We start from the raw sequence: 72,089 nt of genomic DNA, 5'->3' as shown, positions 1-72,089 counted from the left end.
CAATTTACCTGGAGTGCATTGGGAAATCATGTTTGAAAAGTAGAGAGTATTATTAACCAATTCAACAAAATTACTTGTAGTTGATTTGCACCTTGAAATTGCCCTCTCTGCTTTCATTAACTGGGACTGCCATTCTGTAAAAAATATATCTTTATGCGACTCTAAAATTCTTGGTAAATTCGCCACTTGTCCCTGATCAGTATCTTGCTAGTCAAGAAATTGAGCTGTCGTTTCTTCAGCTTGATCTAATTTTGTTCTAGCCTTTTCTGTTTTTCACTTATTGATGTCGTCAATTCGCATAGTGGTTCCGCCTGGGTGATTTGTTGACATAAAAGCTTAATATGTGCTATTAACGCCTTATTTATCTATAATGCCTCTACTCTGAATTCAATTATCTGTGGAACGCCCTTTGTCTTCTCAAGTTGTGCTGATAGTTGAGCAATCTGCTCATGTTTTGTTTTCAGCACTTGTTCATTTGCTGCCCTCAGTTGTGCGAAGGATTTAGACAACTCTTTCTGCTTCTGGATTGCACTGTGATCAATCCTTTGTTTCTCTGCCTGCAATTGTTGAGTTAATTGATTATTTATTTGCTGTTGTGTTAACAATTGCTGTTCTGCCTGCTCTGCTTTCTGTTGTGCTTCTGTTAGCTGTGCCTACAATAAAAAGATTTCTTGGTCTTTTGTTTTTAATAAAAGACTCACCTCTGATGCTTTGTCTATTTTTGCTGCCGAATAGGCTCCAGCATATTGTGATAGTTTTGTTAGGTCATCAGAGGGGTCAAATTCCTCCTTCCAAACCACATTGCCCATGACTGTCTGTTCTGGGAAAAGGGAAGGTTGATCAGTCCTTCTTCTCTTCCTCTGTCGTTTTACTACAGATTTATGCCTTGGGCTATAGAAGACATCCAAGGGAGGAATCTCTTCTACCTGCAAAATGATTTGATCGGAGGGGTCCTTTGGTATTATTTCTACTTCCTTTGAACTGGGTAGGCCGCTGGTTCCACTTGGAACCTGTTGTGAAGTGGTTTCCTGTGTGTCTGCTGCTTTTGAATTTTCGGTGTCCTTTGAACATTCCAGACTACTGATAATAGAATCAAATTGCTGTCATTCCTGGAGCAGTTTTGGATCAGTATGAGTATCCACATTTACTTCTATGTTGCTCTGTTTCTGCTCTTTAGTCTGGGTCTCTGTTATGAAACCAGCTCACAAAAAGATAGAAAAGAGAGATCCACGCCTTAGAATTCAGCCTCTTCGAGGGGGCAACCTCCTTTACATTACATAAATGAACAATTCTTGGATGATACAAATGACAAAACCTCCTTTCTATATATAGGAGTCTATGGAGTCACAATATAATCCAGCCGACCTAATAATAATAATATAAAGCCACAAAAATAACAATAGAGGGATTCTATGGGCACATTAATAACAATATGGGGGTAATGGGGGCACAACAATATAAATAAGGGGTATAACTACAATAGTAATGGGGTAATCACTAGTATTATAGGGACCCAACATGCCCCTCTCCTTCAAAAAAGTGTTGTCCTCAACGCTTGAGTAGTTCTGGATACTTCTGCATAAAATTCTCATCCTCCCATGTGGAATCTTCAGCGGATAAGTTCTTCCACTTGATAAGATACTCTGAAATTGATCGATTTCGTAGCTGTCGAGTTCTTGTTTCTATGACTGCTTCCGGTTCCAATATAATTTTTCCTTCCTCGTCAAGTTCTGGCAATATTGTTTGAACTGGGAGCTTGTCGCCTATAACCTTCTTTAAACATGAAACATGGAAAACTGGGTGCAATCGAGAAGCTGCAGGAAGCTCCAATTTGTATGCCATAGTACCAATCTTTTGCAACACCTTGTACGGACCATAATACTTTGGTGATAATTTATTATCCTTCTTAGCTTGCTTGAGGGACATTTGCTTATATGGTTGTAGCCGTAGGAATACCCAATCACCTACATCAAAACTTCTTTCACTGCGATGTTGATCTGCCTGTTGTTTCATTCTATTCTGTGCCAACACGAGGTTATCCTTTAAGAGTTGGAGGACTTGTTGTTGATGTTCGATGTGATGTTCCACTGCCTGAACCTTAGAATTTTCTCTTAAATATGATGTGATGGATGGTGGTTGATACCCATAAAGTGCCATAAATGGGGTCATTTTTGTTGTTGTATGGAAGGAAGTGTTATACCACCATTCAGCCAGAGGCAACCATTTGACCCATTGTGTCTGTTTATCAGATACAAAGCAACGAAGATATCCTTCCAAACATTTGTTTACTATCTCAGTTTGCCCATCAGATTGAGGATGATAAGATGAGCTATGAGCTAACTGAGTACCAAGACAAGAAAATAATTCTGTCCAAAAATTTCCAGTGAAAATGGGATCTCTGTCACTTACAATAATCTTTGGGTTTCCATGTAGCTTTTGAATTGTTTCCATAAATGCAGTAGAAACTGTACTGGCTTTAAATGGATGTGATAATGCACAAAAGTGTGCATACTTGGTAAGTCTGTCAACTACCACCATGATGACACTCTTTCCCTCAGACTTGGGTAAACCTGTGATAAAATCCATTGAAACCTCCTCCCAACGTTGGCTTGGAATGGATAAAGGTTGTAATAGACCTGGTGTCTTAATTGTTTCAACTTTATTTTGTTGGCAAACCAAACATTCTGCCACAAACTTTTGAATATCTGATTTAAGGCCATCCCAAAAAAATTCCTTCTTAACCCTGTGGTAAGTTTTTAAAAATCCTGAGTGCCCTCCTAAGGGAGAAGTGTGCAATTCCATAAGAATCTTTTGTTTTAGCTGGGAATTCTTACAGAGGTATAAGCGATCTTTGTACCATAACGAATCATTTTTCCAGCTAAATGTATCAGACGTACTGGAATCTTGTTGTAGCTTTCGAATAAGTGCCCACACTTCTTCGTCATTCTTCCATTCCTCCCTTGCTTCATTTATCCAATCTGGTTGGATAATAGAAATGGCGCACAACAATGCTTCCACATCCTCATCCTTTCTTGAGAGTGCATCTGCCACCACATTTTGCTTCCCTTTTTTGTAGATGATTTCAAAGTCATAACCCAACATCTTTGTGACCCACTTTTGTTGCTCTTCAGAGGATAATCTTTGTTCTAAAAAGTATTTAAGGCTATCATGATCCGTTTTTACCTTGAAGTGTCTTCCCATTAGGTAGGGTCGCCATTTCTTAAGTGCATGGAGTATTGCCAACATTTCCTTCTCATAAATAGCTTTGCTTAAAAACTTTCCCTTGATTGGACGACTTTCAAAAGCAATGGGTCTTTCATCTTGCATTAGAACAGCACCAATTCCATTTCCTGAAGCATCACATTCCACAATAAAGGTTTTTGTGAAGTCCGGTGTAGCTAAGACCGGTGCTTGGCACATTGCCTCTTTAAGATGTTCAAAGGCCTTTGTTGCTTCCGGAGTCCATGAAAATGCATCTTTCTTCAATAATGTTGTTAGAGGTGCTGCTATTCTCCCATAATTCTTAACAAACTTGCGATAATACCCTGTCAACCCAAGAAATCCTCGCAGATGCTTTATGGATGTGGGGATTTTCCATTCCTTAATGGCTTTAATTTTGCTAGGGTCTACCTTAACTCCTTCATGAGATACAATATGACCCAAATATTCCACCTCCTGGACTCCAAAGAAACATTTGGATCTTTTTGCATATAATTGTTTCTCCTCCAATAGTTGTAGCACCCTGTCAACATGTTCAACATGATCCTTCCAAGACTTGCTGTAGATTAGTATATCATCAAAAAATACTAACACAAATTTTCTAAGGAATGGTTTGAAAATTGAATTCATCAAACCTTGAAATGTTGAAGGTGCATTGGTAAGGCCAAAAGGCATGACCAAAAATTCATAATGACCCTCATGAGTTCTAAATGTTGTTTTCGGAATGTCTTCAATCTTCATTCTGATTTGATGATATCCTGAACGAAGATCCAACTTGGTGAAGTAAATTGATCCATGCAATTCATCCAGTAATTCATCAATGACAGGAATGGGGAACTTATCTTTAATAGTGAGCTTGTTGAGCTCCCTATAATCCGGACACATGCGCCATGATCCATCCTTCTTGTGCACCAATACTACTGGAGCAGAGAAAGAACTTTGACTTGGTTGAATTATACCAGCCTCTAGCATTTCTGCAACCATACGTTCAATTTCACTTTTTTGGACATAGGGATATCTGTACGGCCTGATGTTTGGAGGAACACTTCCTGGAATCAGATGAATAGCATGATCATGATCACGCATAGGTGGGAGACCTTTGGGAGTCTCAAATACCTTGGAATGATTGTCCAGGACTTTTTGGAGATCTGGAGAAATAGATGATTCTAATGTGGAAACATCTAGCGAACATAATTGTGCAATTACACCCTTTGCTCCTTTTTTAGAAGCTTTGTCATACCATTAGAGCTGATTATCTTTCCTGGTTTCCCTGCAATACCCCTTAATTCAACTTCCTTTCCTTCCACAGAAAATTTGATGAAAAGTTCTTGAAAATTAAAAGCTATTGTACCCAAGGATTGTAGCCATTGGACTCCTAGTACAACATCAGCACCTCCCATTGGAATGGAAAGCATTGGGCTAGTCAATACATATTCTCCCATGGATAGCTTGATATTATGGCACTTTCCAGAGCAATTTATTGTTCCTCCATTTGCAATCATCACTTGACACTCTGGTGCTGGATATAGGAAGCAATTCAATTCTTTTGCTACCCTACAATGAATAAAATTGTGGGTGCTTCCTGAATCAATCAACACTATTACCTTTTTCTTCTTGATTTGTCCTTCTATCTTGATGGTTTGAGGAGTGGTAATTCCTGCCAATGCATTACAAGATATGGTCGGATTTATTTGTTCTTCATCTAGGCTTTGTTCCTGGAACATATCCTCTTCTTTTGACCTTTCTTGCTCCTTTTCTTCTTCCTCTTCACAATCTATGTAGAATAATTTCTTCTCAGCACACTTATGACCTTTAGTGTATTTGCTATCACAACTGTAACAAAGCCCTTTTGCTCTTTTTTCTTCCAATTGTTGTGGTGTCAACCTTATAGGTTGTGGAAGACTAGGGGCAACAACACTTCCGTCTTTATAGTTGTGAGTGGTATGCTTCCTAGTTGCCATAATTTTGCTTTCCATTTTTCTTGCTAACCTGAATGCCTTCTCTAATGAATCAGGTTCCCAAAGGCGAACATCATGTTGGATATTATCCTTTAAAGACCCTATGAACACATCAATCCTATGCTCCTCTGGAATATCTTTTACCCTTATGTTCAATTTTTGGAACTCCTCAATGTGCTCCATTATTGAACCCTTTTGTTTGAGACTTATCAATTGGCTAAAAAAAGTGTTGCTTTTTGTATCCTCATAATGTGCTATCAATTCTTCCGTAAAAATTGCCCAAGTGATAAATTGTTTACGAGAGCAAAGCCATTGATACCATACAAATTGATTTGGTTCCAAATATAAAGTTTCCATACGTACCTTTTGTGTGTTTTGCACATTATTGAGATCGAAGAATTGCTCCATCTGTAATATCCATGTGGCGGGATCCTTGCCATCAAACTTCCTCATATCGATTTTTGGAATATGGTGATTCTTCAATCCAACATTAGCGTCTATGGAATCATGATTAACATTTGTTTTGTTCTCATCATGAGTTTCCTTTAGTACCCTTTCACCCTTAGGGACGATTTCTTGTAGCAACTTATTCATATTTATCTTCAATTCGTCCATGTCTGTCTTCTAATCTATCTTCAAATCATCCATCTTAGCTTCCACGTCAATCATCTTAGCTTCTATGCCTTTCTTTAAACCATCCATCTTAGCTTCTACATCTTTCTTTAAACCATCCATCTTAGATTCTGTTCCCTTTTGTGCAAGGGACAGTTGTTGCACTTGGTCTTGTAATTTTGATATATCATGTTGCATTTCTTCCTCTTCTTCATGAGTCATGCTAGAGCTTTCAGGTTCCTTACTAGGTGTTTGCATTTTCTTTCCTCGGGGCATCAGTTACCGATAATAATGCTTTACTATGCCCTTTGAATTCCTTCAAACCAAGCTTATGCAAAAATAAAAAATAAAAACTACACACCTTTTTTTCCTTATATAAGCCTGATATTGAATCTGATGTATCTCTGTAATTTCGAATCATCCAGTTTTGAAATTGTGACCTGTAGTATCCTTCTATGTCCTCTTTCCAATTCCACTATTCTGAACCAAATTGGATTCTCCAAGAAAGAGTTATGCCCAATCTCCCGCAGTGACCTAATTATAGACTAGTTGAGTAGAGCGAACTTGTATGAAGTGCCACGTGTCACTGTTTCAACCTTTGACTCTGAAAAATATATAAAATAAAACTAAAGTCCATCCTCTTTCTTTAACTTCTTACGAAATTTCAATCCGATGCTCAGAAAGAAATTTATGACGATTTTCCCCAAGTCACATGTCTTGAGTGTAATTCAGGAGTCTGCAAAAATACCAACTTCCTGAGATCATATCTCCGAAAATATCGTGCGAAAAGCTCTGAAATTCGGACCCAAGGTTCAGCGCAATTTCTTCTCAAATGGGTTTTTTTTCAGACTTCTGAAACGTCACAAAAAAAAAAAGTTATAGCGAAAATTCCACGATGACCTATTTGGAGCAGCGAAACCCTAGAATCCAAAGCTTTGATACCAAATGTTATGAAACCAGCTCACAAAAAGATAGAAAAGAGAGATCCACGCCTTAGAATTCAGCCTCTTCGAGGGGGCAACCTCGTTTACATCACATAAATGAACAATTCTTGGATGATACAAATGACAAAACCTCCTTTCTATATATAGGAGTCTATGGAGTCACAATATAATCCAGTCGACCTAACAATAATAATATAAAGCCACAAAAATAACTATAGAGGGATTGTATGGGCACATTAATAACAATATGGGGGTAATGGGGGCACAACAATATAAATAAGGGGTATAACTACAATAGTAATGGGGTAATCACTAGTATTATAGGGACCCAACAGTCTCCTCCCGCACTTTCTCCTGCTCTTTAATCTAGGTTTCCTCCTGCGCTTTCTCTTGTTCTTTTGTTGTAACCGGAGGTTCCTTTGAATGTTGTTGTTCAGGCTCGCTTGGTTTTGTTGCTGGGGTTGTTGCTAACAGATCTAGAGGCAGAGTTTGCAACCTCTGTTCTCTAAGTCTGTTGAATTCAACTAACCCTTCATCCTGATATTTCATTCTGGCTAGTGATTTAACCTGAAATATTGACTCGGCTGAGGAGAACAGGTCATCGAACATATCTTCTTTATGATCAAACTTTGTCAATTTGGCCTGTTCAAGTGCATTATAGGCGACTTTGTTGGGATCAAATCGCCTATTAGGGAGAGTTGCTAGAGTTAATGATTTTATCTTTGTAGCTTCTTTCTCTACATGTTTGAAATCATGCAACGTGTAGACACCACATCTCAAAGGAAAAGAGGGCCAAACCTGCTTCTTATTTTTCTTGAGAGTCTGTGTAACTCCCTCGGCAATGATCTGATAGGCTATCTCCCTTGCCAGCAGTTTGTCAGGTATACAAAGGAAGGACATGAGGTTCGGCTTGGTTGCCGAAAATTCTTATATAAGTAAACTTCTCCTCTCTGAACCATCTTCCTATTGATGTTAAATCAATCCCTGCTTGGTAGGAAATCTTGGGAGAAGGTTTATCAAAAATAGAGTAATGAATGGGTAACATAAAGCCATTGCAAACTTGGTATAAATGGTGCTTATAAGAAGTTTTCGACAATTTCTGATGGTATATGTGAATAGGCATGGGGTCTTGTGAAGTCCACCTCCAGCCGAGCACAGGAAATTCAGAATTAAAACACAGGGTGTCTAGTATATAAGCACTGTAGTAGAATGGGGGAATTAACCTTTCAGTAACGCGGGTCTTGTTTCTAAAATCAAGAACAGCTGTTGCTAGCTTATCTGACAGTATAGTTGCCCAATCCATTATTTCACTGTTACACGCCGCTTCCATCAAAGGAACCATTTCTATAGTGAAATTAGCGGAATCGTGCAACCCCCACAATCTACACATCATTATCCCAGCATAACAATAAGGAGAACATAGGGAATCAACAGAGTACTTACCGGAAGATTCATGCTTGTGTTTTGCCGGATTTTGTCTCCAATCCCGGATGGGTTCGGATTCAATTTCGTTCTCTTTTCGGAATTTCTCCAAAAATGCCTTGTTGTACTTCTTCTCTAGCTCAGGCAAATGATACATTTGCCTCAAATCATTGGCCTGAAATGAACCGAAGATTCTCCCATCTCTGGTGCAGAAATTTTTGTCTGTGGTTGGGATTTCCTCAATTGCCCACCTCACTACATTCGTATATGGGATAATTTGTTCCCTAGCTGCTATCCGATGAAGGAAGGAGTCGGCTAAGTCCTTTAAAGTACCATTAGATTTCCGAGTTTCATCTGCCGTGGCTTGTACTGTTGTCACCTCAGGTTCTTCGGCCTCAATCAAATTATAGGTACTTTGCCAAGTAGTTTTGCCGAGACCTGAACATGTAGTATCAGATATCAATCCTTTCTTTTTATTTGCTGGATCAGCGACGGCTTGTCCTGTGGCTGGCGCAGCGGAAGCGATTGCAGTTTTCTTGGATTTCTTCCCCATTTTGCTTGAATTTTCTGCTTCGGAAGAATTCTGCACAGGAGTGAAAATAAGCGTAACACACAGAATTGGTAGTGAAAACCAAATACGAGCGAGATATATTTATCAATGCCTGATGAGGGATTAACTTTAAAGTGGTCGCGGATACAATCTATGAGAAGATTTTAGGACTTACTATTATATTAAATGGCCGTTAAAACCTGCCAATCCTTTAAATTCCCATCATATCATTAATCAGCCGAATGATTTGTTTAAGCGTGCCTTGGATGTTTTGGCGGTTGAGCGCAGGTAAATCACTGTTCAAAAGATAAGGCCTTTAATATGAATTAATCGTAATATCCCTCTGCTTTAACGGGTATTTTGAAGTTTGCGCTTTTGGCTTTATCGTAATCGGGCGTCGGGGAAAACTTAAATCATTATATTGACACCTTTTGAAATCCCCGATCACCGATAGCGATATCGCATCGGATCGCATTGGGAGTATGGGCACTTTATGAAAGCATGGATGGTATATCGCCGATCGCCGATAGCGATATCGCATCGCTTTCTGGTGTATTAACTGGGGTGCTTTAAAAAACATGCATGGTATATCGCCGATCGCCGATAGCGATATCGCATCGCATCGGAACAAAAGGAACTTTATCGAATCAGAGAAAACCAATGGGCCTTTAAAGTATGCCTCCTATGTCATTGTGATATGCGATCTTGCGATCGCTTTATCGCAATGATAAAAGATTGATTATTTATATTATAAGACCAAAATTGGTTTGTCAAAAAGGTTTTTTATAATGTTTTCATTTTGTTTTCGGACCTTTTTTTGAATAATAAAATGTTGATACCAATCAAAACTAAAAGGGACCCATTTCATATGATAGTTTTTGTGAATAAAAATGATATGAAATGGGGGGTTGTTGTAGATCACAACAGCACCCTACCAAAGAACTTTACCTTTCTCCAAAAAGAAAAATCAAAGAGTTTGGGCATGGCCACAGAAAACAAAGAGTGGTCAGCATGAAAGAACGGTATAAAAGCCCAAGTTCTAAAACAATGGTTCGGCATTACATGAAAGACATAACTGCCACCCCTGATCAACCAAATTAATTACAATCCGTAGACCTTACTTTATTAACCCTGGGCTGCTGACCAAACCGTACTGACGTGTTGCTATCTAGAACCACCCTGGACCACCAACTTGTGCATTTGATCTGAGCCGTTGAGTCACCAAGAGCCATCCGATGGTGGATATTAATATTGGACCGGCCAACCTGTATGAAGGATAACTCGCGGGGGGGGGGCAGTTTTCCTCCCAACCCCACTACCACATGGCACACCGCGGATGTGATCGCTCCCAAACAGGAAAAACCATATTCCGCCTTTTGGAGCCATGATCGCTTGAAAGCTACTCGGGTTGCTGTAAAGGGAACAGAAGGGAAGGAACACTAGTTTTGCGTGCGCCGGAAATCCTCTGCTCCCGACCATGCACAGTATCGACCCTTTTTTCCCCAATGCACCAAGCCATTGCCACCCTCCTCTCTGCGGCCCTTGAACCTCTTTCAATATTCATAGTGCCACTGACATTCACATTGAACCAACAAAATTGGGGATCCCCGGTGGATCTATCCAACCTTTTACCCGAAGACTCCCTTGTGTAAATACCTCTGATCCACTATTTGCTAAGAAACTGAACCCGCCTTTGTGGTTCAATTAAGAAACCAGGAAGGAAGAGGAATACTCCCTTAAAGAAGGAAAAGTGATGACTAATAATCATTTCTTGCCTCTCAAGCCCAGTGATCGTAAATTTCCTTGTCCTCTGCGGCTTGAGCATCACAGATAACTTTTAGCCTACTTGGAGGCATCTCCTGCCATTTCATTTCGATTCTGCAATCAGAATTAATCACTCCTTGGTTGGCTAGTAGACCTGCCAGTTTATTGGCCTTTCACCGAAAATGATTGAAGCTAACCGTTCGAAGACCCTGTAGATGATTTTGGATTCTTTGGCACACTTGAATGAGCCTCCAATGTTTTGAGACCCTTTCCGGCGTTGTACCATAGCTGATTTTCTTCACTGCATTTATGGAGATCTCTGAATCTACTTCGATGAGCACATTCGAGCTATGATTGAGTTTAAGAAACTCTAGACCTTGTTCCAAAGCCATTAATTCAACCATGTTATTGGTGGCCTTGCCTAGGTGGCAGTGGAAAGTGAAAATTATTTTTCCTTCTTCATCTCTTAACACACCTCCATAACCTGCAGTCCTCGGGTTGCCCTTTGAAGCCCCATCGATGTTGCATTTTAGATACCCTTTTGGTGGAGGATGCTAGAAATCCTTTTCCTTCTCCAACACTCTTGCTTTTTTACTAAGACCCTGGAGGATGATTTCCTGCAAACCCAGCTGCTTGAGAGTTCTCAATTCCAGCGCAGTGGGAGGATTTGGGGGATGGTTGTGCACAGTGGTGGAAACAGTTTCCTTAATCTGCTTTAAGATTAATTCCATTAGGCCAAGGGGAGTAGTTTTTTTATCCTTAAATATTCTTTTATTTCTTTCCGTCTAGACATTCCAGCTTATGAAGCTAGGAGTTAAGGTCCAGCCCAAATTAAGGATCTCATTCTCTCAAAAGTTTCCTCTCCACTTGTTAAGGGTTTTAATGATGCTACCTTTGTCTTTGTCTGTTTTTTGAAAAATTATGTTGAAAGCATCCCATAACTAGTTGCTGTAGGTACAATTGTTGAGAATATGCTCCATTGTCTCCTCTTGAGCCTCACATAATAGGCATATAGATGGCCCCATGATCCCCCTCTTCTGAATGTTTTCCCAAGTTAATATTTTCTTGTGATGAACTAACCACATAAACAGCTTGGTCTTCATCCACCCTTGGTGGCTCCAAAGTTTTTGCCAGGACTTTGCCAAACCACAGGGTTCTAGATTAAGGATGATTTTCTTTGCTTCATGGATGTTAAAGATGCCTTCTTTGTTTTGTCCCCATCTTAACTGATCCTGCCCTTCTACCACCAAGATCTTCCATTGTTCTAAAATGTTCATGAGTTCTTCTGTTTTTGCTTTTATGGGGCCATCCCCTCTGCTTTCTATTTTCCTCTAGCTTCTCCATTTCGCAGTGACCTGAGGAAGATTCCAGAAATCCCTGACTCTAATTAGACCCTGGGAATTTGTATCCTGCTTGATGCTCATGAAGTTCTCCCTCAACAACATCGGTTCTTGCTGCCATTTATCTTCCTAGAAAAGAGCTTGTTCTCCTCCTCTCATTTCCCAGAAGCTATTGTTCTGAACCAGACTTTTGTTGTCCCATGATTTATTCCAGATGTGCGAGCCTTTTATGTTCCTTGACATTTTGATGAGATTTATCGTTTGCCAGGAGCTTGCATACTTTTCCTTCCAAGTTTTAGCCCATTGCACCCCTCACTCTTTAACCCATCTCCACCAGAGTTTGTCTCCTAAAACATTACTCATAATCTCCTGATCATCTAAGCCTAGGGCTCCTTGACTTTTTGGTTTACAGAATTTATCCCAAGACACAAGGGCCCATTTCTTTCTCATATCCTCCTTGCCCCAGAGAAAGTATCTTTGAATGTTCCTGAGTTGATGCAAGACCCCTTTGGGAGCTGGCAGAGCAGATAAAAAGAAAATAGGGATGGATTGAAGAACAGTCTTCAGCAAAATCAATCTGCCAGCCAGGTTCAGTGCTCTAAAATTCCATCTTTTGATCTTGTCCTGCATCTTGTTGAGCACCGGCTCCCAGATACCCTTGCTCATTGGCTTATCCGTAAAGGGGATACCCAAATACTTTGAAGGGAGGGCCTCCCTTTGGAAGCCCAAAATTCTAGAGATGTTTCTTTGAATGGCAACATTAGTATTAAAGAAAATAAATTTTGGTTTGGAGAGATTGACTTCCATAACTGAAGCCGAGGCAAAGTTATTTAATATTTTTTTGTACATTGTAGCTTCCTTAACTGTGGGGATCCCCTGCAACATGGTGTCACCCACAAATTGTTGATGAGTTAAGGCTTGGCCATTCTCCGTTAATTGAAGGCCCTTGATCTCTATGAAAACCTTAGCCTTTTTTATGGTACGGCCCAATCATTCCATCATAAGGATGAAAAGAAAGGGAGAGAGTGGGTCTCCCTGCCTGAGGCCTCTGGAAGGAGTGAAGATCTCCGAGGGCGAGCCATTCACTGAATTGAAAATTTGGGTGAAGTAACCAAAGCCATAGCCCATCTGATCCAATCATGGTCAAACCCAAAAGTGGCAAGGACCTTTTTTATGTAAATCCAGCTCACCTTATCATACGCTTTTTCTATGTCTAATTGCATGATCATACCTGCCTCCTTTACTATATTCAAATACTTTCATTTAACCTTTAAATATGTATAGTTTATTGTATTCAAAGGCATTTATTTTAGATAGTTTCTTTGAATTACACCACTCTCTATGCTTATATTATTGATACAGAAACCAAGCTAATAAGGTTGACTAAAGCATTAATATTTTTCTTTTATTAAAAACCCTTACCTACATCGACTCGTTTTGAGAGTCTATACCCATCCATAATGCTATAGAATACATAGTTACATTTTCATAATAATTTCACACATACCAATTCAATGTCTTTTCTATCTTCTCAGCCATAATTTACTAAAAAAATACTCTAAAGTAAACAAAATACCTATCTACTCTCTTCTTGGAAATGTGATAAGGACTCTCACAATCCTCTGAGCTTTAAGTTGACTTCCATAGCTAGTTACCCCTAAGCCCTACTTCTCTATGTCACGCAAACAATTTAAGGAATATTTCCTCCTAAACTCTTTATTTCTTTTGGGTTTGAGTAGTGTTTCTCGTCCACTTGTTACACTTAAGAATCATTGTCTTTCTCTCCCAATGACTACACTTAAAAATCATTGTCTTTCTCTCCAACAATATTCTTAATCAAAACCAACTTCATGGCATTTATTTGTAGTCATCTCTTTTTATTTTATTTTATTTCTTTCTGTCTGCCCTTACCTTTTGGCTAAATAATTAAAAAAAATAAAAATTCTTTTTGTTTCCCTCTTCTTAGACATAACTAATTCCAATTGTTAATTAGGAGTTAAGTTTTCCACTAAAATCCTTAACATCGACCCCAAAAAAATACTAGCAACAACAAATTTTCTCATAAATAAAAGTAAATATTTACATCAGCGTTTAACTTTTCCCATCATTCTCATAAATAAAAGTAAATATTTACATCAGCGTTTAACTTTTCCCATCATAATTAAATAATAAAATTCTTGAATAATTATCAAGAGATATTGCAGACCTAATTACAATTAGGATTCTGGGATAGTGTTTCGATCCATATTATATATTTCTTGGATTCATGGCGCTGAAAATTGGTTTTTTTTTTTTATTAAACACTTATTAAGATTCCTGGAAGAGATCGAATATGATACCTATGACCAACCACTTGCTCACCTCTACGTTCTGCAAGGGGGATCGAACAAAGAATTGGAGTGCGTAAATTTGGAATGCCTACACTAATTAAATTCTAATCTCAAATATAAATTCAAAATAAAACTTAATTTTATTAAAAAAATGGAAGGAATAAACGAAAACTACAAAGTTTTCTTTTCTGTTTCCAATCATGGCCACAATACTTGTAATACTTGTAATGCTTTTTTCTGTGGTAAAAAGAGTATGATTACTATGAACATGACAGGAAAAATTGACTGATAATCTAAATTATTTTTAGATGGTCTCAAATTAAATTATTAAAGTTTTAGAAAAAAGAATTAGAGAATTTTTAAAGGGGCAATGAAAATTAAATTTATAATTATTTTATCGAGTTTTATAAAAAAAAGTTATATAGTATATATTTTATTAATTTTATTAAAACAAAAGGCATGTTTTTTTTAATTTGTAAGTGAAATTTATATTAATTTAATTGGTAGTAAAAATTATTCTAAAATTTTCCATATTTCCATTTATTAAATTGATTTTTTTAAATTATAAATAAAATTTAAAATTATTTCTGGAAAATCCTTTGGAGTATAAATAAAATTAAAAATATTTCATGAAATTAAAAAGATTGTTTCCAAAACAATTCTTGTTATTAATTCTTATATGATATTTTGATTGGAACAATTTTGTATATTTTTATTTTAAATTTTTTACAAAACCTATTATGTATTGATGTGATGAATTTATTAACATTTATTTATTGAATTATTATAATTAATTTAAAATTTATTTGTATTTTTAATTTATATATTTTACAGGGAGGAGTTATTTTGTAATATATTGGCTAAGTTTGGCATAATTATATACAAAGCCTTTTATGATGTTGAACATTTTTAAATGACTAAATATGGTTTAAAATAATTCATATATAAATAAATAAGAGAACCAACACCATAACAATGACATCTTATGCTAAAAATATTTACAAAGAGTTGCGTTTTACATATAAAATTTTCATTAGAAATTTCCCCATAACATTTCTCACTCCCCAAACTTTCTTCTTGCTTATATTAAAAATAAAAAAAAGTTTACTAAATTATCACAAAACATATAATAAATTTGCAGCAGATAATAATTTAGTGACAATTCATGTGACAATTACATAACAAGAAACAATTATTTTAATAATGTCCCATAGTACATACATGTGAATCCATTATTTTATACAATTCAAGTTGATCTATCTTGACATAACTCTTTCTTATACATGTTAATAAATGTGCTTGGAAAATAGATATACAACTATGGTCACTTGATCAACTTACCTAAAACACATAAAATCCAAGATTATTCAACTTGACAAATTTTAGGATATACACATCTTTACCAATATGACTAAGTCATCTTGTTTCATCAATAATGACACCATCATAGTTTGTTAAATTTATAGACATACTTTACAACATCATTAATTCTAATATTTTATTTAAACAGGAAATTACATAATTACATAAAAATTTAAGTATCATATCTTTTATATTTATATTATTTATATTAAAAATAAGTTTTATATAAATATTTTTTTTCTATTAATATAGGTTTATTTTAATTATGGATATACTAAGAGCTTAAAGGGATCAAATGTTTGAAAACTTCTTTTAGAATGCAAAATTTGAATAAAATGTTTGCAGAATGACAAATTTGATCCCCTCTCTCTCTCTCTATATATAGATAGATATATATATATATATATACCACTTGTAATCTATCATTGTTTATGTTGCATTTTTGAATATATGAAAAAGTGAAATGACTTAAAATATATATATATATATATATATATATATATATATATATATATATATATATATATAACTTTTAACTACTTTATTTCTTTATAAGGCTGATATAAAATTATGTTGTTTGAGGTGAGTGAAATATTTTTACCACCTAGCCTTAATGAGATTATTGATATTATTATAATTTAAATAATATTTTTAAAGGACATATATCAAGTCCAAATAGAACAGCGACATACTTATACGTCCAAATAGAACACCGACATACTTATACATATCTTATACTAAACTGTAAAATAAACGTCTATATTCAATTAAATTTAATAACTAGAATTATATAAATTTTTATATCTAACCAATTATAAATTCTTAAATGAATAACATCTCACACAATAATAAAAAATAGTTTTAAAAATAATTAATATTCTTAAAAATGTATACTCGTATTTCTTGAAGTTTCATGTAATGATATATGAAATTGCTTTTGTTTTTTAATTTGAAGTTCCCTATATGAAATTGCTTTTGTTTTTTAATTTGAAGTTTCTTATAATGATATATGAAATTGCTTTCGTTTAAAAAAAATCTTTTAGCTTCCAAATTGATTTAATATCCCTTTTAAAAAATTAAAAAACTTGTTATATAAGTATTCAAATTATAAGGTTATCAATTTATAAGCTGCATTCATGAAACATAATTACATTTTTCAATAATTTTATAGTCTATGGAAGCCAACTCAATTGGCCTAAAACAACTAAATAAAAAACTTTACAATAAATAAAATAAAACGTATTATATAATATATTTGTAGCTATAGAAATTAGGACTTTTGTTTCATGTTAGCTGCCTCTAATACATATCTATAAAGACCCTGGCATACATATCTATTTATCGGCATACAGGTTTTGATTACCTTTGATCATTTATATCTATGTATGTATGTAGATATATATGGGAGCATGGGAAAAATGTAATTGTACATGGTTGCATTTTGACTCTTAGGTTGGTGCAGACTATTAGTTTGGACATTGTCCAGTGGTCACAAAGTCCATGAACTCACCAGAATAATATAACATTACAACAATTATAATATTTAGAAATAGAGCAATCACATCTATCAGAACTATAAACCAGAGGAAGCAGAGACGAAAATTGCAAGGAGTGGGGCTTCATCAAAATACTCATCGTCATAGATACAAAAGCTGGTCTTTAGGAATTGGTACAGCCATGAAATTTCAACATTTAGAGGAATGGTTGGTGCAGACTATTAGTTTGGACATTGTCCAGTGGTCACAAAGTTCATGAAACATAATTACATTTTTCAATAATTTTATAGCCTATGGAAGCCAACTCAATTGGCCTAAAACAACTAAATAAAAAACTTTACAATAAAATAAAATAAAACTTATTATATAATATATTTGTAGCTATAAAAATTAAGATTTTTGTTTCATCTTAGCGGCCTCTAATACATATCTATCTAGACCCTTGCATACATATCTATTTATCTATAGGCATACAGATTCTGATGCCTTTATCATTTATATCTATGTATGTATGCACATGTATATGGGAGCATGGGCCAAATGTAATTGTACATGGTTGCATTTTGACTCTTAGGTTGGTGCAGACTATTAGTTTGGAGATTGTCCAGTGGTCACAAAGTCCGTGAACTCACCAGAATAATAAAACATTACAACAATTATTATATTTAAAAATAGAGCAATCACATCCATTAGAACTATAAACCAGAGGAAGCAGAGACGAAAATTGCGAGGAGCGGGGCTTCATCAAAATACTCATCGTCATAGATACAAAAGCTGGTCTTTAGGAATTGGTACAGCCATGAAATTTCAACATTTAGAGGAATGGTTGGAGTTTTGGAAGACATCATTGCAACCGGAGATGGGAAGAAACGATGAACCATTAGAATGGGTTAAGGATGGATCGGTAGATCTGAGAGGAAGGCCCGCTTTGCGCACAAAATCTGGTGGATGGAAGGCTTCTCTTTTCATCATCGGTAACTTTTTACAATATGTTTACTTGTCATAACATAGGCTTGAGAATTGCATACCTAATTACATTGTGCGGTTCTGCAGTAGTTGCAATCTGCGAGAGTCTCACGTACGTTGGGATTGCATCAAACTTAATTATCTATCTGACAACGGTCCTGCACCAAGGCGTGGCAACTTCCGTTAAAAATGTGAACTACTGGGTAGGTGTCTCGTGCGTTACACCCCTTGTAGGGGGCTTCATAGCAGACGCCTACTGTGGACGTTACTGGATGGTCCTCGTCTCATCAATAGTTTATCTCTTGGTGAGGGTAAAAGCTTCAAAATTTTATACGCCTGAATATTCTTATAAGCTTGTTGTATGTATTTTTCATCATTATGTAATTTCTTCGATGATGATTTACTTTGTTGTATAAATTATTGTTTCAGGGATTAGTTTTGCTGACGCTATCAGTGTCTCTCTCAACCCTAAAGCCACCTAGTCAATGTGAATCTGGAATATGCAGCAAAGCAACGACTACCCAGATTGGTGTTTTTTTCTTGGCTCTGTATTTGATATGCTTGGGTACAGGTGGCAATAAGCCCTCTGTGGAAGCATTTGGTGCAGATCAGTTCGATGAGGAAGATAAATCCGAAATGCTTAACAAGAATTCCTTCTTTAATTTCTGGTATTTCGGTGTCGGCTGTGGCCTTATCTTAGCAGTCACAATTGTTTCCTACGTGGAGGAGAATATAAGCTGGGGATTCGGATTTGGGATCCTCACCGTGGCCATGGGTATAGCCACTGTTTGCTTTTTCTGTGGGACGCCATTTTACAGACACAAAGTTCCTGCGGGCAGCCCCATCACTCGGATTGCTCAAGTTTTAGTTGCCGCTAAAAGAAAAAGAAACATCAGCATGCCTTCTGATATGAGCTTGCTTTATGAGAACCAGGATACGGAATCCATTAAATCAAGTCACAAGCTGCTGTCACACACAAACAATTTTCAGTAAGTCATAGATTTTTATGTTAGACAGGATCCTTCTATGGGTGAAGATTTGTTAATATAAAAAATATCAAAGGCAAAGAGGTATTAATAGATTGTCAGTTTAATATAACTATCAAGCCATGCCAATTTGCGTATAAACAATTAACGATCTTATTTGGATATCTGCTTTTGCTTGACAATATATTTTAGGTTTTTGGACAAAGCAGCCATAATGGTGCCGGCCTCTTCACAGGGGCATACTAATACACAGGGAAATGCGGAGCTAAACCCATGGAAGATCTGCACAGTAACTCAAGTAGAGGAAGCGAAGCTTATATTAAGGATGGTACCCATCTGGTTCTCTTGCTTGATCTTTGGAATGGTTGCAGTAACACAGAGCACATCTTTGTTCATAAAGCAAGGTAGCACCATGGATAGAAACCTAGGTTCACATTTCCAGATCCCCCAGGCTTCTCTTGTGGTCTTCTCCCCACTTTGTGGGCTTGTATTTGTAACTATTTATGATCGTTTCCTTGTACCACTGACCAGAAGAATAACCGGAAAGGAACGAGAAATAACTGTTCTCCAAAGAATTGGGATTGTCATGTTCTTTTCTGTTCTGAGCATGGTAACTGCAGCTGTAACAGAAAGGAAGAGGATACATGTAGCAAAAACACACGGCTTGCTTGACAGCCCCAGAGACACAATCCCTATCAGTGTTTTCTGGTTAACTCCACAATTTGTTATTTCGGGAATAGCAGATGTATTTACTTTAATAGGATTGCAGGAATATTTCTATGATCAAGTCCCTGATAGCATGAGAAGTTTGGGTATCGCGTTCTATCTGAGTATTCTGGGAGTGGCGAGTTTTCTGGGCAGTCCTGTCATCACCATAGTTGAGAAGGTAAGTAAAGGAGGAAGGCATCAAGGATGGTTAGGGAACAATTTAAATAGGAGTAGATTGGACTATTTTTATGGACTTTTAGCCATACTCAGTGCCATTAATCTATGCTGTTTTGTTTGTATTGCACGCATATATACATACAAGAAAGTGAAGCAACTTACGCTTCATACGTGAGTTTATCGTTAGTGATCTGCATGCTTCATATCAGAAACCGTTAAAATCGACGTAGATATTCATGTTTACATACATAAGTTGATCTTTAGTGCACAAAGTTCTGCATGCTTCATCCCAGAAGCCTTCCGAATCCAAAGAGGTATACATGTTTAATCTCGGAGATCGACAGAAAGAATTCCTACATTTCATTTTAATATTATTTTTACAATAAAATTATGGGTCTGTTTTTCTGCTGTTCATATCACTTTTAGATTCGCACATTTATGAGTTGTTCTGGAGTATAGTTGTGGTAATATGTAAGCAGTATATGATATACTTTAACATCTGAAATATGATGAATATATTTTAATATTTAGAATTACAGGTTCTTTTCCGGGGCGGTTTCAAATCGATGTAAGATTACTACATAAATGACCATTGAATTGTGCACAATAGAATAAATCACATAATTAGGTCAAATTGTCCTTAAGAGATTAAATCCCGTATTTGAATAATTATGTCAAGCAATATCCAAACTGCTACCCAGCAGCAGCACTGGTGTGTTGTGTGTTATCTAGATAGTCAGTGTGTTGTGAGGTATCTAGGTAGTAAGATTTTGAAGAAATTGGAATTTGACGATAGCAGTATTAATGCTGGGCAGCAGTGCTATTTGCCACCAATAATTATTGATATTGTGGATTTAAATACTATTTTGTATCTTGTTATAATAATTGAAATGATATATTTATGACTTCATATTTCAGCTTATTACATTCTACTTTGTTTCTTAGGGTTGAAATGATATATTTCTCAATGAGTTTAATAGGTTACTAAAAAGAATGAATTTTAGTGAAAAACTAAAATATTGTTTATTAAAATAAAAGGTTTAAAATTTCTAATTTTCTATATTTAATAAATATATAAATAAAATTAAAACTAATGAAAATATTTTCATGATTTTAAATAAAATTGAAATTAATAAAAAATATTTTGGTGATTTTAAAAATTATGGTTATTTTATTCATTTAAATCTAATTGAATTGATATATTAAATTTGAAAAATGATTAATATTTAAATTTTGCATTCAACTAAATAAAAAATATATCAATTTATATAAATATTATAAAATTGCTATATTTATATTTATATTTAATTTAATTAATATACTAATATAGATCTATCTAATTTTGGATCTATCAAGGGTCCAGAGATCAAATATCTTAATATGCATAGCTATTTTTGAGTGCAGAATTTGAAGAAAAGTTCGACCTCAAGAGATTTGCTTCCTCTTAGCTTTTGGTACATCCAGAGTTAGATTAATCTATGATAGTTTTGAGTGATACTCTATCTCTCTTTATATATGTACACACATATTGAATATTTCTACTATTAATATTTTGTCCTCTATGCATATATTTAATTATTTTTATTATTAATACTTTTTAAATTGTTATATATCAATTCAAGATTAAATATTGACATGACAATAAATCTCTCTCATAACTTGAACTAGAAAGCATCTATTGATGCAATAAGAAATTATCTGACTCATTCTCTCTATATATTTGATGTTAAAATATTTTACTCAACTTGCATATTGAAATATTTGATGTATGACTCATATTAAACTTTTTTTCACTATTAATTTTTAAAAATATTGTATATCAACTCTATCTTAAAAATGAAATAAACTACACCATTTTAATAATAAAAACCTTAAATATTATTTTTTTTAAACTTAAATTACTTTATTTTTCTTTAATAAATTTATTTTTTCACTTTCAATCACATTTTTAACGGAAATTTATTCATAAACCCATTCACTACTGTATGAAACAAATTTTTTCCTCCTCATTATTATTTCAAACACAATCACACAGTGCTTTATTATTTGAAACACAATCACACAGTACTTAATTAAGGAAATCAAGTGGCTCGAGTTAGAAACAAAGTGGCTCGAGTTAGAAACAAAAAATATAAAACAAATGATAAGTTTTTTTTCTTCCCCTTCGACTTGTTATACTATGGCTACTCCATTCACTGTGGACTTTTCAACTTGTTATACTATCGCTGCTAATTCATTCACTGTGGACCTTTCCGGAATTATATATATGTAATACGCACTTAATTCTTTTTTACCATTTTAAATACATTTTATTTTCCTATAGTTTAATTCTCACATCTTTAATGGAAATCTATTCGTAAAACGATTGACTACGGTAAAAAAAAGTCAAAATAAAATAAAATAAAACAAAAATTATTCTTATTATTATTTGAAACACAATCAAACACAATCACTCACACATTTAATTAAGGAAATCGAGTGATTCAAATTTTAAAAAAATGATAAGACAAATGATAAGTCTTTTGCTTCTATTTTTTTTTAGTAAACTTAAACACTATATAATATGTATATCAAACTTGAAACTAGGGACGTCCCATTGTCATCATATATTAGGACTACAATCTTTACACCCACGCCCATTCATACCTCGGTAATGGTAGAGGGTCGGCCTATACACCAGATTATTCTTTAGATAACAAGAGGTGTTGCTCAACAACAAGTCGCTGCCGCGATGCTGAGAGATTGTAGAGATGGGCGCTTAGAACATTGCTTTTTGGAAAAGGAGCCTGTAATGCATGTACTACCCATCCTTCTACCTGCCTTGCCCATTGAATGCATCTGTTATAGCCGATGATTCTGTTGTTTACTCAGTAGATCGAGGCGTTGACCTTGAACCAGTTTACCCAGATCCAATAACAGATTCTTCGGTTTCAGATCCTCCAACAAAGAAGCGCAAGGAAGGGTAGGGAAGAGCCAGTTCATGTTGTTGATTCTGTTGATGCAGTCGATTAAGCTGTTAATGAGGCAATCGATCCAGTAGATTCTGCCTGCAGTTGTACCCCTAGGTCCTACCAACCGATGAACCGATCGACTGGCAGCATAGGCATATGAAGTTCCGGTTCTGGAGCCTCTAGATCCAAAGCTAGTATCGAAGGCATAGCCTATTGCAGTTCGAAAGCCAGTTATTTATCCAATTGAAGCACCTGTTGACTTTGAACCCACTTAGGTCAATTCCGGTGATTCTGTTGAGTAAGTAACAGTGAATGATCCAGTTGATCCATAACAAACAAGCCAGACAGCTCATCGAGGACCATAACGGATTACGTAGAGGCAAAAGTGGGGGAGACAACAGCAGTGTTTCAGCCATTTATCCTATCGATGAAGCAAAAGTAGATTGTTCTTCCCCAGGCGAGGATCTCTTGCCTCATGAACTATTTCTCTACACCACTTGGATTCATCAATATGATCCCATCCATGATCCAAGGGTTGATTGACTGGATTGGTATTGGCTGGACTCAATACTCAGACCAGCCATTACACCCACTGATGATCGGCCCCACTAAGGTGAGGCTTTACCATTGAAGGATTCACGTGATCAGCTATTGAACGAACAGATCGATGGGCCGATCCCAACCAGTTAATGAAAACCCAAATTCATCCAAATCTGTCAAAATTGAGATTGCCAGACCTCGAAAAATAGAAAGTGATTTAATGCAGTTTCTTCTTCACCCTCTAACTTCCTGCCCTAACTTTATATCCTTCGTGCCTCTACGCTCTCTGCTCTGCCCCTGCTTTGCTATTGTGTTTTGCTTCGTCTACTGCATCATTAATGCAAGCAAAGGAAGGCTGCTTGATGCATGCGATCAAAGCCACAAACGAAAAGTTGTTTGACTAGGGGATGTGCCATCCGTAGCGGTGTCGAGACGTACAGTATGGGATTGAGGCCTACCTTGCTTGATTGGTTGGGTTTTGAAAGATGGTAGGAAGACTCCATCTGCAGTACCTACAACATCTTGGAAGGCGATCCCATCTTAACCAGTCTAGCAATTTACAGACAACTCTTTGGGTCCCCCATCCCCACTTCTCACTCGAGCCAGGGCAGCAGCTAAAGTGGCTCGAACATCGGGGAATATAATGAAGATGTTGACAGACTTTTCAAAGAGGGCTAGCTACCCGAATATAATGAAGATGTTGACAGACTTTTCAAAGAGGGCTAGCTACTACTTCAAGGTCTGTGGATAATCTCTGAACAGACAGCAGCAGATTTCTACCAATACCACCACAGGCCATATATAAACCAGGATTACCATAGGGTGGAAAGGCCCTAACTATATATATTTTTTGTTGTTTTATCATAGTTATATCCAAAACATGTATATATTTATTTCCGCTGCTATATAGACAAACAGTGTGAATATGTACAGGAAATGGCTTGGCCATTTATATTTTGACATAGCTTGATTCTAAATGGTTATGGACACATAATGAAAGATTATGATTTTTCCATTGGAAAAAAACTTAATATTTAATTTAAGTACAATTAATTTTATAAAGCTAATTGCAATATTATTAAAAAATATTTAAAATATAAATATATTTAAATTAAAAAAAAAAATGAAATAAAATTTCTTATTTGATTTAATAGAGGTTCACCATGAGAAACCATATTTATTATGTCAATTTAAAGTTCCTAATTTATTTATTTATTGGAGTTCTATGGTTTAATTAATTTTTGCCTTAAAAAAAATTTGAGCATTTTTTTGATCAAATTTGTTTGAAATTTAAAATGCATTTTTAATTAAAAAAAAAAAAAAATCATTTAAAAAAAATTATTTCACAAAAATCCTAAAGAAACTTTAAAACTTAAAACCATTAAAAATAAAATCAAACATAGAAAATAATAATAATAAACATGTTAATATTGCAAATAATGCATACAATGAAAAAAAAACCTAAATTATTGTTTTATTTGCTGCTTTTCAAAGGCTTTTTAATAGTTTTCTAAGTTGTTTTTGGTCTTCAAGGGTTTTCTTCGTGATTTTTTAGGTTGTTTTTTGTGGCTTTCAATGGTTTTCTCAGTCTTTTTTGTGGTTCTCATGATTATTTTTGTAGTTTTTATATGTTAGTTTTCTTTTTTCAAAATTATTTATTTTATTTTGTAGAAAAAAATTAAATAAAAAAGACAAAAATGTCAAGAAACCTACCTCGACGCCTATGGGTCATTGTTGGGGTTGATGAGTAGCTGGATTAAGTTCCTCCATCTTGGTCAAGCTTAGAAATCTTCCATCAAATTCATGTTCCTCTTGTTTAAATGCTCGAGCAAATTATTTTTAAGCACCCCAACAACTTGATCAAGTGCAAAAATTGCTTGATCACCATCCGCTTTTCAACAAAAACATGCCTTAGTTTTGCCAAAAAGTGTAAGTCAACTCCATGTTTTGACCCTATTTCATTTTGTAATTCTTTCATCATTTTAAAAAGTTCCTCATGCGAACTTGGGCTTGCTGACCTAAATGTACATAAATTTCATCTTCACCAATGTGGATACCTTCAATAGATTCTTCCATGAGGTTCTTCTATGTCAATTCCTCCTTTTGGTATTAATCGTGTATCAAGAAAGAAAAAAATGGTTAGCTTAAATGGAATTTATGATTGCCTCAAAGCCTTAATTTTAAAACTTTCTTCAGATACCACTTATCACATTCATCATGGAATTTTATTCATAAACCTTATTAAATACTATTTATTTATTAGAAACATAACCACTCTTAATCAAGAAAATCAAGTTCATTTGAGTTAGCTACATTCATAGAACTTCATGCTTCAAATTCAAAAGAAATGATAAGCTTTTTCCTTTCCCTTCAACTTGTTAGACTATTTCTACTCCTTCATTAAGTGTGGACTTTTGGAGGATTACATATTTATGTACTTAATACATAAGTCTCTTTTTCCCTTTTGAATACATCTTATATATAAAATATGGGAATGATTAACCCCTTTAGGACTTTGCTTATTTGGCCAAACTTCAACTTTATATAATCTATATAGCAAACTTGAAACAAGGAGTGTCCTATTATTATCATATATTATGACTACAATACTTACACTCATACCCATTCATACCTTGGTAATGATAGAGGTTCAGGCTATACACCGGATTATTCTTCCCCTAATATGAGGGTTTACATTCCTTGGTTTCCAAACGTGTTTGTGTCGGCAAAGGTTACGTGCAATTCTTTTTTATGTTTAGAAAAGGCTTTGTCACATGTTGACACATTGCAAGACAAAATTTATATGAATCATCAAACCCAATGTTATGGTATTCGATTATGGTTTATTGAGTATTAATTATAGATCAAGCTGGATCTTTAATGAGCTGTATTGTATTGGATATGCTGTGTGGAAATGTTACGGATATCTTGACGTGTCCATTCATTAATGGCACATGCCTTAGGGCTCGATATCAATGGATGGAATGCTTTGAGGTCATTTTGCAGTGTAACTACACACCGTCATTCTGCTCATCAAGTTACATTCGTTCCTCCACTCATTCTAGAGCGAGCTCTACAACTATGAGTTTTTGCAAACCCCAATTTGATGGTTCATCTCCGCAGCTGCTCATCCCTGAAATTTATCTACTAGTATAATTACATTTATCAATGTCATCTATAAATGCGGATAAGCGTATATGAAACATATATATAACCACATTTTCCAGTGTGACTAATATATTAAATTTAGGATTATTAATAACTATATAAAGGTTAACAATTATATTATTTCTATATATTATTATATTAATATTATAATAATAATATTAACTCCTAACATATATTAATTAATAATAAGAATAGCTTATAATAATATTAGATTATCATTATATTATTTAAATAATATAATAATATAAAATTATAAAAAAAATAATAACAATTATATTGTATTATTGTTATAATAATAAAATATAATAATAATATTAAACCCATGGGACTAATATTATAAACCCAATATTGATAAGCCCAAATATAAATACTATGAACACTAAAATAAACATGGTTTATTTTGATGGTGAAACAATCTTTGTCACGACTCACAATGCAACATTCAAACATGGTTGACCATGGTTGGATATGATTGACAATGGTTGACCATGATTGATATTATAAACATAAGGGAATTGTAAACCCAACTTATTTACATTATAAACCTAAATGAATAATAAACCCAAGGGATTAATACTAAAACCCCAAGGGATTATGAACCCAAAGGAATAATATTAAGCCCAAGGGATTAATACTAAAACCCCAAGAGATTATGAACCCAAGGGAATAATATTAAGCCCAAGGGACTAATATTATTGTTTCATGTGCATCAGGTCCTGACATGGTCAATTTATGAACGACTCGTCACTTTCCAATCTCTGGATCAATCTGCTCAAGGATTCCTTCTCCTCGTTGCGACTTTGACCTGGTTAACATTCAATGTCAAATTATACAAACGCAACCTACTATAATACCAAATTATATGATCTGAAATGATCATAGAATTAAACTGATGTAGAATTTATTAACCATTATTGAATTGAATGTGAGATGAAATTACGGAAATCAAGGAAACTGCTTGGAAGAAGACTTTACGAAAACTGATTAATCATAAAAATGATGCATATTAGGAGTGAAAACAGTAAAAACACAGTGATACCAGACAATGAGATTGATGACGGAGTTCGTCCCTGATGGAATACGTCTCCGAGTTCGCTTTCACGATGGGCGACTATTTTTATTAGGAATGAAAATAAGGAGTTGATCACATAGAGATTTAATTAGTTTGAATGTGCATGTAGGCACTTCTGATCACTATCATCAGGTATACTTCTGAAATATCTTTCCAACACCTCTTAGGGATTCCAATTCAAACTCCGGATTCTCCTGTAACACTGAAAACAAACTGCCTATGACCTCTAGAATATTAAAAAAAGAATCAAAACCACTCTCCTGATCAATGAAGGAAAATCTACCTTTTGAATGCCTGCAGGTACATGAAAACTAGCTTGGGCTAGTTTCTAGATGTATTTGGTTGATTCTGGTCAGGTTTGATGCTCGGTTATGTTACAAAGTGACACCTAGGGTAGGTGGACATGACCTTCGAATTAGTTTTAACAAAAAAAATCATATAAACCCAAAATAAACTTTGGATAAACTCCAAAACCATGAGTTGTTCGCTAACCGCGAGCGATGGCTTAGCTGTTGGTTGTGATAACTGCGGTCTAACCGCAGGCTGCCAACTCTGTAGTTACCCTTCGGCAGTTCTAGCTAGCGTAGCGATGGCGGTTTGAATGTGACAGCTATCCAATGGTGGTGCTACTAACGGTTCTGACTACGCGCCACTAACCCTGACAGTGAGTCCCCGCAGTTGTTCACATGGCATAGTTCCCGCCGTGGTTATGGTTACCGGTCAGGGAACTGACATCTGCGATGCAGTTAACTCCAAAGCTAACACACTGATCACATGGTGATTGTGGTTCTGACGCGGTCAAACTCCGTGGTTAGGGTTGCGGTTAAGATTGAATTGTCCACTTGTTCACATTACAATGGTCCCACTACGGTCTAGGGATGGTGGTTAAGATTGTTATTATAATTTACAATGTATTTATAATATGTAATGAAAAGGTCAAGGGTGTTGTGGTAAGGTTTTATGCTATAGAATTCAGGTTCTTAGCATAGGAAAATAGGTTTTTAAGTAATGGTTTGTATTTGTTTTAGAACTAGGTTTGATACATAGTTTTGTAATACTTTTCAATGCATGTTACATAGATTTAGGAATAGGGTTTTAGGCTTTAGGTTTGTATTATGGTTTTGGTTAGGTTTAGATGTAGATTAGGGTTTTGAGTAAATAAATTTTATCAACCCTTGACAATCTTTCGTCATTAAGCGGCATTAGCGACATTTGTCGCATGATGGCATACCAATGCATATCATCGACACAAACCACAGTTGCAATGAGAACCTGACGACAAACCATATCCAACCTCTACAACGAATGACACCTAGGTCGACACCAAAAACCGCGAAGACGAACGACAAGGCACATGTCGTCAACCAATCCTGATGGAACTGTCGATGAACACAAGTCGACAGTCAGGTACAAACCCATATCAACTAAACACCATGAAAACCATAAACATTACCTGAACAACCTGATCCATAACCAACATTGTCGAGCTGTCGAAGCTTAATTGAATTGACAACGACACTGAACACTGATGACGACACTTGAACACCTGTGCAACTCAATAAACGGAATCCTCCTACATCATACGCAGTAGCATGGTGTGATATATGTTTATGTGGATACGATTGTACATAATGTTTAATAGATGTGAAACCATAGTTATATGCCAAACATTGTACACAACATTAATAGATGTGAATCCGTAGTTGTATGCCGGAATTTTTTATTTTATTTTATGGTTTATCTAAAGTTTTTATTAGAAGTGAAGTTTTAGATGTTACATCTAAAGAATATCAAATAACCAAGTTGAAATATTGACTTTCGCCTAAAATTTGAAATTATTTAATGCAAAATATATTAAAAAAATAAAATCTATTAATTATTAAGATCCAACTATAATTATTTGTATTAAGCAAAAGGAGGCCTTTTATTATAAAGGAAATAAATAAATAACCTTTGAATGAGTCCTCTAGAGAATATCAAACAAGAAATTGAAATATGGACATTTTTTCCAAAATTTGAAAATTTGTAATGCAAAATGTATAAGAAATATATTAATTATTGAAATTAGATACAATGATCAAATTGTTATAAAAATTTTCTTTTCTAAACTAGTAGAAATTCCTTGTTTATTTTTCTTTCCAAGTGATAGAGTGCTTTCTTGTATTTAAGCAGATTGTACCGTCTTTTGGAAAACCAACATAGTTTTCCTAGAAAAGGAGGACATAGATTCATGAAGCACAGAAAATAATTATGTTCTTGGGGATAGCAAGTTGCCTTCGTACCATTTCACTAAAAAATATTTTTTTTCGTAAACAGCTGAAAAGTAATGTTGTAACTCATTATGTTCAACTCCCCAATTAGAGTGAATAGTAGCTAAATTTAATAATAACACATTTTAAAGATTATTAAAGTGATATATATATATATATATATATATATATATATATATATATATATATATATATATATATATATATATATATATATATATATATTTTAAATCTTTATGTGGAATACTATTTGGCCATAACTTTGGCCCAACTTTTTTACAAACATTCTTGCAACTTGATGTACATGATTTTCTTTAACTATATTATGTAAACATTTTGTTTAATACCTTTATGTTAATATTTATATGTATTTTTTCTTTTATAGAGTATTCCCTATATAAATTTCTTTATATGCTTGCTATTTATAATATAGGGAAGGAGCACACTTTATTATTTCAGTTACAATTTATTTTAATATATGATGAAATATTTCATTTTCCATTTAAATGTACAAAATTTCTCTTAAAGGTTTTTGAGAGAAAGGGTAATAAGAATATATAGCAATTCCAAGAGTAATTATTTTGTTATAGAATTTTACATAGTTAAACAATCATGTCTCCTTCAAATTAGGATGCCTCATACAGTAACGTAAAACAAAAAAAAAGAAACTCAGTAATTCTTCTCATAATACACTGACCCAAAATAACACAGAAGTATATGGTTGTTCAAACATAGTAGCCAAGGAAAAGGTTGAAGCTATCAAGGTATCCGAATTAACGACATTTCCTGATATCCTCACAAGCTTAATGGAAACAGTCCTATCAGTTAGCATTTAACATAAACAAGAGTAGGCTCGAAGGCCTTTAGAACCCTTACAAATTACATTTCAATGATTGGAGAAAAGCATAGACAACTGTAGCTGGTCGAATAACCTAAAATAAATTACAGGTCAAGATTAACCAATGCATAATCAACTAACCTACTGTGCCATTGAGGAAAACCCTCATCTCAAACCATTAAATAACTTAACTAGAACGAAAACCAAAAACTTAGCTCAAACCTGAAAAAAAGTGTAAACGATATAAGCCTCTACGAAGTCAAAGGACGCAGTCCTAAGCAACAAACCCTATGGCAGGGGGAATACATACATTCAAAAATATGAACCAGTCATTACAGACTAAAGTGAGAAATCTGCCATTCAATACATATACTCAACAGAAAACGAAATTGGTCCTTACCTAAGTTAAGAACGTGGCCTCGGCGAGTCACCAACCTGCAAAGTCGGGATGAATGCTCAGTATCATAACTAATTTAAATATAAGATCATGCTTGAATGAAAAACCCTCTTGAAACATGACTGGGTTCAGGATTTCAACAAGAAGCATTGCTATATGATTTTAAAATACCTGTTGCGAATGTTTCTGTATTCATTTCGCCTTTCTCCATGACCCAAGCTATATAAGTCTCCCCTAAACAGTGGTGAGAAAGCTTTAGGACAGGTATAAAGGAGTTACCCAAATTCACCATAGACTTCCAACCCGAGCAATTAAACATTTGGGTTGCAGAACTAGAAGATGTACCTACTCTGTTGAGTTTATTAGCTTCCTCTATCATTATCTCTTGCAGAGAAAAAAAACCAGAGCCCTCGTAGAGCAGCATGCCGCAGAGGAGCGACAACAACAATGAGACCTTAAGGTTTTGGCACTAAGAGTTAGTTAGGTTAAATCCTAACTTTTCCCTCCCATCCGATGGCAGATGGAAAACCAACGATAGACAACAATGAGAGATGTCAAGATCATATGGAGTTAACATTCCACAGGATGGATGGCTGCCACATGGAGCTACGGATGAGGGCCCATACAAGAGAGCAAGCCATGGGAACGTGTGCCTGGTTAACCAAGTGAATCCCTGGCTGGATATCCCTACCTGTTAAATAAATTACATTTAATCACATTTAAGTTTGTACATTGAATTGAAATGATCATAGACTTAAACTGATGTAGAATTGATTAACCATTACTGAATTGAATTTTAGCTGAAATCACGGAAATTGAGGAGACTACTTGAAAGAAGACTTTATGAAAACTGATTAATCATAAAAATGATGCATAAGAGAAGTGAAAACAGTAAAAGCACAATGATACTAGACAACGAGATTGATGACAGAGTTCGTCCCTGATGAACTACGTCTTCGGGTCCGCTTTCAAGATGGGCGACTACTTTTATTAGGAATGAAAAGAAGGAGTTGATTACATAGAGATTTGATCAGTTTGAATGTGAATGTAGGCACTTTTGATCACTTTCATCATGTAGCCCTCTAAACCATCTTTCCAGACCAATTCCAACTCCGAATGTTCCCATAACAATGAAAACAAAACTGCCTATGACCTTCAGAATCTGCAAACAAGAATCAAATCCTCTCTCATGATCAATGAAGGAAAATCCGCCTTTTTAAGGCCTGCAGGTACATGAAAACCACCTTGGGCTAGTTTGTAGATGCATTTGGTTTCTTCTGGTTGGGTTTGAAGCTCAGTCCTATTACAAAGTGACATCTAGGGTAGGTGGACATGACCTTTGAATTAGTTCTAGTAGGCAAAACCATATAAAACTAGAATAAACTTTGGATAAACTCCAAAACCATAAGATGTTCGCTAACCGTGCATGATGGATTAATCATTGGCATGTCATAACTGCAGTCTAACTATAGGCTACCAACTTCGTAGTTACCCTCTGGTGAGTCTAGCTAGCGGTGTGGCAGCAGTTTGAATGTGACAGCTATCCAACGGCAGTGCTGCTAACGGTTCTAACTATCTGGCGCTAACCCTGACGGTGAGTCCCAGTAGCTGTTCACATGGCGTAGTTCCCTCCACAGTTATGGTTAGTGGTCAGGGAACTGACATCTGTGATTCGGTTAACTCCAAAGCTTACACACTGATCACATGGTGACTGCGGTTCTGAAGTGGTCAGACTCCGTGGTTTGGGCTGCAGTTAAGACTAGATTCTCCACTTTTTCACATTAAAATGGTCCCTCTCTGATCTAGGGATGGCGGTTAGGACTGTTATTATAATTTTCAATGTATTTATAATATGTAAAGCAAAGGCCGAGGGTGTTGTGGTAAGGTTTTATGCCATAGAATTTAGGTTTTTAGCATAGGAAAATAGGTTTCTAAGTCATGGTTTCTATTTTTTTTAGAACTAGGTTTGATACATAGTTTTGTAATACTTTTCAATGCATGATGCATAGATTTAGGACTAGGGTTTTAGGCTTTAGGTTTTGTATTAGGGTTTTAGTAAATAGATTTATCAACCCTTGTACAATCTTTCATCATTAAGTGACATTAGTGACATTTGTCGCATGATGACATACAAATGCATATTGTCGACACAAACCACAGTTGCAAAGACAACCTGATGACGAACCATATCGAACCTCTATAATGGATGACACTAGGTCGACACCAAAACCTACGAAGACAAATGACAAGACACATGTCATCGACCAATCATGGCGGAACTGTCAATGAACACAAGTCGACAGCCATTTACAAACCCATATCAACTGAATGCCATGAAAACCATAATCATTACCCGAACAACCTGATCCATAACCAACTCTGTCGAACTGTCGAAGCTGAACTAAATTGACGACAACACTAAACACTGATGATGACACTTGAACATCTATGCAACTGAATCAATGGAATCCTTCAGAATCATTCCTCTCCACTTGAACATTTTTGGACCACAAAAGTTGGACTAAACAATAAGTCGATGAGGGTAGAACTCCCTCTCTTTCCACCTTGACCTGATGATGTACCGATACATTCGATCAATCACCTCCAAGTGATGACCCTGATGATGCTAACCATGGTACTTTTTGAGTATGTGACCTGTCTCATCCATCTACAGTATGAACAACTTGCGACGATGGGCAAACAACCTGCTATATACATGGCAATTGAATTCTTTCCACGAAGAACCATGATTTAGTGATTCATAATCTTTGGAAACAGTCTCTACTGGATGTTGTTTAATACCATCAACATGTATAAACAATCTATTTTGCAGAAAAACAGATGCAATCAAAGATACTCTTGACATCAAACCAGCTACTTGATTAATCATAATTTCCTGCTTCCTGTTTACTAAGTGAACTTGCTACAATGAACCTATTGAACTGTAAGGTGAAATTTGTTGTACCTTAGTTTGATTATGAAATTATTGAATTAGCTAAGGATTTGTTTGAATCACTTTTCCTTCATTTATTACATGACGTTTCCATTGATTAGCACTTTCCCCTAATGTATAAGTTCCCATTAGACACTTTGACACTGCTTTAGAAAAGGCTTTGATATGAAAACAAATAGATTTCCTCTCCACTTGAAAAGAGGTTTCCAAATTGTTTGAGACATGACATGGCGACACAATACAAGAGAAATTAAACACTAACTTTCACCAATACTGACCTGTATCCCTGTAACTATTAAGTTCCAAACTTAAACTGAATTGGTTCATTCTGACATTAGGAAGAGGAGCTTTAGGCACATACTATAATTCATGTTGTAATCCCTACTTATGAATAATATGTTTGGTTTTATATAGAACTGGAATTATTTCTATCTCTTTAAACAAGCCATATTTAAGTTGAGTTGCATAACTTAAACAAGAATCATGTTGATTGTTATGTTGATCCTTTACACACATGATTACAAACCACTTGTTTGAACTTATTAATCACTTCATCTGATTAACATTAATTGAATTCAAGTGATTTTTGTTTTGATGTGCCCTGACAATAAATTCAACCCCATCTTTCTTAAGGTGATATTTATGTTCTCTCCTGTAACATACTGCAGCATGATCACAAAGATAAGGACTTCCTAAGGCAACTTCACATATGTCTATTGGAACCACATCTAATTCCCCTTCATCAATTAAATTATTTGTAATGGGAAATCTTAATCGACACTATTTGGTGACTTTTGTCTGAGTTGATTTATTTAGCTATCCTAATGGGTAAGCTATTGGATGATTCCGTGCTTCCAAACCCAAACATTTAACTAAATATTCAAAGAATAAATTCACCTGTGATCCACTATCAAACATTGTATCTATCTTTGTGTGCTTAGAAGTTATCCTTATGTTAAACAATTCAACTCTTTTATCCTCATTTGAAGGGTTCTTGTTTGAAGAAGATGTAATATTTTTCGAACTTGAACTAGTGTTAGAAGTTTTACCTGTCGTAACCATGGTGGTTATCCTAATTTCATCACCTGAATATGAACCTCGATGTTGCTGGACTACTACAATGGCCTTCTTTCCATCCTTCTCCTTAAGGAGATTTTTGGGCTTAAGTTCTGGATGAAGTTTCTAGCACTTCAATTCATCATGGCCGATTCTCTGGCAATGAGAGCAAGTAGGTCTTTCCTTCTGAACGATCACTTATTTCTTTCTCTTCGAAATGTTCTTCCCCTTACTGTCACTGGAATATTTGGTTTCCAACTCTTTAGATGACTGCGATGAAAACTTGAATGGTCTGCCACCTGATTCAATATGTATGGCCTGAACACACATCCCATCAAAATAATCAGGATTAAACATCAATAAAGCATGTTGCAAATATGAATGTAAATTGCTGATGTATTTTAACAAAGTTTCACGTGTATCCAATGAAATACCAATCGCCAATGCTTTCTTTCTTAATTCTCGGAGTAAACTCCCAAGAACTCTGCCCTTTACCTTGCCTTAGATGCTACCAATCAAGAACAACTTGCTGCATGTATCCTAAAGGATAAAACTGTATCCTAAGAGCTTTTAAAAACTTAGACCATGACGAGATGACTTTTCCTTTACGCTTTACATCTAGCTGAGTTTTACTTTCCCACTAGAATAAAATTGTTCCCCCCATTATAAGTGTAGCTAACTGAATTTTAGTTTTATCGCTAGAATGTTTTGAATGCGACAATACACTTTTAACTACTTTATCTAGTTATCTAACTTTTTAGGATTCATTTCACCATCATAAACAAGTAACTCAAATTTCACCTCAAGTTTCAAAAGAGATGTTTTCTTAGGTTTCGTTTCCCTTTCAGATTCTATGCTGGAAGAAGAAGAAGAAGAAGAGGATGATGGAGATGATGGAGGTGAAGGAGGTCAGCCTTGCCTTTACCTTTTCCCTTCTTCGATGTCTTTGAAGAATAAGTTGCATCTCTCACCTTCTTGTCTTCATACAATTCTCCCAACATCTGCTGCATAGTCAAGAATGCCTACTGAAATTGTTCTTCACTCATCTTAGTTTCAGTGTTTTCACCTGCATCAGGTCCTGACATGGTCGATTTATGAACGACTCGTCGCTTTCCAATATCTAGATCGATCTGCTCAAGGATTCCTTCTCCTCGTTGCGACTTTGACTTGGTTAACATTCAATGAAAAATTCTACAAACGCAACCTACTCTGGTACCAAATTATCTGATTTGAAATGATCATAGACTTAAACTGATGTAGAATTGATTAACCATTACTGAATTTAATGCTAGTTGAAATCACAGAAATCGAGGAAACTACTTGAAAGAAGACTTTACGATAGTTGATTAATCATAAAAATGATGCATAAAAAAAGTGAAAATAGTAAAAACACAACGAAACCAGACAACGAGATTGATGATGGAATTCGTCCCTGATGGACTACGTCTTCGGGTCCGTTTTCAAGATGGGCGATCGTTTTTATTAGGAATGAAAAGAAGGATTTTATTACACAGAGATTTTATTAGTATGAATGTGCACACAGGCACTTTTGATCACTATCGTAGGTATCCTTCTAAACTAGCTTTCCAACACCTCATATGGATTCCAATTCTGACTCCAGATGCTCCTGTAACACTAAAAACAAAACTGCCTACAACCTCCAGAATCTGCAAACAATAATCAAAACCACAGTTCTGATCAATGAAGGAAAATCCGCCTTTTAAAGGCCTATAGGTACATGAAAACCAGCTTGGGCCAGTTTGTAGATGCATTTGGTTGCTTCTGGTAAGGCTTGAAGCTCGGTCCTATTACAAAGTGACACCTAGGGTAGGTGGAAATGACCTTCAAATTAGTTTTAACAAACAAAACCATATAAACCTAAAATAAACTTTGGATAAACTTTGAAACCATGAGCTATTCGCTAAAAGCACATGATGGTTTAACCGTTGGCATGTGGTATCTGCGGTCTAACTGAAGGTTGCTAACTCCGTATTTACCCTCCAGTAGTTCCGGCTAGCGGTGCGGCTGTGGTTTGAATGTGACAGTTATCCAACGATGGTACTGCTAATGGTTCTGACTGCCTGATGCTAACCCTAATGGTGAGTCCTTGCAACTATTCACATGGCGTAGTTCCTGCCACAGTTATGGTTAGTGGTCAGGGAATTGACATTTGTGATGCAGTTAACTCCAAATCTTACACACTGATCACATGGTGACTGCGGTTCCGACGCAGTCAGACTCAGTGGTTTGGGCTGCAGTTAAGACTAAATTCTCTGCTTCTTCACATTATAAAGGTCCCGCTGCGGTCTAGGGATAGTGGTTACGACTGTTATTATAATTTGCAATGTATTTATAATATGTAATTCCAAGGTCGAGGGTTTCGTGGTAAGGTTTTATGCCATATAATTTAGGTTTTTAGCATAGGAAAATAGGTTTTTAAGTCATGGTTTGTATTTGTTTTAGAACTACGTTTGATACATTGTTTTGTAGTACTTTTTAATGTATGATGCATAGATTTAGGACTAAGGTTTTAGGCTTTAGGTTTTTTATTAGGGTTTTGGTTAGGTTTAGATGTAGATTAGGGTTTTAGTAAATAAAATTTATCAACCCTTGTACAATCTTTCGTTACTAAGAGACATTAGCGACATTTGTCGCATGATGATATACCAATGCATATCATCGAAACAAACCACAGTTTCAACAACAACTTGACGATGAACCATGTCGAACCTCTATAACGGATGACACCTAAGCTGACACCAAAACCTGCGAAGACGAATGACAAGGCACATGTCGTCGACCAATATTGGTGGAACTGTCGATGAACACAAGTCAACAACCATGTACAAACCCATATCAACTAAACGCCATGAAAACCATAAACATTCTTTGAACAACCTGATCCATAACCAACACTATTGAACTATCAAAGTTGAACTGAATCGATGACGACACTAAACACTGATGACATGACACTTGAACACCTATGGAACTGAATCAACAGAATCCTTCTGGATCATTCCTCTCCACTTGAAAGCTTTTGGACCACAAAATATGGACTAAACAATTATTCAATAAGGGTAGAACTCCTTCTCTTTCCACCTTGACCTGATGATGTACCAATACATTCGATTAATCACCTGCAAGTGATGATCCTGATGATGTTGACCATGGTACTTTTTGAGTCAGTGACCCGCCTCATCCATCTTCAGTATGAACAACTTGCGACGATGGGCAAACAACCTGCTATATACATGGCAATTGAATTCTTTCCATGAAGAACCATGAATTAGTGATTCGTAATCTTCGAAAACAATCTCTACTGGATGTTGTTTAATACCATCAACATGTATAAACAATCTATTTTGTGGAAAAACAGAGACAATCAAAGATACTCTTGACATCAAACCAACTACATGATTAATCATACTTTCCTACTTCCTGTTTACTAAGTGAACTTGTTGCATTGAACCTATCCAACTTTAAGTTGAAATCTGCTGCAGCTTAGTTTGATTCTAAAATTATTGAATTAGCTGTCGATTTGTTTGAATCACTTTTCCTTCATTTATTACATGATGTTTCCATTGATTAGCACTTTCCCCTCATGTATAAGTTCCCATTAGACACTTTGACACTGCTTTAGAAAAGGCTTTGATATGAAAACAAATAAAATTCCTCTCCACTTGAAAAGAGGTTTCCAAATTGTTCGAGACATGACATGGCGACACAATGCAAGAGAAATTGAACACTGACTTTCCCCAATATTGACCATGTATCCCTGTAACTTTCAAGTTCCAAACATAAACTAAATTGATTCATTTTGACATTAGGAAGAGGAGCTTTAGGCACATACTGTAATTCATGTTGTAATCCATGCTTATGAATAAGATGTTTGGTTTTACATAGAACTTGAATTGTTTCTATCTCTTTAAACAAACCATCATTAAGTTGAGTTTCATAACATAAACAAGAATCATGTTGATTGTTATGTTGATCCTTTACACACATGATTAAAAACCACTTGTTTGAAATTACTAATCGCTTCATCTGATTAACATTAACTGAATTCAAGTGATTTTTGTTTTGATGTGCCCTCACAATAAATTCAACCCCATATTTCTTAAGGTGATATTTATGTTCTCTCCTGTAAAATACTGCATCGTGATCATAAAGATAAGGACTTCCTAAGACAACTCCACATATGTCTACTGGAACCACATCTAATTCCACTTCATCAATGTTATTAGCTATAATGGTAAATCTTAATCGACCCAGTTTGGTGACTTTTATCTGAGTTGATTTATTTAGCCATCGTAATGGGTAAGGTCTTGGATTATTCCATGTTTCCAAACCCAAACTTTTAACTAAATATTCATAGATTAAATTCGCCTGTGATCCACTGTCAAACATTGTATCTATCTTTGTATGCTTAGAAGTTATCCTTATATTAAACAATTCAACTCTTTTATCCTCATTTGAAGGATTTATGTTTGAAGAATATGCAATAGTTTTCGAACTTGAACTAGTGTCAGAAGTTTTACCTATCATAACCATGGCGGTTATCCTCATTTCATCACCTGAATCTGAACCTAGATCTTGTTGAACTGCTACAATGGTCTTCTTTTCATCCTTCTCCTTAAGGAAATTTTTGGTCTTAATTTCTGGATGAAGTTTCCAGCACTTCGATTCATCATGACTGATTCTATAGCAATGAGACCAAGTAGTTATTTCCTTCTGAACGATCGTCGATTTCCTTCTCTTCGAAACGTTCTTCCCCTTATTATCACTAGAATCTTTGGTCTCCAACTCTTTGGATGACTGTGATGAAAACTTGAATGGTCTGCCACCTGATTCAATATGTATGGCCTGAACACACACCTCATCAAAGTCATCAGGATTAAACATCAATAAAGTATGCTGCAAATATGAATGTAAATTGCCGACGTATTTTAACAAAGTTTCATGTGTATACACTTAAATACCAAGCGCCATTGCTATCTTTCTGAATTCCTCAGTAAACTCCTGAACACTCCGCCCGTTACCTTGCCTCAGATGCTGCCAATTAATAACAACTTGTTGAATGTATCCTAAAGGATAGAACTATTTACAAAGAGATATTAAAAACTTAGACCATGACGAGATGAATTTTCCTTTACGCTTTACATATAGCTGAGTTTTACTTTCCCACAAGATTAAGGTTGTTCCCCCCATGCTAAGTGTACCTAACTAAATTTTAGTTTTATCGCTAGAAATGTTATGAATGCGACAATACACTTCTAACTACTTTATCCAGTTATCTAACTCTTTAGGATTCATCTCGCCATCATAAACAGGTAACTCATATTGCACATCAAGTTTCAAAAGAGATGTTTTCTTAGATTTCTTTTTCGTTTCAGATTCTGCACTGGAAGAAGAAGAAGAAGAAGAATAGGATGATGGAGATGATGGAGGTGAAGGAGTTTTATCAGCCTTCTCTTTACCTTTGTCCTTCTTCGATGTATTTGAAGAAGAAGCTGCATCTCTCGCCTTCTTGTCTTCATACAATTCTCTCAACGTCTGTTGCATAGTTAAGAATGCCTGCTGAAACTTTTCAACACTCATCTTAGTTTCATTGTTTCATGTGCATCAGGTCCTGACATGGTCAATTTATGAACGACTCGTCACTTTCCAATCTCTGGATCAATCTGCTCAAGGATTCCTTCTCCTCGTTGCGACTTTGACCTGGTTAACATTCAATGTCAAATTATACAAACGCAACCTACTATAATACCAAATTATATGATCTGAAATGATCATAGAATTAAACTGATGTAGTATTTATTAACCATTATTGAATTGAATGTGAGATGAAATTACGGAAATCAAGGAAACTGCTTGGAAGAAGACTTTACGAAAACTGATTAATCATAAAAATGATGCATATTAGGAGTGAAAACAGTAAAAACACTGTGATACCAGACAATGAGATTGATGACAGAGTTCGTCCCTGATGGAATACGTCTCCGAGTTCGCTTTCACGATGGGCGACTATTTTTATTAGGAATGAAAATAAGGAGTTGATCACATAGAGATTTAATTAGTTTGAATGTGCATGTAGGCACTTCTGATCACTATCATCAGGTATCCTTCTGAAATATCTTTCCAACACCTCTTAGGGATTCCAATTCAAACTCCGGATTCTCCTGTAACACTGAAAACAAACTGCCTATGACCTCTAGAATATGCAAAAAAGAATCAAAACCACTCTCCTGATCAATGAAGGAAAATCTACCTTTTGAATGCCTACAGGTACATGAAAACTAGCTTGGGCTAGTTTCTAGATGTATTTGGTTGATTCTGGTCAGGTTTGATGCTCGGTTATGTTACAAAGTGACACCTAGGGTAGGTGGACATGACCTTCGAATTAGTTTTAACAAAAAAATCATATAAACCCAAAATAAACTTTGGATAAACTCCAAAACCATGAGTTGTTCGCTAACCGCGAGCGATGGCTTAGCTGTTGGTTGTGATAACTGCGGTCTAACCGCAGGCTACCAACTCCATAGTTACCCTTCGGCAGTTCTAGCTAGCGTAGCGATGGCGGTTTGAATGTGACAGCTATCCAATGGTGGTGCTACTAACGGTTCTAACTACGTGCCACTAACCCTGACGGTGAGTCCCCGCAGTTGTTCACATGGCATAGTTCCCGCCGCGGTTATGGTTAGCGGTCAGGGAACTAACATCTGCGATGCAGTTAACTCCAAAGCTAACACACTCATCACATGGTGATTGTGGTTCTGACGCGGTCAAACTCCGTGGTTAGGGTTGCGGTTAAGATTGAATTGTCCACTTGTTCACATTACAATGGTCCCACTACGGTCTAGGGATGGCGGTTAGGATTGTTATTATAATTTACAATGTATTTATAATATGTAATGAAAAGGTCAAGGGTGTTGTGGTAAGGTTTTATGCTATAGAATTCAGGTTCTTAGCATAGGAAAATAGGTTTTTAAGTAATGGTTTGTATTTGTTTTAGAACTAGGTTTGATACATAGTTTTGTAATACTTTTCAATGCATGTTACATAGATTTAGGACTAGGGTTTTAGGCTTTAGGTTTGTATTATGGTTTTGGTTAGGTTTAGATGTAGATTAGGGTTTTGAGTAAATAAATTTTATCAACCCTTGACAATCTTTCGTCATTAAGCGGCATTAGCGACATTTGTCGCATGATGGCATACCAATGCATATCATCGACACAAACCACAGTTGCGATGAGAACCTGACGACAAACCATATCCAACCTCTACAACGGATGACACCTAGGTCGACACCAAAAGCCGCGAAGACGAACGACAAGGCACATGTCGTCAACCAATCCTGATGGAACTGTCGATGAACACAAGTCGACAGTCAGGTACAAACCCATATCAACTAAACACCATGAAAACCATAAACATTACCTGAACAACCTGATCCATAACCAACATTGTCGAGCTGTCGAAGCTTAATTGAATTGACGACGACACTGAACACTGATGACGACACTTGAACACCTGTGCAACTCAATAAACGAAATCCTCCTACATCATACGCAGTAGCATGGTGTGATATATGTTTCTGTGGATGCGATTGTACATAATGTTTAATAGATGTGAAACCATAGTTATATGCCAAACATTGTACACAACGTTAATAGATGTGAATCCGTAGTTGTATGCCGGAATTTTTTATTTTATTTTATGGTTTATCTAAAGTTTTTATTAGAAGTGAAGTTTTAGATGTTACATCTAAAGAATATCAAATAACCAAGTTGAAATATTGACTTTTGCCTAAAATTTGAAATTATTTAATGCAAAATATATTAAAAAAATAAAATCTATTAATTATTAAGATCCAACTATAATTATTTGTATTAAGCAAAAGAAGGCTTTTTATTATAAAGGAAATAAATAAATAACCTTTGAATGAGTCCTCTAGAGAATATCAAACAAGAAATTGAAATATGGACATTTTTTCCAAAATTTGAAAATTTGTAATGCAAAATATATAAGAAATATATTAATTATTGAAATTAGATACAATGATCAAATTGTTATAAAAATTTTCTTTTCTAAACTAGTAGAAATTCCTTGTTTATTTTTCTTTCCAAATGATAGATTTCTTTCTTGTATTTAAGCAGATTGTACCGTCTTTTGGAAAACCAACATAGTTTTTCTAGAAAAGAAGGACATAGATTCATGAAGCACAGAAAATAATTATGTTCTTGGGGATAGCAAGTTGCCTCCGTACCATTTCACTAAAAAATAATTTTGTTCGTAAACAGCTGAAAAGTAATGTTGTAACTCATTATGTTCAACTCCCCAATTAGAGTGAATAGTAGCTAAATTTAATAATAACAAATTTTAAGGATTATTAAAGTGATCTATATATATATATATATAATTTAAATCTTTATGTGGAATACTATTTGGCCATAACTTTGGCCCAGCTTTTTTACAAACATTCTTGCAACTTGATGTACATGATTTTCTTTAACTATATTATGTAAACATTTTGTTTAATACCTTTATTCTTGCAACTTGATGTACATGATTTTCTTTAACTATATTATGTAAACATTTTGTTTAATACCTTTATGTTAATATTTATATGTATTTTTTCTTTTATAGAGTATTCCCTATATAAATTTCTTTATATGCTTGTGTTACTATTTATAATATAGGGAAAGAGCACACTTTATTATTTCAGTTACAATTTATTTTAATATATGATGAAATATTTCATTTTCAATTTAAATGTACAAAATTTCTCTCAAAAACCTTTTTGAGAGAAAGGGTAATAAGAATATATAGCAATTCCAAGAGTAATTATTTTGTTATCTTCTCTGGTATATTTTTATATATCTCTAGTTATTATGTTTATATTTGTACGTAACTTTATACAAAGGAATATATGAGGAAATAGTTTATATAGTTATGCAACTTTATACAAAGGAATATATGGGGAAATAGTTTATATAGCTACAAGTTACTCTTTGTTATAGCATATTAGTCTAGAAGACATAGCAGGGCCCATCATGGGGCTTATATTTTCTTTCTAATACCTATCTATTTAGATTTCAAGACTTATACCCAACTACGTAGTTGGACATCCAACTTGTCTACCAAATTCGTGGGCTAACTAACCTAGGCTCAATATGTAACATTCAACCTTTAAATATTTATAGTTTACTATATTCAAATACTTTCTTTTTTTTTGCTAATGCAAGAGTCGGACCTTTCAATTCATTAATAAAGAGTAAAGTACATAGAATACAAACAAGCCTTTAGGGACGAAGACTGAGAGTAAAAACTAAGCCAAACCTTGCCTAGCACCCTACCAAAAAACTTTACCTTTCTCCAAAAAGAAAAATCAAAGAGTTTGGGCATGGCCACAGAAAACAAAGAGTGGTCGGCATGAAAGAACGGTATAAAAGCCCAAGTTCTAAAACGATGGTTCGGCATTACATGAAAGACATAATTGCCACCCCTAATCAACCAAATTAATTACAATCCTTAGACCTTACTTTATTAACCCTGGGCTGCTGACCAAACCGTACTGACGTGGTGCTATCCAGCACCACCCTGGACCACCAACTTGTGCATTTGATCTGAGCCGTTGAGTCACCAAGAGCCATCCGATGGTGGATATTAATATTGGACTAGCCAACATGTATGAAGGATAACTCGCGGGGGGGGGGGGGGCGGTTTTCCTCCCGACCCCACTGCCACATGGCACACCGCGGATGTGATCGCTCCCAAACGGGAAAAACCATATTCCGCCTTTTGGAGTCGTGATCGCTTGAAAGCCACTTGGGTTGTTGTAAAGGGAACAGAAGGGAAGGAACACTAGTTTTGCGTGCGCCAGAAATCCTCTACTCCCGACCATGCACAGTATCGACCCTTTTTTCCCCGATGCGCCAAGCCATTGCCACCCTCCTCTCTGCGGCCCTTGAACCTCTTTCAATATTCACAGTGCCACTGACATTCACATTGAACCAGCAAAACTGGAGATCCCCGGTGGATCTATCCAACCTTTTACCCGAAGACTCCCTTGTGTAAATACCTCTGATCCACCATCTGCTAAGAAACTGAACCCGCCTTTGTGGTTCAATTAAGAAACCAGGAAGGAAGAGGAATACTCCCTTAAAGAAGGAAAAGTGATGACTAATAATCATTTCTTGCCTCTCGAGCCCAGTGATCGTAAATTTCCTTGTCCTCTGTGGCTTGAGCATCACAGATAGCTTTTAGCCTACTTGGAGGCATCTCCTGCCATTTCATTTCGATTCTGCAATCAGAATTAATCACTCCTTGGTTGGCTAGTAGACCTGCCAGTTTATTGGCCTTTCGCTGAAAATGATTGAAGCTAACCGTTCGAAGACCCTGTAGGTGATTTTGGATTCTTTGGCACACTTGAATGAGCCTCCAATGTTTTGAGACCCTTTCCAGCGTTGTACCATAGCTAATTTTCTTCACTGCATTTATGGAGATCTCTGAATCTACTTCGATGAGCACATTCGAGCTATGATTGAGTTTAAGCAACTCTATACCTTGTTCCAAAGCCATTAATTCAGCCATGTTATTGGTGGCCTTGCCTAGGTGGCAGTGGAAAGTGAAAATTATTTTTCCTTCTTCATCTCTTAACACACCTCCATAACCTGCAGTCCCCGGGTTGCCCTTTGAAGCCCCATCGATGTTGCATTTTAGATACCCTTTTGGTGGAGGATGCTAGAAATCCTTTTCCTTCTCCAACACTCTTGCTTTTTTACTAAGACCGTGGAGGATGATTTCCTGCAAACCCAGTTGCTTGAGAGTTCTCAATTCCAGCGCAGTGGGAGGATTTGGGGGATGCCTGTGCACAGTGGTGGAAACAGTTTCCTTAATCTGCTTTAAGATTAATTCCATTAGGCCAAGGGGAGTAGTTTTTTTATCCTTAAATATTCTTTTATTTCTTTCCTTCCAGACATTCCAGATTATGAAGCTAGGAGTTAAGGTCCAGGCCAAATTAAGGATCTCATTCTTTGAAAAGTTTTCTCTCCACTTTTTAAGGGTGTTAATGATGCTACCTTTGTCTCTGTCTGTTTTTTGAAAAATTATGTTGAAAGCATCCCATAACCAGTTGCTGTAGGTACAATTGTTGAGAATATGCTCCATTGTCTCCTCTTGAGCCTCACATAATAGGCATATAGATGGCCCCATGATCCCCCTCTTCTGAATGTTTTCCCAAGTTAATATTTTCTTGTGATGAACTAACCACATAAACAGCTTGGTCTTCATTCACCCTTGCTGGCTCCAAAGTTTTTGCCAGGACTTTGCCAAACGACAGGGTTCTATATTAAGGATGATTTTCTTTGCTTCATGGATGTTAAAGACGCCTTCTTTGTTTTGTCCCCATCTTAACTGATCCTGCCCTTCTGCCACCAAGATCTTCCATTGTTCTAAAATGTTCATGAGTTCTTATGTTTTTGCTTTTATGAGGCCATTCCCTCTACTTTCTATTTTCCTCTAGCTTCTCCATTTTGCAGTGACTTGAGGAAGATTCCAGAAATCCCTGACTCTAATTAGACCCTGGGAATCTGTATCCTGCTTGATGCTCATGAAGTTCTCCCTCAACAACATCGGTTCTTGCTGCAATTTATCTTCCTAGAAAAGAGCTTGTTCTCCTCCTCTGATTTCCCAGAAGCTGTTGTTCTGAACCAGACTTCTATTGTCCCATGCTTTATTCCAAATGCGAGAGCCTTTTATGTTCCTTGACATTCTGATGAGATCTATCGTTTGCCAGAAGCTTGCATACTTTTCCTTCCAAGTTTTAGCCCATTGCACCCCTCACTCTTTAACCCATCTCCACCAGAGTTTGTCTCCTAAAACATTACTCAGAATCTCCTGATCATCTAAGCCTAGGCCTCCTTGACTTTTGGGTTTACAGAATTTATCCCAAGACACAAGGGCCCATTTCTTTCTCATATCCTCCTTGCCCCAGAGAAAGTATCTTTGAATGTTCCTGAGTTAATGCAAGATCTCTTTGGGAGCTGGCAGAGCAGATAAAAAGAAAATAGGGATGGGTTGAAGAACAGTCTTCAGCAAAATCAATCTGCCAGCCAGGTTCAGTGCTCTAAAATTCCATCTTTTGATCTTGTCCTGCATCTTATTGAGCATCGGCTCCGAGATACCCTTGCTCATTGGCTTATCCGTAAGGGGGATACCCAAATACTTTGAAGGGAGGGCCTCCCTTTGGAAGCCCAGAATTCTAGAGATGTTTCTTTGAATGGCAACATTAGTATTAAAGAAAATAAATTTTGATTTGGAGAGACTGACTTCCATAACTGAAGCTGAGGCAAAGTTATTTAATATTTTTTTGTACGCTGTAGCTTCCTTAACTGTGGGGATCCCCTGCAACATGGTGTCATCCACAAATTGTTGATGAGTTAAGGCTTGGCCATTCTCCGTTAATTGAAGGCCCTTGATCTCTACGAAAACCTTAGCCTTTTTTATGGTACGGCCCAATCATTCCATCATAAAGATGAAAAGAAAGGGAGAGAGTGGGTCTCCCTGCCTCAGGCCTCTTGAAGGAGTGAAGATCTCCAAGGGCGAGCCATTCACTGAATTGAAAATTTGGGTGAAGTAACCAAAGCCATAACCCATCTGATCCAATCATGGTCAAACCCAAAAGTGGCAAGGACCTTTTTGATGTAAATCCAGCTCACCTTATCATACGCTTTTTCTATGTCTAATTGCATGATCATAAGTGCCTCCTTTACTATATTCAAATACTTTCATTTAACCTTTAAATATTTATAGTTTATTGTATTCAAAGACATTTATTTTAGATAGTTTCTTTGAATTACACCACCCTCTATGCTTATATTATTGATACAGAAACCAAGCTAATAAGGTTGACTAAAGCATTAATATTTTTCTTTTATTAAAAACCCTTACCTACATCGACTCGTTTTGAGAGTCTATACCCATCCATAATGCTATAAAATACATAGTTACATTTTCATAATAATTTCACACATACCAATTCAATGTCTTTTCTATCTTCTCAGCCATAATTTACTAAAAAATACTCTAAAGTAAACAAAATACCTATCTACTCTCTTCTTGGAAATGTGATAAGGACTCTCACAATCCTCTGAGCTTTAAGTTGACTTCCATAGCTAGTTACCCCTAAGCTCTACTTCTCTATGTCACCCAAATAATTTAAGGAATATTTCCTCCTAAACTCTTTATTTCTTTTGGGTTTGAGTAGTGTTTCTCGTCCACTTGTTACACTTAAGAATCATTGTCTTTCTCTCCCAATAACTACACTTAAAAATCATTGTCTTTCTCTCCAACAATATTCTTAATCAAAACCAACTTCATGGCATTTATTTGTAGTCATCTCTTTTTATTTTATTTTATTTCTTTCTGTCTGCCCTTACCTTTTGGCTAAATAATTAAAAAAAATAAAAATTCCTTTTGTTTCCCTCTTCTTAGACATAACTAATTCCAATTGTTAATTAGGAGTTAAGTTTTCTACTAAAATCCTTAACACCGACCCCAAAAAAATACTAGCAACAACAAATTTTCTCATAAATAAAAGTAAATATTTACATCAGCGTTTAACTTTTCCCATCATAATTAAATAATAAAATTCTTGAATAATTATCAAGAGATATTGCAGACCTAATTACAATTAGGATTCTGGGATAGTGTTTCGATCCATATTATATATTTCTTGGATTCATGGCGCTGAAAATTGGTTTTTTTTTATTAAACACTTATTAAGATTGCTGGAAGAGATCGCATATGATACCTGTGACCAACCACTTGCTCACCCCAACGTTCTGCAAGGGGGATCGAACAAAGAATTGGAGTGCGTATATTTGGAATGCCTACACTAATTAAATTCTAATCTCAAATATAAATTCAAAATAAAACTTAATTTTATTAAAAAAATGGAAGGAATAAACGAAAACTACAAAGTTGTCGCAAAGCAAATAGTTAAGCTAGCATCACTTTTCTTTTCTGTTTCCAATCATGGCCACAATACTTGTAATGCTTTTTTCTGTGGTAAAAAGAGTATGATTACTATGAACATGATAGGAAAAATTGACTGGTAATCTAAATTATTTTTAGATGGTCTCAAATTAAATTATTAAAGTTTTGGAAAAAAAAATTAGAGAATTTTTAAATGGGTAATGAAAATTAAATTTATAATTATTTTATCGAGTTTTATAAAAAAAAGTTATAGTATATATTTTTATTAATTTTATTAAAACAAAAGGCATGTTTTTTTTTAATTTGTAAGTGAAATTTATATTAATTTAATTGGTAGTAAAAATTATTCTAAAATTTTCTATATTTCTATTTATTAAATTGATTTTTTTTAAATTATAAACAAAATTTAAAATTATTCCTGGAAAATCCTTTGGAGTATAAATAAAATTTAAAATATTTCATGAAATTAAAAAGATGGTTTCCAAAACAATTCTTGTTATTAATTCTTATATGATATTTTGATTGGAACAATTTTGTATATTTTTATTTTAAAATTTTTACAAAACCTATTATGTATTGATGTGATGAATTTCTTAACATTTATTTATTGAATTATTATAATTAATTTAAAATTTATTTGTATTCTTAATTTATATATTTTATGAGGAGGAGTCATTTTGTAATATATTGGCTAAGTTTGACATAGTTATATACAATGCTTTTTATGATGTTGAACATTTTTAAATGATTAAATATTGTCTAAAATAATTCAAATATAAATAAATAAGAGAACCAACACCATAACAATGACATCTTATGCTAAAAATATTTACAAAGAATTGCGTTTTACATATAAAATTTTCATTAGAAATTTCCCAATAACATTTCTCACTCCCCAAACTTTCTTCTTGCTTATATTAAAAATAAAAAATAAAAAGTTTACTAAATTATCACAAAACATATAATAAATTTGTAGCAAATAAAAACTTAGTGACAATTCATGTGACAATTACATAACAAGCAACAATTATTTTAATAATGTCCCATAGTACATACATGTGAATCCTTTATTTTATACAATTCAAGCTGATCTATCTTGACATAACACTTTCTCATACATGTTAATAAATGTGCTTGGAAAATAGATATACAACTATGGTCACTTGATCAACTTACCTAAAACACATAAAATCCAAGATTATTCAACTTGACAAACTTTAGGATATACACATCTTTACCAACATGACTAAGTCATCTTGTTTCATCAATAATCACACCATCATAGTTTGCTAAATTTAAAGACATACTTTACAACATCATTAATTCAAATATTTTATTTAAACATGAAATTACATAATTACATAAAAATTGAAGTACCATATTTTTTATATTTATATTATTTATATGAAATGTAAGATTTATACAAATATTTATTTTTCTATTAATATAGATCTATTTTAATTATGGATATACTAAGAGCTTAAAGGATCAAATGTTTTTAGGTGAAAACTTCTTTTAGAATGCAAAATTTGAATAAAATGTTTGCCCAATGACAAATTGATCCTCTCTCTCTCCCTCTCTCTCTATATATATATATATATATATATACCACTTGTAATTTATCATTGTTTATGTTGTATTTTTGAATATATGAAAAAGTGAAATGACTTAAAATATTAATTATATATATATATATATATATATATATATATATATATATATATATATATATATAACTTTTAACTACTTTATTTTTTTATAAAGCTGATATAAGATTATGTTTTTTTGAGGGTGAGTGAAATATTTTTACCACTTAGCCTTAATGAGATTATTGATGTTGTTATAATTTAAATAATATTTTTAAAGGACATATATCAAGTCCAAATAAAACACAGACATACTTACACATATCTTATACTAAACTGTAAAATAAATTTCTATATTCAATTAAATTTAATAACTAAAATTATATAAATTTTTATATCTAACCAATTATAAATTCTTAAATGAAAAAGCATCTCACACAATAATAAAAATTCATTTTACAAATAATTAATATTTTTAAAAATATATACTCTGAAGTTTCCTATAATGATATATGAAATTGCTTTTGTTTTTTAATTTGAAGTTTCGTATATGAAATTGCTTTTGTTTTTTAATTTGAAGTTTCTTTATAATGATATAAGAAATTGGTTTAGTTTTTCAAAAATTAAAAAACTTGTTATACACATATTCAAATTATAAGGTTATCCATTTATAAGCTGCATTCATGAAACATAATTACATTTTTCAATAATTTTATAGCCTATGGAAGCCAACTCAATTGGCCTAAAACAACTAAATAAAAAACTTTAAAATAAATAAAATAAAACTTATTATATAATATATCTGTAGCTACAAAAATTAGGACTTTTGTTTCATGTTAGCTGCCTCTAATACATATCTATCGAGACCCTGGCATACATATCTATTTATCGGCATACAGGTTTTGATTGCCTTTGATCATTTATATCTATGTCTGTATGTAGATATATATGGGAGCATGGGAAAAATGTAATTGTACATGGTTGCATTTTGACTCTTAGGTTGGTGCAGACTATTAGTTTGGGCATTGTCCAGTGGTCACAAAGTCCATGAACTCACCAGAATAATAAAAAATTACAACAATTATAATATTTAGGAATATCACATCTATCAGAACTATAAACCAGAGGAAGCAGAGACGAAAATTGCAAGGAGTGGGGCTTCATCAAAATACTCATCGTCATAGATACAAAAGCTGGTCTTTAGGAATTGGTACAGCCATGAAATTTCAACATTTAGAGGAATGGTTGGTGCAGACTATTAGTTTGGACATTCTCAAGTGGTCACAAAGTTCATGAAACATAATTACATTTTTCAATAATTTTATAGCCTATGGAAGCCAACTCAAGTGGCCTAAAACAACTAAATAAAAAACTTTACAATAAAATAAAATAAAACTTATTATATAATATATTTGTAGCTATAAAAATTAGGACTTTTGTTTCATCTTAGCGGCCTCTAATACATATCTATCTAGACCCTTGCATACATATCTATTTATCTATAGGCATACAGGTTCTGATGCCTTTATCATTTATATCTATGTATGCATGTACATGTATATGAGAGAGCATGGGCAAAATGTACTTGTACATGGTTGCATTTTGACTCTTAGGTTGGTGCAGACTATTTGTTTGGAGATTGTCAAGTGGTCACAAAGTCCGTGAACTCACCAGAATAATAAAACATTACAACAATTATAATATTTAAAAATAGAGCAATCACATCCATTAGAACTATAAACCAGAGGAAGCAGAGACGAAAATTGCAAGGAGCGGGGCTTCATCAAAATACTCATCGTCATAGATACAAAAGCTGGTCTTTAGGAATTGGTACAGCCATGAAATTTCAACATTTAGAGGAATGGTTGGAGTTTTGGAAGACATCATTGCAACCAGAGATGGGAAGAAACGATGAACCATTAGAATGGGTTAAGGATGGATCTGTAGATCTGAGAGGAAGGCCCGCTTTGCGCACAAAATCTGGTGGATGGAAGGCTTCTCTTTTCATCATCGGTAACTTTTTACAATATGTTTACTTGTCATAACATAGGCTTGAGAATTGCATACCTAATTACATTGTGCGGTTCTGCAGTAGTTGCAATCTGCGAGAGTCTCACGTACCTTGGGATTGCATCAAACTTGATTATCTATCTGACAACGGTCCTGCACCAAGGGGTGGCAACTTCCGTTAAAAATGTGAACTACTGGGTAGGTGTCTCGTGCGTTACACCCCTTGTAGGGGGCTTCATAGCAGACGCCTAATGTGGACGTTACTGGATGGTCCTCGTCTCCTCAATAGTTTATCTCTTGGTGAGGGTAAAAGCTTCAAAATTTTATACGCCTGAATATTCTTATAAGCTTGTTGTATGTATTTTTCATCATTATGTAATTTCTTCGATGATGATTTACTTTGTTGTATAAATTATTGTTTCAGGGATTAGTTTTGCTGACGCTATCAGTGTCTCTCTCAACCCTAAAGCCACCTAGTCAATGTGAATCTGGAATATGCAGCAAAGCAACGACTACCCAGATTGGTGTTTTTTTCTTGGCTCTGTATTTGATATGCTTGGGTACAGGTGGCAATAAGCCCTCTGTGGAAGCATTTGGTGCAGATCAGTTCGATGAGGAAGATAAATCCGAAATGCTTAAGAAGAATTCCTTCTTTAATTTCTGGTACTTCGGTGTCGGCTGTGGCCTTATCTTAGCAGTCACAATTGTTTCCTACGTGGAGGAGAATATAAGCTGGGGATTCGGATTTGGGATCCTCACCGTGGCCATGGGTATAGCCACTGTTTGCTTTTTCTGTGGGACGCCATTTTACAGACACAAAGTTCCTGCGGGCAACCCCATCACTCGGATTGCTCAAGTTTTAGTTGCCGCTATAAGAAAAAGAAACATCAGCATGCCTTCTGATATGAGCTTGCTTTATGAGAAGCAGGATACGGAATCCATTAAATCAAGTCACAAGCTGCTGTCACACACAAACAATTTTCAGTAAGTCATAGATTTTTATGTTAGACAGGATCCTTCTATGGGTGAAGATTTGTTAATCTAAAAAATATCAAAGGCAAAGAGGTATTAATAGATTGTCAGTTTAATATAACTATCAAGCCATGCCAATTTGCGTATAAACAATTAACGATCTTATTTGGATATCTGCTTTTGCTTGACAATATATTTTAGGTTTTTGGACAAAGCAGCCATAATGGTGCCGGCCTCTTCACAGGGGCATACTAATACACAGGGAAATGCGGAGCTAAACCCATGGAAGATCTGCACAGTAACTCAAGTAGAGGAAGCGAAGCTTATATTAAGGATGGTAACCATCTGGTTCTCTTGCTTGATCTTTGGAATGGTTGCAGTAACACAGAGCACATCTTTGTTCATAAAGCAAGGTAGCACCATGGATAGAAACCTAGGTTCACATTTCCAGATCCCCCAGGCTTCTCTTGTGGTCTTCTCCCCACTTTGTGGGCTTGTATTTGTAACTATTTATGATCGTTTCCTTGTACCACTGACCAGAAGAATAACCGGAAAGGAACGAGAAATAACTGTTCTCCAAAGAATTGGGATTGGCATGTTCTTTTCTGTTCTGAGCATGGTGACTGCAGCTGTAACAGAAAGGAAGAGGATACATGTAGCAAAAACACACGGCTTGCTTGACAGCCCCAGAGACACAATCCCTATCAGTGTTTTCTGGTTAACTCCACAATTTGTTATTTCGGGAATAGCAGATGTATTTACTTTAATAGGATTGCAGGAATATTTCTATGATCAAGTCCCTGATAGCATGAGAAGTTTGGGTATCGCGTTCTATCTGAGTATTCTGGGAGTGGCGAGTTTTCTGGGCAGTCCTGTCATCACCATAGTTGAGAAGGTAAGTAAAGGAGGAAGGCATCAAGGATGGTTAGGGAACAATTTAAATAGGAGTAGATTGGACTATTTTTATGGACTTTTAGCCATACTCAGTGCCATTAATCTATGCTGTTTTGTTTGTATTGCACGCATATATACATACAAGAAAGTGAAGCAACTTACGCTTCATACGTGAGTTTATCGTTAGTGATCTGCATGCTTCATCTCAGAAACCGTTAAAATCGATGTAGATATTCATGTTTACATACATAAGTTGATCTTTAGTGCACAAAGTTCTGCATGCTTCATCCCAGAAGCCTTCCGAATCCAAAGAGGTATACATGTTTCATGTCGGAGATCGACAGAAAGAATTCCTACATTTCATTTTAATATTATTTTTACAATAAAATTATGGGTCTGTTTTTCTGCTGTTCATATCACTTTTAGATTCGCACATTTATGAGTTGTTCTGGAGTATAGTTGTGGTAATATGTAAGCAGTATATGATACACTTTAACATCTGAAATAGGATGAATATATTTTAATATTCAGAATTACAGGTTCTTTTCCGGGGCGGTTTCAAATCGATGTAAGATTCCTACATAAATGACCATTGAATTGTGCACAATAGAATAAATCACATAATTAGGTCAAATTGTCCATAAGAGATTAAATCCCGTATTTGAATAATTATGTCAAGCAATATCCATAGATAGTCAGTGTGTTGTGAGGTATCTAGGTAGTAAGATTTTGAAGAAATTGGAATTTGACGATAGCAGTATTAATGCTGGGCAGCAGTGCTATTTGCCACCAATAATTATTGATATTGTGATTTAAATACTATTTTGTATCTTGTTATAATAATTGAAATGATATATTTATGACTTCATATTCAGCTTATTACATTCTACTTTGTTTCTGAGGGTTGAAATGATATATTTCTCAATGAGTTTAATAGGTTACTAAAAAGAATGAATTTTAGTGAAAAACTAAAATATTGTGTATTAAAATAAAAGGTTTAAAATTTCTAATTTTCTATATTTAATAAATATAAATAAAATAAAAATTAATAAAAAAAACTCAGGATTTTCAATAAAATTAAAATTAATAATTTTTATTAAATAAAATTAAAACTAATAGAAATTATTTTCATGATTTTAAATAAAATTAAAATTAATAAAAATTATTTCCATGATTTTAAAAATTATGGTTATCTTATTCATTTAAATTTAATTGAATTGATATATTAAATTTTAAAAAATGATTAATATTTAAATTTTGCATTCAACTAAATAAAAAATATGTCAATTTATATAAATATTATAAAATTGCTATATTTATATTTATATTTATATTTAATTAATATATTACTATTGATGTATAATTTTGGATCTATCAAGGGTCATCAAATTTCTCAATATGCAGAGCTATTTTTGAGTGCAGAATTTGAAGAAAAGTTTGACCTCAAGAGATTTGCTTTCTCTTAGCTCTGGGTAGATCCAGAGTTAGATTAATCTATGATAGTTTTGAGTGATACTCTCTCTTTATATATGTACACACATTGAATATTTCTACTATTAATATTCTCTCCTCTATTCATGTATTTAGTTATTTTTATTATTAATACTTTTTAAATTGTTATATATCAATTCAAGATTAAAAAGTATTCACACCCATTACACCCACTGATGATCGGCCCCACTAAGGTGAGGCTTTACCATTGAAGGATTCACGTGATCAGGTATTGAACGAACAGATCGATGGGCCGATCCCAACCAGTTAATGAAAACCCAAATTCATCCAGATCTGTCAAAATTGAGATTGCCAGACCTCGAAAAATAAAAAGTGATTTAATGCAGTTTCTTCTTCACCCTCTAACTTCCTGCCATAACTTTATATCCTTAGTGCCTCTACGCTTTCTGCTCTGCCCCTGCTCTGCTATTGTGTTTTGCTTCGTCTACTGCATCATTAATGCAAGCAAAGGAAGGCTGCTTGATGCATGCGATGAAAGCCACAAATGAAAAGTTGTTTGACTAGGGGATGTGCCATCCGTAGCGGTGTCGAGACGTACAGTATGGGACTGAGGCCTACCTTGCTTGATTAGTTGGGTTTTGAAAGATGGTAGGAAGACTCCATCTGCAGTACCTACAACATCTTGGAAGGCGATCCCATCTTAACCAGTCTAACAATCTACAGGCAACTCTTTGGGTCCCCCATCCTCACCTCTCACTCGAGCCAGGGCAGCAGCTAAAGTGGCTCGAACATCGGGGAATATAATGAAGATGTTGACAGACTTTCCAAAGAGGGCTAGCGGCTACTACCTAAGGCCTGTGGATAATCTCTGAATAGCCAGGAGCAGATTTCTACCAATACCACCACAGGTCATATAAACCAGGATTACTATAGAGTGGAAAGGCCCTAACTATATATATTTTTTGTTGTTTTATTATAGTTTTATCCAATTCTGCTGCTATATAGACAAACAGTGTGAATATGTACAGGAAATGGCTTGGCCATTTATATTTTGACATAGCTTGATTCGAAATGATCATGGACACATAATGAAATATTATGATTTTTCCATTGGAAAAAAACTTAATATTTTATTTAAGTACAATTAATTTTATAAAATTAATTGCAATATTTATTATTAAAAAATATTTAAAATATAAATATATTTAAATTCAAAAAAATGAAATAAAATTTTTTATTTGATTTAATAGAGGTTCACCATGAGAAGCCATATTCATTATGTCAATTTAAAGTTCCTAGTTTATTTATTTATTGGAGTTCTATGGTTTAATTAATTTTTGCCTTAAAAAAAATTTGGGCATTTTTTTGATCAAATTTGTTTAAAATTTAAAATGCATTTTTAATAATAAAAAAAATCACTTAAAAAAAAGTATATTTCACAAAAATCCAAAAGAAACTTTAAAACTTAAAACAATTAAAAATAAAATCAAGCATAGAAAATAATAATAATAAACATGTTTATGTTGCAAATAATGCATACAATGCAAAAAAAAAACCTAAATTATTGTTTTATTTGGTGCTTTTCAAAGGCTTTCTTAATGGTTTTCTAAGTTGTTTTTGGTCTTCAAAGGTTTTCTTCCTGATTTTTTAGGTTGTTTTTTGTGGTTTTCAATGGTTTTCTTGGTAGTTTTTGTAGTTTTCATGATTTTTTTTTAGTTTTTATATGTTAGTTTTTTTTTTCAAATTTATTTATTTTATTTTGTAGAAAAAATTAAATAAAAAAGACAAAAATGTCAGGAAACGTACCTCGATGCCTATGGGTCGTTTTTGGGGTCTATGAGTAGCTAGATTAAGTTCCTCCATCTTGGTCAAGCTTAGAAATCTTCCATCAAATTCCTGTTCCTCTCGCATTCCGAGCAAAATGACTTGCACACGTTGTGGTTGGGGTATTTGAATTAGAAATAACACTCGATCTAGCTATATTTTTCAGTCAAGATTGCTCGATTGAGCTATAAATCTTGATCAATCTATTAACTCAGGTTAGAAAACAACTCAATCAAGAGTTTGTTTAAATGCTCGATCAAGTTATTTTTAAGCACCTCAACAACTTGATCAAGTGCAAAAATTGCTTGATTGACCATCCGTTTTTCAACAAAACATGCCTTCGTTTTGCCAAAAAGTGTAATTCAACTCCATGTTTTGACCCTATTTCATTTTGTAATTCTTTCATCATTTTAAACAATTCCTCATGCGAACTTGGGCTTGCTGACCTAAATGTACATAAATTTCATCTTCACCAATGTGGATACCTTCAATAGATTCTTCCATGAGGTTCTTCTATGTCAATTCCTCCTTTTTGGTATTAACTGTGTATCAAGAAAAAAAAGATTGTTAGCTTAAATGGAATTTATGATTGGCTCAAAGCCTTAATTTTAAAACTTTCTTCGAATACCACTTCTCACATTCAACATGGAATTTTATTCATAAACCTTATTAAATAGTATAAGAAACTAATTTTATTTATTTTTTATTAGAAAGACAACCACTCTTAATTAAGGAAATCAAATGAGTTCATTTGAGTTAGCTACATTCATAGAACTTCATGCTTCAAATTCAAAAGAAGTGATAAGCTTTTTCCTTTCCCTTCAACTTGTTAGACTATTTCTACTCCTTCATTAAGTGTGGACTTTTCGAGGATTACATATTTATGTATGTAATACATAATTCTCCTTTTCCCTTTTAAATACATCTTATATATAAAATATGGGAATAAGTAACCCCTTTATCACTTCGCTTCTGTGGCCAAACTTAAACTTTATATAATCTATATAGCAAACTTGAAACAAGGAGTGTCCTATTATTATCATATATTATGACTACAATACTTACACTCATACCCATTCATACCTTGGTAATGATAGAGGTTCAGGCTATACACCGGATTATTCTTCCCCTAATATGAGGGTTTACATTCCTTGGTTTCCAAACGTGTTTGTGTCGGCAAAGGTTACGTGCAATTCTTTTTTATGTTTAGAAAAGGCTTTGTCACATGTTGACACATTGCAGGACAAAATTTATATGAATCATCAAACCCAATGTTATGGTATTCGATTATGGTTTATTGAGTATTAATTATAGATCAAGCTGGATCTTTAATGAGCTGTATTGTATTGGATATGTTGTGTGGAAATGTTACGGATATCTTGACGTGTCCATTCACTAATGGCACATGCCTTAGGGCTCGATATCAATGGATGGAATGCTTTGAGGTCTTTTTGCAGTGTAACTACACACCGTCATTCTGCTCATCAAGTTACATTCATTCCTCCACTCATTCTAGAGCGAGCTCTACAACTATGAGTTTTTTCAAACCCCAATTTGATGGTTCATCTCCGCAGCTGCTCATCCCTCAAATTTATCTACTAGTATAATTACATTTATCAATGTGATTAGGCGTATATGAAACATATATATAACCACATTTTTCAATATGGCTAATATATTAGATTTAGGATTATTAATAACTATATAAAGATTAACAACTATATTATTTCTATATATTATTATATTAATATTATAATAATAATATTAACTCCTAACATATATTAATTAATAATAAAAATAGCTCATAATAATATTAGATTATCATTATATTATTTAAATAATATAATAATATAAAATTATAAAAAAAATAATAGCAATTATATTGTATTATTATTATAATAATAAAAAATTATAATAATATTAAACCCATGGGACTAATATTATAAACCCAATATTGATAAGCCCAAATATAAATACTATGAACACTAAAATAAACATGGTTTATTTTGATGGTGAAACAATCCTTGTCACAATGCAACATTCAAACATGGTTGACCATGGTTGGATATGATTGACAATGGTTGACCGTGATTGATATTATAAACATAAGGGAATTGTAAACCCAACTTATTTACATTATAAACCTAAATGAATAATAAACCCAAGGGATTAATACTAAAACCCCAAGGGATTATGAACCCAAAGGAATAATATTAAGCCCAAGGGATTAATACTAAAACCCCAAGGGATTATGAACCCAAGGGAATAATATTAAGCCCAAGGGACTAATATCATAAACCCAAAATTTGTAAACCCAAATATAAATATTACAAAGACTAAAATAAACATGATTTATTCATGGTGAGACAAACCTTGTGACGATGTGACATTCAACCATGGTTGACATGATTGCTATTATAAACATGAGGTAATAATAAACCCAAGGGATTGATATTATAAACCCAAATGAATAATAAACTCAAGGGATTAATACTAAAACCCCAAGGGAATAATATTAAACCCAAGGGATCCATATTATAAACCCAACATTCGTAAACCCAAATATAAATATTACAAACACTAAAACAAACATCATTTATTTTCATGGTTAGAAAATGATGCCAGGGTTACCCCCACTTACACTACAATATGCATGTAAATGCATAAACACATTTGTCCCAGGAATTTTAACTCTCTAAGGAGTCAAACTCTTCAACCATCAATGGTTAAGGACCTTTTTCTTAATAAACTTCATATGCAGAATTATTCAATACAATAGCCCAAACTTTCAATCTCCTCTATCGGGACTTATTCACCCTTATAAACCTTCATTAACCCTTAAGCCCACACATTAAACCTTCACTTTATAAACTTTGGTTATACTGGACTTAACACATGAAAACCCTTTATCGGCGCTATATTTCTATTATAACCCTTTTATAACAGAAATGCACTTAAAACATACCTTTCTGCCTTAATACGACCTTTGCACAGATATCAATGCTTTACCTTTATCGCAATCAGGGTATCGCTCTTCCGTGGGTCACATTACATACTCCTTCCACTTTCCTGATATGTGATCACACTATCAGAACACATTATTGGTGCTTTTACATTAAAAACCTGGACCATTCATTCTATCGGAAAATATGGGAAACACAGGAATACAAAGGAAAATCCTCTCCAAACCATCAATCCAAACTTCAAATATTATAGATCCGCAACTATAAATGTCGTCGGGTCCGCTCTCAGTCCATCGCCTTTCCGTTGCACTCTCCATTCTCTGATCTCCGATCGGTCCAATCGCTAATCATCGGCTATCGCTATATCGCTATCGCATATCGCATTGGTTCACGGATGATGCTTACTCTTTGATTTATTCCGATGCAAACTAATCTCCACCGTTGATCTTCTTCATGATCCAACGGTCCACACTTGATGTTTCTTGATCGCAATCGATAGTTGCTTAAGTTCAGGGTTCATTCATTCCTTTGTCTTCCTCCGTTTCGATAATTAATAACTCCGCTCCATTCTCTGTGATCTAATCTCGTCCGTTGATCTGTTAGATCCAACAGCTCCTGTGCGCTGGCACTTCATCTCTTTGTTCCTTTCTTCACTTGTTTTTTACGCCATTTCTTAAGTTCTTCTATGGTTTTGGGTTTCTTTAAAGGTTCCCATTCTTTGTTGTTTCAGTTGCGTGACTCCCCTTGGCTTAACCTCTCATGCTTCTTTGATCAATGTCATCCGAGATGATTTCTTGATCCTTCAATGATTCAAAGATCCATTACAAACCTCTGGGTTTATTAATATTATTATAATAATATAAACTCATAATATTATTATTATTATTATGATTCTTAGGCTTTAGTATTTTTAATATTTATCTTAGGGTTTGTATACATAGGGTTAATTATTATCAGTGTTTAGGATTATTAATAACTATATAAATATTAACAACTAGATTATTTATATATATTACTGTATAAATATTATATTAATATTATAATAATTATATAAACTCCTAATATATATTAATTAATAATAAGAATAGCTCATAATAATATTAGAAAGGAATAGAAGAATAGAGAGGAATGAGAGTTAAAACCCAAGGGATAAATACTAAAACCTAATGGATTATGAAGCCAAGGGAATAATATTAAACCCATGGGACTAATATTATATACTTCACATCGAGTAGAGGCAAATATCAATACTACAAACACTAAAATAAACATAGTTTATTTTGATCATGAGACAATCATTGTCACAATGCGACATTCAAACATGGTTCACCATGTTTGGCTATGATTTATATTATAAACCTAAGGGAATAAAAAACCCAAATTTTGATATTATAAACCCAAATGAATAATAAACCGAAGGGAGTAATACTAAAACCCCAAGGGAATATGAACCTAAGTGAACAAATTAAGCCCAAGGGACTAATATTATAAACCCAATACTCGTAAACCCAAATATAAATATTACAAACACTAAAATAAACATATTTTATTTTCATGGTGAGACAATCTTTGTCAAAATGTGACATTCAAGCATGGGACTAATATTATAAACCCGACATTGGTAAACCCAAATACTACAAACACTAAAATAAACATGGTTTATTTTGATTGTGAGACAATTCTTGTCACAATGCGACATTCAACCATGATCGACCATGTTTGGCTATGCTTGACAATGGTTTACAATGATTGATATTATAAACCAAAGGGAATAGCAAACCCAAGGGATTGATATTATAAACCCAAATTAACAATAAACCCATGGGATTAATACTAAAACCCAAATGAACAATAAACCCAAGGGATTAATACTAAAACCCCAAGTGATTATGAACCCAATGGAATAATATTAAACCCAAGGGCCTAATACTATAGACCCAACAATCATAAACCCAAATGTAAATATTACAAAGACCAAAATAAACATGATTTATTTTCATGGTGAGACAATATTTTTCAAAATGGGACATTCAACCATGGGACTAATATGGTAAACCCAAATATAAATATTACAACCACTAAAATAAACATGGTTTATTTTCGTGGTGAGACAATCTTTGTCAAAATGTGAAATTCAACCATGGGACTAATATTATAAACCCAAATTTGGTAAACCCAAATATAAATACTACAAACACTAAAATAAACATGATTTATTTTGACGGTGAGACAATCCTTGTCACAGTGTGAGAATCAACCATGGTTGACCATGATTGATATTATAAACCTAAGGGAATAATAAACCCAAGGGATTGATATTATAAACCCAAAGGAATAATAAAACTAAGGGATTAATACTAAAACCCCAAGGGATTATAAACCGAAGGGAATAATATTAAACCCATGGGACTAATATTATAAACCCAATATTGATAAACCCAAATATAAATATTGTGAACACTAAAATAAACATGGTTTGTTTTAATGGTTAGACAATCCTTGTCAAAATGCAACATTCAAACATGGTTGACCATGGTTGGCTATGATTGACAATGGTTGACCATGATTGATATTATAAACCTAAGGGAATAGTAAACCCAACTTATTTACATTATAAACCCAAATGAATAATAAACCCAAGGGATTAATACTAAAACCCCAAGGGATTATGAACGCAATGGAATAATATTAAGCCCAAGGGATTAATACTAAAACCCCAAGGGATTATGAACCCAAGGGAATAATATTAAGCCCAAGGGACTAATATCATAAACCCAAAATTTGTAAACCCAAATATAAATATTACAAAGACTAAAATAAACATGATTTATTCATGGTGAGACAAACCTTGTGACGATGTGACATTCAACCATGGTTAACATGATTGCTATTATAAACATGAGGTAATAATAAACCCAAGGGATTGATATTATAAACCCAAATGAATAATAAACTCAAGGGATTAATACTAAAACCCTAAGGGATTATGAACCAAAGGGAATAATATTAAACCCAAGGGACTAATAGTATAAACCCAACATTCATAAACCAAAATACAAATATTACAAACACTAAAATAAACATCATTTATTTTACTGGTTCGAAAATGATGCCAGGGTTACCCCTCGCTTACACCACAGTACGCATGTAAAATGCATAAACACATTTGTCCCAGGAATTTAACTCTCTAAGGAGTCAAACTCTTCAACCATCAATGGTTAAGGACCTTTTTCTTAATAAACTTCATATGCGAAATTATTCAATACAATAGCCCAGACTTTCAATCTCCTCTATTGGGACTCATTCACCCTTATAAACCTTGATTAACCCTTAAGACCGCACATTAAACCTTCACTTTATAAACTTTGGTTATACTAGACTTAACACATGAAAACCCTTTATCGGTGCTATATTTCTATTATAACCCTTTCATAACAGAAATGCGCTTAAAACATACCTTTCTGCCTTAATACGGCCTTTGCACAGATATCAATGCTTTACCTTTATCGCAATCAGGGTATCACTCTTTCGCGGGTCACATTACACACTCCTTCCACTTTCCTGATATGCGATCACACTATCGGAACACATTATTGGCACTTTCACATTAAAAACCCAGACCATTCATTCTATTGGAAAATATGGGAAACACGAGAATAAAAAGGAAAACCTGCTCCAAACCATGAAGCCGGACTTCAAATATTATAGACCTGCAACTATAAATTTCATCGGGTTTGCTCTTGGTCCATCGCCTTTCCGTTGCGCTCTCCATTCTCCGATCTCCGATCGACCCGATCCCCGATCATCGGCTATCGTCATATCGTTATAGCGTATCGCATTGGTTCACGGCTGATGCTTACTCTTTGATTCATTCCGATGCGAACTAATCTCCGCCATTGATCTTCTTCCTAATCCAATGGTCCACACTTGATGTCACTTGATCGCAATCAACAGTTGCTTAAGGCCAGGGTTCATTCATTCCTTTGCCTTCCTCCAATGAGATAATTAATAACTCTGCTTTATTCTATGTGATCTAATCTCGTCTGTTGATCTGTTAGATCCAACGGCTCCTGTGCACTAGCACCTCATCTCTTTGTTCCTTTCTTCACTTGGTTTTTACGCCATTTCTTTAGTTCTTCTATGGTTTTGGGTTTCTTCAAAGGTTCCCGTTCTTCACTGTTTCTGCTGTGCAACTCCTCTTGTCTTAACCTCTCATGCTCCTTTGATCGATGTCATCTTAGATCATTTCTTGATCCTTCAATGGATTCAAAGATCCATTATGAACCTCTGGCTCGTTCTTCTCCTTTGTGCTCCCCTCGACTCTGCCTGTATATATAAACTATGCAGATCTTTGAATACATCAATCAATACTCAACTCACACACTTACATTTAGGATTGAATTCCCCGTATATAAATATAAAAACCAATGATTACATATTGAGACTCTGTCTCTCTGCCTGATCTCGAATATTAGTGGCCTCCCTCTGTCACTCTACCCATAGACTTACATTTATACTAGAAAGGCTCTTTTGAACTAATTCTAGTTCCAATCCTAAATCTATTGAACTGACTCCTAAATCCTCTATGTCCACTTCTAACTTCATTTAATTCCTAAGAACTCTTTCTAGTTTCTCGAATCATGAAACTCCTTAGAGAGTTATAATTGACTTTAAACACTCTCATCATTATTAACCACTCATGTTCTCCTTTATTCGAGAGCATTTACAAACAACCTCACACATCTAATTGATTCCTATTCTACCCACTCAGAAGGCTTAATATTACATTAATTCAACACTTAGTACACTAACTTCTCTAAAACACATGACCCACTATGTCTACTAAGGTACAATGATTTTCCTTGGGTTGAATGCTCCTACATCAGAAAATCCTTGTGATAATGTGACATTCAAGCATGGTTGACCATGGTTGGCTATGATTGACAATGGTTTACCATGATCGATATTAGAAACCTAAGGGAATAATAAACCCAAGGGATTAATATGAGAAACCGAAAGGAATAATAAAATGAAGGGATTAGTACTAAAACCCCAAAGGGTGATGAACCCAAGGGACTAATATTATAAACCCAACATATATAAGCCCTAAGACAAATATTATAAACATTGAAATAAACATGATGGACCATCATTTATTTTTCTATTGAGACAATCCTTATCACAATTCCATGTTGGACCATGGTCGACATCATAATAAACCATGTTTGACTCAGGAATAATAAACCCAAGTGATTGATATTATAAACCCAAGGGATTAATACTAAAACCCCAAGGGATTATGAACCAAAGGGAATACTATTAAACAAAAGGGACTAATAATATAAACCCAAGGGAATAATAAACCCAAGGGATTGATATAATAAACCCAAAGGAATAATAAACCCGAGGGATTATTATTTATTTTCATGGTGAGACAATCCTTGTCACAATGTGACATTCAAGCATGGTTGGCTATGATTGACAATGGTTTACCATGATCGATATTATAAACCTAAGGGAATAATAAACCCAAGGGATTAATATGAGAAACCCAAAGGAATAATAAAATGAAGGGATTAATACTAAGACCCCAAGGGATTATGAACCCAAGGGAATAATATTAAATCCAAGGGACTAATATTATAAACATTAAAATAAACATGATCGACCATCATTGATTTACATATTGAGACAATTCCTATCACAATTCCATGTTGGGCCATGTTCGACATTATAATAAACCATGTTTGACTCAGGAATAATAAACTCAAGCGATTGATATTATAAACCCAAGGGATTAATACTAAAACCCCAAGGGATTATGAACCTAAGGCAATATTATTAAACAAAAGGGACTAATAATATAAACCCAAGGGAATAATGAACCCAAGGGATTGATATAATAAACCCAAAGGAATAATAAACCCAAGGGATTAACACTAAAACCTCAAGGGATTATGAACCCAAGGAAATATTAATATTAAAAAGTTGAAGAACGAAAAAAACAAATAATTTGATATTATAAACCATTGGAAATTAATAAACCCAAAGGAAAAATATTAGAAACCAAAAAGATAAAAAATTGCAAGGTGTTAATAGGAATTAAATTCTTAAACCCAACGGATTGATCAACCCATGTGACTATGAATATTATAAACCTAATGGATCAATAAACCCTAGGGATTGCTAATATTATGAAAGTAGCACGTCAATAAATTGAAGGAATAAACATTGTAAATGTAAGGGATTAATATTAAACCTTAGCATTATTATTTAAACCTTAATATTGGGGATTAATAAAACAAAGGGAATAAATGATAAACCGAAGGAATTATTAATATTACAAACTTAAAGAACAAATAAACCTAATCATTTAATATTATAAACCCAAGGAAATAGTAAACCGAACCTAAGCCCTAAATCCATGGCATCAATATATAAACATAAAAAATGCTATAACACAAAAAAATAATAAAAAACATAAACCAAAACCAATATAAGAATGACATTACAAAGCATAAAGCACTAAAACGTGATAAATCATCATTATATTAATAATAACACACTTATATCACTACATTATAAACCATAAATAAAATTTAAGCCATAAATACGTTGATATCAGTACATGAACGTATTAATAGTATAAATCTGAAAAATATTGATATAAACACCTATAACATGAAATCCAAACAATAATATTATAAATGTAAACAATATTTTCATTTATGAAAGACGTGAACAAAGTGAAGGGATCTACACAAAAGACCACAACAATCAGAGATGCAAGAGAAAGATATAAAATAGTAGCACTCCCATTGGAGCAAAGCAACATAAATGAAAAAACTACATCTAACTTGCACACATTGGATTTAAAGAAGAACAACATAATAGGACATTTTAAGACCAGAGATATACAATTTTGTACATAAAACAACATTAGTGTTTAAAATAATCAATTTAACCAACATTGCAACCACAGAAATAACATTGAGTCTTAACATATATTTTTTGTTTTCTTTACATCGAATAATTCCACTACAAAATTGAAGTTCAAACAATGTTTCAAAAGTCATCTATGGAGCGGCCTCTTCCAAAACACAACCAAATCGATGACCAAAGCAACACCAATTCAAATCAACAGGATAATGATCATGATACTTAACACTTTCAAACCGATTCCTTCTTGTTCTCCTCCCAGACTCCCTCTGGTGCACATGTTTCAAGTATTTTACGTCTATTTTTGTTTGATCTAGCTCACGAATATGATCATCAAGAAATGCAGGGTGGAACCCATGTTTTCTATCAAACTTGTTATGAAGATAGGAAAGAAAGCTTATAGCTCCATCAATATCCTGTATTGTTTTGGAATAATAATGGACATCATTATTGTCCATATCTGCATTTGAAAGACACAAAAACAAAAGCAAAATCAATAAAAACATGCACAAATAAATAAGCATATATATATATATATATACACATAAAACATAACACCCCATTTTTATTTATGTTAAAAAAATTAATGTTATAGTGTTACATGAAAAAAACAATCTAGTGTTACATGAACCAAACGATATAAAAATTTCTACAAATATAAGCCTCATTTCAAAATGCAATAGAAAAAACTGTAGAAATAGAATAAGACCATGGCCAATATTCAATTCAAAAAATGAATATTGGCCATTGTGATGGCCAATATTCAAAACCTCCATTTTTTCATTTCATGATGTAATACGAATCCACAATATTAATATCAATATGAACCAGTTATAGAAATGATTTGGATTGATTGGTTCATATAACTCATTGTTTATGTTTCAATGGTCTGTTGCAAATAAAAGAGCAAAAGGCACTTAAAAAAATAAACAAGTAAAATGAACAACATGAAAAACGATGTAAACAACTTTCTCAAATATTACTATGAATATGATGAATTTATTAATCGAATAAATATATGAAAATGATTATTATATTAAAATTAAATCAAGAAAATGATAAAAGCAATTCAAAAAGCATACTATAAAGAAGGTCACAATGTTATTAGTTGTATTTCATAGTGATATGGACTTCAATCGCTCCTCTTCCTTCTTCCTAATTGTAACGTATGTGCTATATTTCATCTTGGCATAACATTGGAAAGAAAAAGGTGATGCGATGAGTAAACCATCTATTAATTTCACTCTTGATATGGCTGTGAAGGTAAGGCCTTTGTGCTCTTTATTCCCGATATCAACTGACACTCATTCGAAAGTCAATCCCTATGACTTGTGGATTGTAAGAGCCCATGCCATCTTCAAAGGAATTTGTTTTTGATTTCCTCTTATCACTAGGGTGATAGGGACAATGTTTGGATTGCTTGCATCAAATGGAACACCAACATACTTATAAAAAACAACAGTTGTGAACATTGGAAGTTGTGGTAGCTTAGAGGTAGGCAGATAGAATATATCCTTAACAAAACCAAGTGCACCATTCACCAAGCCAGCTTCAACCCATAAATTACATGTCAACATAACACGCTGACCACGACACAATAAAACTTCATGGTCCAATTGATCATCATTAACATCACTGATTTCTGAACACCTTGAATGCTTAGCAACACATCGCGCAATTGGAGAATTTAATGATTTTAACATATGCCTATTATGGAAGGAGACCAAATTATTTGTTGGAAACATGTGAACTGCTGCATTAAATAAATCTCTTTCTCTAGGATGCAACCTCATATCAGCCCATGACATAAGAAACTCCCAATCTTCAAGAACAGGTTCTATGTTTCTTATGTTATTGAGGACTCTACGAAAACAAGATTGTTTCTCATTATTCCCTTGTTGGCGAAAGATTGTGTCAAGAGTGACAACAATGTTGAATTTGTTCCACAAGACTTTCCCTGTTGTATTACCTACATACAAAGGCTTATCTTTGACAGGAGGCAGTTGGCCAAGGTCACCCACAAGGATGATGGATCTACCACCAAAAGGACAATTCTTTTTCTCTGGAAATGCTTCTCGTAATCGAGCATCTATTTTCATAAACAACCTTGATCCTAGAAAGCTCATTTCATCAATCAATATATATCTAACATGTCACATTTCTTCTTGGAATACTGCAAGCGACTACCCCTGTAGTGCCTGCATATCTTTAATTGGAATTTTTAGAGCTGAGTGTGTTGTTTTTACATGTATATTAAAAGCAGATATTCCTGCTATGGAAATAAGAAGCAAAGGGCTTCTTCCATTAGTTGACGAATTAGAAAGAGCTTCAAAAATACAATGGATAAGGAAAGACTTCCCAGTGCCCGCAGTGCCCTGAATAATTATAAGAAGAGCTTCACAAATCTCATATTCAGCAAAGCGCCTTAAGAAAATTTCAAAAGCTATAGGTTTTAACCCCATATAGAAATTACCTGCATACGAATTCTAGAACACAGAAAATAAACAATGGGAGAGCATAACACATAAAACACATATACACAGAGATTTTCCCTTGGATCTCAAAACTGGGACTACCAACTTGATTTTTCATTATGTTCCTTTCAATGTTACAATATATATTTATACATGCCGAAGCATCCAATACCATGGACCAAAAACTGTCGCGTCCAAAACCATGGACCGAAAACCATCACGTCCAAAATCATGTGCAAAAATCATGCACAAAACCATAGGTAGGTCCACCCAACCTAATATACGGTCCAAAACCAAAATTTTTCGGGGTGCTGCCCCGGACCCCATAGAGTGGGGTTACCTGCACCACTAAAACCCCCTATGAGTCCCCCCGCTATGCAATCGATGCAACAAAGTGGGGCTTCGTCCCCTTTTTAACCCCCCGGTTAACTACGTGGGCTAGTCGTGGAAAGAGTATAACACAACCCAACATTCTCCCACTTGTTGTTTTCTTTCCACAGGGGGCCATAGAAGAGCTGAGTCATTTATCTAGCCCTGCAACAACCATTGTTTCTCTACACCAAGGGAACTTCTTAGAGCTCACAGATTTTGTCAATGCATCTGCAGTATTCTTCAAAGTGTTCACCTTTACCAGCAACACCTTTTTTTCTTCGATCATATCTCTCACAAAGTGATACTGAACATCAATGTGCTTTGTCTTTGAATGGTAAGCAGGGTTCTTTGCCAAGAAAATTGCACTTTGGTTATCACAGTGTATCCTTATAACTCCTTGTATTAACCCCATACTTGAACATAATCTTTGCAACCAAACTACTTCCTTGCTTGCATGAGTGGCTGCCATGTATTCTGCCTCTGTAGTTCATAGTACCATTACAGATTATTTCTTACTCATCCAACTGACTGCACCTCCAAATAGGTTAAACACATACCCACTTGTACATCCTCTCTGATCCATATCTCCAGCCCAGTATGCATCAACAAAGCCATGAATATCCAAAACTCTGTCCAATCCTGGTCTTCCTTGGTAGCACAAACCATAATCACTAGTTCCACGCAAATACCTAAAAACCTGCTTCACTGTTGTCCAATGCTCCTTCCTTAGTTTTGACATAAACCTACTCAATACTCCCAATGCATGTGCAATGTCTGGTCTAGTACAGTCCATCACATACATCAGGCTACTGATTGCACTTACATATGGAACACGGGACATATCTTCTTCCTCTTCTTGTATCTTGGGACACTGTTCAGCATATAAATTTACACCTACAGGAATAGGAACCTTCACAGGTTTACTATCCTGCATATTAATCCTCTGCAATATTGTCTCGACATGCCTCCTCTAGTTTAAGCAGAGCTTCCTCTTTGTCCGATCTCTTTTAATTTCCATGCCCAAAATATAGTTTGCAGCACCAAGGTCTTTGATGTCGAATTTGGAGGACAAATGGGTCTTCAAATATTGGATAATTTCTTTGTCATTTTCAACCAGCAACATATCATCCACATACAAGACCAGATAAATAACACGGTCACCAATTAATTTAAAATACACATAGTGATCTTCTTTGCTTCTGGTGAAGCCAAGTCCCCATATAAATGTATCAAATTTCTGATACCACATCCTTGGTGACTGTTTTAGCCCATACGGAGACTTCTTTAACTTTCATACCAGTTCTTTCTTACCCTTCACTGCAAAGCCTTCAGGTTGCTTCATGTAGATCTCCTCTTCCAGATCCCTGTGAAGAAATGTTGTCTTCACATCCATCTATTCTACCTCAAAATCAAAAGCAGCAGCAATAGATAAAAGTAATCTAATAGAAGTTACCTTGGCAACAGGAGAAAAATATCACCAAAATCAATTCTCGACACCTGGGAATAACCTTTTGCTACCAACC

General features: G+C 34.6%; 2 protein-coding genes across 2 annotated transcripts; both read left to right on the top strand.

Annotated features, from left to right (window-relative positions):
- Positions 1–17,737: 17,737 nt before the first annotated feature.
- Positions 17,738–20,175, top strand: LOC149247608 (protein NRT1/ PTR FAMILY 5.6-like). The gene is made up of 4 exons (XM_089455909.1): positions 17,738–17,971; positions 18,051–18,268; positions 18,393–18,952; positions 19,142–20,175. The coding sequence occupies exons 1-4, from the start codon at positions 17,797–17,799 to the stop codon at positions 20,007–20,009; spliced, it is 1,821 nt and encodes a 606-aa protein (XP_089312035.1). The 5' UTR covers positions 17,738–17,796; the 3' UTR covers positions 20,010–20,175.
- Positions 20,176–53,292: 33,117 nt separating this feature from the next.
- LOC149247607 (protein NRT1/ PTR FAMILY 5.7-like) lies at positions 53,293–54,800 on the top strand. The gene is made up of 2 exons (XM_089455908.1): positions 53,293–53,660; positions 53,850–54,800. Exons 1-2 carry the CDS (start codon positions 53,308–53,310, stop codon positions 54,715–54,717), a joined length of 1,221 nt encoding a protein of 406 aa, XP_089312034.1. The 5' UTR covers positions 53,293–53,307; the 3' UTR covers positions 54,718–54,800.
- The last annotated feature ends 17,289 nt before the right edge of the window (positions 54,801–72,089 follow it).

Source organism: Pinus tabuliformis, chromosome 7 (assembly GCF_031772625.1).
Source record: "Pinus tabuliformis cultivar Carrire ecotype Pingquan chromosome 7, CPIR1, whole genome shotgun sequence".
Classification (NCBI taxonomy): domain Eukaryota; kingdom Viridiplantae; phylum Streptophyta; class Pinopsida; order Pinales; family Pinaceae; genus Pinus; species Pinus tabuliformis.
Note: the sequence above shows the minus strand (reverse complement) of the source record. Positions and strands in the feature narration are given on the sequence as shown.

What these genes read in the sequence shown, in the direction of transcription:
- LOC149247607 (XM_089455908.1), top strand. Translation starts at nt 53,308, where the DNA reads ATGCTTAAGAAGAATTCCTTCTTTAATTTCTGGTACTTCGGTGTCGGC. An exon ending in TCACACACAAACAATTTTCA is followed by an intron (nt 53,661 to 53,849) that starts GTAAGTCATAGA and finishes AATATATTTTAG; the next exon opens with GTTTTTGGACAAAGCAGCCA.
- LOC149247608 (XM_089455909.1), top strand. Translation starts at nt 17,797, where the DNA reads ATGAAATTTCAACATTTAGAGGAATGGTTGGAGTTTTGGAAGACATCA. An exon ending in GGCTTCTCTTTTCATCATCG is followed by an intron (nt 17,972 to 18,050) that starts GTAACTTTTTAC and finishes GCGGTTCTGCAG; the next exon opens with TAGTTGCAATCTGCGAGAGT. An exon ending in CATCAATAGTTTATCTCTTG is followed by an intron (nt 18,269 to 18,392) that starts GTGAGGGTAAAA and finishes TTATTGTTTCAG; the next exon opens with GGATTAGTTTTGCTGACGCT.